This window comes from Danio rerio, chromosome 8 (genome assembly GCF_049306965.1).
Source record: "Danio rerio strain Tuebingen ecotype United States chromosome 8, GRCz12tu, whole genome shotgun sequence".
NCBI classification, from domain to species: domain Eukaryota; kingdom Metazoa; phylum Chordata; class Actinopteri; order Cypriniformes; family Danionidae; genus Danio; species Danio rerio.
In genome coordinates this window covers 61,444,142-61,516,230 of record NC_133183.1, presented here as the reverse complement: position 1 = coordinate 61,516,230, position 72,089 = coordinate 61,444,142, and the positions used below count along the sequence as shown (strand labels likewise).

The 72,089-nt window shown below is 36.8% G+C and overlaps 1 protein-coding gene across 2 annotated transcripts; it reads left to right on the top strand.

The window, feature by feature from the left end:
- The first annotated feature begins 25,776 nt into the window (after positions 1-25,776).
- npy8br (neuropeptide Y receptor Y8b) lies at positions 25,777-58,542 on the top strand. Of its 2 annotated transcripts, XM_009304308.4 has the most exons (2): positions 25,777-25,844; positions 51,648-58,542. In XM_009304308.4, the coding sequence occupies exon 2, from the start codon at positions 51,809-51,811 to the stop codon at positions 52,934-52,936; it is 1,128 nt and encodes a 375-aa protein (XP_009302583.1). In that variant the 5' UTR covers positions 25,777-25,844; positions 51,648-51,808; the 3' UTR covers positions 52,937-58,542.
- The last annotated feature ends 13,547 nt before the right edge of the window (positions 58,543-72,089 follow it).

Genomic DNA, 72,089 nt, shown 5'->3' with positions numbered 1-72,089 from the left:
GAAACTACTGCCGTACCATGGCTGCAGCAAGAGCAATGATATTCTACAGATTCTAACTGGTGGTGCAAGTGTAAGACTTGGTTCTGGGGACTATTTTCAGGCACTGCGTGAAATGATTGCTTCTACTACAGCCATGGTACAGTAACAAAGTTTGTTGATCATAACACCAGAATTTGAGTATAGTTCCTAACCATATCGTCCTAGAAACTTTTCACTTTCCATCAGTCTTAGTACATAATGTAGTATACATAATACACATAGTAGTCAAGAGTCAATTAGAAAAATTATCTAAATTCTTTGATCACTTTTGCGAAAGATGCTAATGGTCTAATCCGATTCAATGATTTATGCTAAGCTAAGCTAAAAGTGCACCAGTCTAACTCTGAGGTGGATTCAGAAATGCTATACTCAACCGTTTAACTCTGGGTGACTCACAAAATAAGCTCATTGTAAAAAAAAGTGAATGTTCCTTTAAGATACACAGATGTGAAGCCGGCCAGATGTGATGATGGCTGTTGCTAACACAAGTGTGCTCATACTCATTAACAGTGAACCACTCTCAAAGCACTCTGGCCTGGTGCAGGCTTCAACAGGGGGATTTAGAAAAGGCACTTGTCCTGATTGCATTAGACAGTAGACTTCTTACAATGATGCCAATTATATTAACTCTGTGCTATGCCAGTCAACGTTCAACAGACAATCTTATGGCTTGACAGTGTGTCAATTAAAAGTCAGAAAACTATACGCTGAGTAATTCCATGGGGATAGATTTAGAAATCATTGTATTCTCTTTTCCCTACTAGTGTAATGAGTTTTCTGCTCTGACTTTCGCCCAACATCTGCTGCCAACGCATAGCCATTATGCGGACTCTCACTTCTTTATGTCTTTCACTCGTATGGGCAAAAACGTGCAACCCCAAACACCTGTGCATGATGCAGATTCTAAAACAACAACAATAACCAGGGACGGTTCTAAGGGCCCATGTCGTTTTAGGGCCACCAGAGATGCTATTACTCCCTATTCACACGGGGCTTCAGCGTCAACGCTTGACAGAGGGCGTGTCTGAAGTTGGAGCTGAAACGATCGTCATAGAAGCGTCAGCCAATGAAATTCAGTCAGCAATAGGCCACTGTCTGAGCTGGTGTATTTGCATACAGCGATCTGATTGGCTGACGCTTCCGTCGGCGCTTGAAAAGTTGAGCTGGTCCCAACTTCTGCAGCGAGGAACGCTTCTGAAGTGCCGCCGACGGATCCACAATGCAGTTCGGCAACGCCTGACGTCACCCATTCAAAGTGAATGGGAAGCGTTGACGCTGACGCCCCGTGTGAATAGGGTGTTAGGGGCCCAAACCACACCACTCCCCACCAACCACAACAGGACGGGACAGTTTTGTCCAATAAAAATGTTTTTATTTCATTCAATTAGCTAAACTCTTTGATAAATTTAGGTGAAGATGCTAATGGTCTAATCCGATTCAATGATTTATGCTAAGCTAAGTTAAAAGTGCTCCAGTCTAACTCTGAGATGGATTCAAAAATGTTAAACCCAACTGTTTAACTCAAGGGGAGTCATACAATTTTAAGAAGTCTACTTTTTAATGCAATTAGGACAAGTGCCTTTTCATACAGTTGAAGTAAGAATTATCAGCCCCCTCTTTGAATTATTAATTTTTTGAAATAATTCCCAATATATGTTTAACAGGGCAAGGTAATTTTCACAGTATGTCTGATAATATTTTTTTCTTCTGGAGAAAGTCTTATTTCTTTTATTTCGGCTAGAATAAAAGCAGTTTTTAATTTTTTAAACACCATTTTTGTGACAATATTATGAGCCCCTTTAAGCTCATTTTTGTTTTCTCGATAGTCTACAGAACAAACCGCCGATATATAATAACTTGCCTAATTACCCTAACCTGCCTAATTAACCTAATTAACCTAGTGAAGCCTTTAAATGTCACTTTAAGCTGTATAGAAGTGTCTCGATAAATATCTAGTAAAATATTATTTACTTTCATCAGGGCAAAGAAAAAAATAACCCAGTAATTGAGTTACTAAAACTGTTATGCTTAGAAATGTGCTGAAAAAATATTTTCTCTGTTAAACAAATTGGGGGAAAAAATAAACAGGGGGGCTAATAATTCTGACTTCAACTGTATATATGTATATATGTTATTTTTTTCATTTAATAATAAATATTATGTTTAAAATTAGCATGAAACAGCAGCTGCATTCATTCTTTGCTTATTGTGTATATCTAGCAATACAGACCCTGAAACAAGGACAAATGTTGATGTGTTTTCCATAGGGATTTAATTCAACAATCCAGTTGTTTCAGCACAACAGAAAAAGTAAAAGCATATATATATGACAATATAAGAAAAATGAGGTAAAGAATGGGAGCGGAAACAATTCTAAAAGCAGTGGAATGCTTCCCAGTTGGGCTTGTTAGGAAAAAAAAACATACATTCATACAGATACATACAGATTGTTAAACTGACATTGTGAAGTCACATTAACCTGTGACTTACAGTTCCCCAGAGGACAGAGCAGATGACGGGCATCCAGCGCCTTCATACCGAGGTCTGTGCGGGTTATGAGCTGGAGATGCCTTTTGATTTACACTGCAGCTGACACAACACAAGTCTCCGTGCTGCTCAGAACAGAATGTTGTTTATGTATGAGGAGCCTCTTTTGCATATCTAACGATAGCTGTGAACCAGTGTGAGATTTTCTGCAAAAGCCAGCGTGCCTTTATTATCTCAATCTTCACATTAAAAATTTCAAACTGGACTGGTCTCAGCTCACAGGCTTTGGATTATCTATACTCATAGAGCTGTCAGCTGCTGAAGACCATATCTTCAATTATTCTGAAAGAATAGCATCTGTGGAAGTTGTTGAAAAAAAAAAAGCTGTGGGTCATGCGTGTACTTAAAAACTGCACCAGGAATTGTGACCTGTCCAGGTATTTTTCACATAACATAACTGCTTGTGTTTTCATATTTCACTTATAGTAGAGTTTTTATTTGCAATTTTGAGTCTGATTCGGTGAGTTTAGTCAGTGATTTGAAACTGATTTGTGCAATAACACTGTTTTATCACAGAACACATCTTTAGTATAGCTTGTTTTTTAGATGTCATGATCAGTCCAAGTTTATTCTTCATTTCTTCTCCCACACAGTCTTCAGGTTTCACCACTGGTCCTGCTTAGCTTTCAAGCGTTTGCTGCCTACACTGTAAACCCGAATTAGTTGACTTTACTAGATTGTTGCGCGGAAACCCGTTGCACGAAATAAGTTTAGTTTTGACATATATTCAACTAAATAGGTTAAGCTGTATTAACATCAAATCTTTAGTGGGTGTAGAAGACAAATCAAATTTGGATTAGTCAGCCCGGGCTCATTGTGGAAACGTTGCCCTGCGGATGTTTCTGCAGACCACGAGATACGTCCCGGGAGGTACGTATTCGAGCGGTTTTTGTTTTCGCGGATCCACGAGAGGCCGCTGTGCGCGCTTTTTCGCGTCTCGGGCGCCTCTCGGGAGCGCACGCCTTTCACGCCCGCGCCGTTCTCGCACGAAAAGCCGCCGGATCAGCCGACCTGGCCGCCCTCATCTTCCTCCCCCTCCTTCCCTAAACCCGAGCGACGGTTCGCAAAAGCCGTCCAGAAAAAAAAAAGCAAAAGCCCTCGTCTTCGATTTCGACCGCGTTTTCGGATCCCGCTGCGTTCTCGCCCTTATTTTTCGGATTCCGTTTTTCGTCTTACCTGATTTCTGGAACCGCTGTTCCCCGGACTCGATCCCGGTCGTCGTCCCCGCGGCCAGCTCCTCCTCCTCCTCCGGGACCTCCGCTCCGCTGACGTAACGCTGTGAGCTAAGCGGATAAACTGGTTGCATCGGGAAAGCCCTACACTCGGAGGCGAGCCGTCGCCCGGTGAGCGCGAAGAGGAGGAGCGGAGCGGCGCCACACCCCCCGCAGTGTTCGCTAGAAAAAAACTAAACGCGATTGTACGTACCTCCGGCCACGTAAATCGCGGTCTCCAGAAACGTCCGTGGGGCTACGTTTCCAGAATGAGTTTGGGTTGGGATTAGTAGTCTTTACTAAAAATGATTAGTTCACATTACTAATTTTTATAGAGGATATGTTTTGTAAAATGATTATTAAATTGAACATATCATATTATTGTAAAAAATGCTTTTATGCAATGATAATTGTTGTATTTAAGTAATCTATCATTATTAAAAATAACTCCACTGAAAATTTACAGGTGAGGCAGTGGCGCAGTAGGTAGTGCTGTCGCCTCACAGCAAGAAGGTTGCTGGGTCGCTGGTTCGAACCTCGACCCAGTTGGCATTTCTGTGTGGAGTTTGCATGTTCTCCGGGTGTCCTCCAGGTGCTACGGTTTCCCCCGAAGTCCAAAGACATGCAGTACAGGTGAATTGGGTAAGCTAAATTGTCCGTAGTGTATGAGTGTATGTGAATATGTGTGTGGATGTTTCCCAGAGATGGGTTGCGGCTGGAAGGGCATCCGCTGTACAGTGATATATTTCAGGGGGGAGGCTATAACAAGCTGTCTGTATAAACACACAGACACACAGCACCACACTGTCTCTCATTCAAACACATACACAAACATAGACAGCACCAAGCAAACAAACAAAAACACACACACACGCACACGCACTTAAGCCCTCGCAACAGGGAGAGCTCGCGGTGAGCGGAGCAGAAAAACGAAAAAAACTGAAAAAAAAAAAAAACCGAAAAAAGAAGCACTTTTCCGACGGTCCCTTACTGACAGCTCCTCTCAGCGCGAGCTCTCCCGGCAAAACACATATTGCGAGGGCTTAAACGGAGCAGTGCTCGTAATGTTGTGCGAAAAAAAAGAAAGACAGCTGTGAAACATATCCAGCTTTGTCTTTTTGTAGGAAACACACTTTAGATCTTTTTAGGGTAAGAGGTTTTTGAGTGAATGCCGTCTATAACTGAAAGTGTGTCAGGAAAATCGAAAACAAAACCAACTGAACCGCGCTCATTTCTGGCGCCCCTCTGGATATACAGCGCCCTTAGCATTTGCCTTTGGTGCCTATGCCACAGGCCGGCCCTGAGTTGCCTGAGTGTTGTAAATACTTGCGCTCACCTCCCTCACGACAGAGCGCATAGGAGATAAATGACGTCAGTACATAATAACCGGTAATGATTATTACTGAACCAATACCTTATTGTCCGCGTCTGCATCGCGGTGCACCGAAGAAACAATTAATTTTTACACCCCTATCTTTCATGCTGTCCATCGCAAGTTGTCCCTAGCCCTCCAAATCCACTGGCATTACCAAAGTCTGTTGAACAGTCCAATCCATCTTTGGTCAAAGGATTGTGTGTTTTAGATTGAGAGGTTCTGCTGTGAACTTCAGAGTTTATTGCTTCACCTCTGGCCTTTGACCTACAGGTTCTAACAAATCTTTGGGCGGTATGTTTGCTTCTGAGATTTAGTTCTGGGATCCTTCATCCATTTGGTTCTACATTTGTCTTCACTCCCAGTAGTTGCTCTTTGGCTTTCCAAGCCTCCATCTTTGCCTCAGTCCTCCAATATTCCAGCTACACTATGGTCATCTCTCCCACCATTTAAACCTCACCAATAAGAGTCTTAAGATTCCTCTTGTACTTTAAAACAAGTTCCCCATGGTTGTTCTGTCCTCAGCATCATTTTGGTTCTCTTTCCCAACATTTGCACCTTGACTTGTTTCGTCTTGGTGTAAACTAATAGGAATGCAATGGCGACCTGAAGCGTGCAGCAGACCACATTTCTTTAAAATAATCATTATAATGGTTGCTAGGCTTCTGGTTTTCATGATGTTACTTGTGCACAATGAAAACACTGTCACCCGAGTTATCCATTAAACTCCATACAAAAGCTAAACATAGAGCTTCATTTAGCTGGACTATAGTTAAGAGCCATATCTAGACTTGTAATTATCTTACCGGTTCATCTTTTTTGTTAGCAGGCAGCACTAGAATACAATGTAGTTTCAGTAGACTGTGGGCTTAATAGGGAGCTATTCATACTGCCGACCTCTCACCAATGATCCACATCTCATTATGTGAATGTACTACAGTGATTGGATGTATTTGTACCTTTCTTTGTGGACAAGAGGGAGACAAGATAACTGGACATGTAACATGAGCTAACAGGGAAGGTATGGAGCAAGATCAAAAATAATACATTTGCCAAAAAATAAATCTCATACATGCACATCACAATTCACCTTTACAAAATCAAATTCGTAAATTCGAAACACAATTCACAAATATACAAATTCACTTAAAAACATTCAGAAACCAATTTGTGAATTCACAAGTAAAAATTATAAATATTTCCCCAAATTAATTAGATTTGCGCATTTATGAATCTTGTTTTAAATTAACGAATTGTATTTGTGTACTTACAAACTGAGTTTTGAATTTATGAATTGGATTTAAGCTATTATGAATTGCGTTTTGAGTTTCTGAATTGGATTTATGCATTTTTGAATTGTGTTTTTAATTTACAAATAAAATTTTTGCATTTATAAATTGTGTTTTAAATTGATGAACTGGATTTGTGTATTTAAAAATTGTGTTTAGAATTTACAAATGGGATTTGTGCATTTATGAATTACGCTTTGAATTTATGAATTGGATTTGCACATTTATGACTTGCATTTCAAATTTATGAAATTAATTTGTAGACTTGCGAACTGCGTTTTGAATTTACGAACTCGATTTGCGCAGTTTTGAATTGTGTTTTGAGTTTACAAATTGGATTTGTGCATTTATGTATTATGTTTTTAATTTATTGGTTTGATTTGTGCATTTATGAATGCGTTTAGAATTTCTGAATTGGATTTGCACATTTATGGCTTGCATTTTAAATTTATGAAATGAATTTGTGTACTCACTAACTGCGTTTTGAATTTACAAATTCGATTTGCGTATTTATAAAATGTGTTTCGAATTTACAAATTGGATTTGTGCATTTATGTATTATGTTTTTAATTTATTGATTGGATTTGCGCATTTATGAATAATGTTATAAATGTAAAAAAATTGGGTTTTGTATTTACAAATTGTGTTTTAAATTTACGAATTGGATTTGTGCATTTATGAATTACGTTTTAAATTTACAAATTGAATTTTCACATTTATGACTTGCGTTTTGAATTTATGAATTGAATTTGTGTACTTACGTACTGCGTTTTGAATTTACAAATTGGATTTGTGTATTTACAAACTGTATTTTGAATTTACGAATTGGATTTGTGCATTTATGAATTGCGTTTTAAATTTACGAATCAGATTTGCGTAAATTTGACTTGCGTTTTGAATTATGATTTGCGTTTTGAATTAATGAATTTAATTTTTGTACTTACGAACTGCGTTTAGAATTTACCAATTCGATTTGCCATTTATGAGTTGTGTTTCGAATTTACAAATTAGATTTGTGCATTTATTTATTATGTTTTTAATTTATTGATTTGATTTGCGCATTTATGAATTGTGTTTTGAATTTATGAATGGGATTTGTGCATTTATGAATTGAGTCTGGCGGATCTGGCTCTGTAGGAAGGTTTTGGCAAGGTTCTGTCAACAGTAAAAGCTCATTTCCAGCAACGTTATTGCAATATTCTCTCAGAAAAAATTCTCATAGTACTCACAATCAATATACATTTAAGTATTTTTTTCTGAAGCTGCTTTGTAGAGTAAATTTTCATTCACATCTGCAGTTTATAAGTATAAACAGTACATTGTAGTTTGTAGTAATTTGACTATAATACATTTTATTTCATTGCAAGTAAGGTTTAGCTTAGCTTAGCAACATGCTAACATAAAAAACTTGCTATTTTTAGCTACAGTAGCATATCTCTAGCTTAAAGATTACTAATTTAGAACAGAGCTGCTGTGTTGATGGCAAGCTGATATATTATCCTTGCAAAGTCTGACTAATGTCTTCTTAATGTGTCTGAAATCCTTGTTTAAGAGCTACACTCCTTGATATTTTTACCCCAAACCAGGGCGCAGTGACAAATCTTAATAAACCCTTCAGTTCTATGTGACATCTTGAAATGTCTTGACCTGGAGGCTTTGAAACCAGCCAGCTTGATCTTGTCAAAATTAATTTGCTGTCGGGAAACAGGTTCCCAGTTCAACAGTCCGAATGCCAAGATATGAGCTGTAATGTTTTTTTGACGTTGCCACTAGTGCAATAACAATGTCATTTGTAAGTACACATAGAATTCCCCTCAGGTACCAAACAGGCAATTTTAATGTCATCTGTCTGGAATATTGAACTATAGATTATAACCTTTCCCCCCAAAAACTGCCAGATTGTTAATAAGATGGTGTGAGGGGTGATAAATAAGTCTGTCACTGCATGTATGCGCGCGCTGCAAAATGTGTAGGTAGGTGTGAAAGTGTCAAATGATTTCCTGAGATTTCCATTCGGCCTGTATTGATCCTTATTTAAAGGCTGGGTTATCAGATTAGCACTTCCGTCCCCTCTTAACCATCTTTTTCTCACATTCCTCTTCTTCTAGCTCTTGACCCAGAGTGACACTTTAATTTCCACTGCAGTGAGTTGTACTCGCAGAGATGGGGTCGATTTGATAGATTTAAGATACAGAGAGTTCAGACACACACGCTCTCTTCCGACTTATAGTTATTTTGTTTTATTGCCAATTTGCTCAAGATTTAGATTTTAACTGGCCCAGATCCTATGGAGCCAGATCAGTCTAAAAATAATACATTAATAATTCACAATTCACATTTACAAAATTTAAATTTAGCGCTCCCAGAAAGTATTAAAATCCCTTTACTTTTTCCACATTTTGTTATGTTACAGCCTTACTCCAAAACGGATTAAATTCATTTATTTTACTTATTTTATTATTGAAGCTCTAAACTGAGCTCAGGTACATTCTGTTTTCACTGATCATTACGATGTTTCAGCTTCATTGGAGTTCACCTGTGGTCAATTCAGTTGATTGGACATGATATGAAAAGGCATACACAGGTCTATATAAGTTCCCAGGGTTGACAGTGCATGTCAAAGCACAAACCAAGCATGAAGACAAAGGAATTGTCTGCATACCTCAGAGAGAGGATTGTCTGGAGGCACATGGCTGGGGAAGGTTACAGAAACATTTCTGCTCCTCTGAAAGTTCCAGTGAGCACAGCGGCCTCCATCATCCGTAAGTAGAAGATGTTTGGAACCACCAGGACTCTTCCTAGAGTTGGCCGGCCATCTAAGCTGAGTGATCGGGGAGAAGGGTCTTAGTCAGAGAGGTGATCAGTAACCCGATGGTCACTCTGTCTGAACTCCAGCGTTCTTCTGTGGAGAGAGGAGAACCTTACAGAAGGACAACCATCTGTGCAGCAATCCACCAATCAGGCCTGTGTGGTAGAGTGGCCAGACGGAAGACACTCCTCGCCTGGAATTTGCCAAAAGGCATCTGAAGGACTCTCAGACCATAAGAAACTAAACTGTCTGCTCTGAAGAGACTAAAATTGAACTCTTTGAAGTGAATGCCAGGCGTTACCTTTGGAGAAAAGCAGGCAGCGCTCATCACCAGGCTAATAGCATCCCTACAGTGAAGCATGGTGGTGGCAGCATCATGCTGTGGGGATGTTTTTCAGCAGAGGACTAGTCAGGATAGAGGGAAAGATGAATGCAGCAATGTACAGAGACATCCTGAGTGAAAACCTGCTTCAGAGTGCTTTTGACCTCAGACTGGGGCGACGGTTCATCTTCCAGCAGGACAATGACCCAAAGCACACCGCTAAAATATCAATGGAGTGGCTTCACAACAACTCGGTGAATGTCCTTGAGTGGGCCAGCCAGAACTTACACAATTACTTGTCTAATTACACTTACTTTATCCTAATTAACCCAGTTAAGCCTTTAAATGTCACTTAAAGCTTAATAAAGTCATGGTCAGAGTAACATGTAAATGGCCAGGACAGGCGGAAAAACAACAGAAACAACGAACAAAACAGGGGTCAAAATCACAGAAAAGGCTAACAATTGCTAATGTTAACATAAAACAAGACTTAGCAATGTCTGTATAAATGTAAGGTGTATATGAATTTATATAGTCCATGTAATCAGTCTACAAGAGCTACAGGTGTTTGCAAGTAATCAGGGGTGATCCAGAACTGGTGTGTGTGTGAGGTGCCTAATGGGATATGTAGTACGTTAAAGTGGCCTATATGTGTAGTTCTTCAGCCATCTGCAAACACTCAAATGCTGGTGATCGTAATAATAGTGCAGATATTCAAAACTTTTCATAATGTTTCTGTCTCGGGTTATATTAACGATCTCAGAAAGGTATTTAAAACATTACTAAAGCATTTCATGCACATTATATTGAACATTTTTCTATCATCATTATGACCATATCAATCAAAACAACTACTCATGCTAAAAATGTAGCTCTACAAATGTTTTTCTGTCCAAATTACAAGATTGCTAATGTTTACATCGCTTTTAGGAAACGTTGTGTAATTCTGGGTTGTGAGTAGATGTGTGTACAGGTTCGGTTTAATCAAATGTAATGTCCTCTTTAGTCGCATTTAGCCATTTATTAGCAGCCACCTTTTTAAAACAAGTAAGAGCTTTTAAACCCATGTTACTAATGTGTTTTGACCAAAAAACTAAATCCATTTTGGTCTAAAAATACCTCAGGCATGGAGCACTCTGTGAAGCAAATAATTAGACCTTTTTCACATTCATAATCCTTCAAAACAATGTTTATACCATATACAGTGTTTTCACAATGTGTAATCAGTTAGCTATATCAGTCAATGCAACCGAACCGACTGAAACGTGCATATTTTGCTATATATTTTGGCCTTTTCTAATCAGTCGGGCTCGAAAGGAAAACATTTAGACTGCCAAATGTTATCTAATCAAGCAGAAGAGTGCATATTAAATTGAGATTGTCAAATCCTTCTCTGAATGACTTAACAGGTTACACGGTTTGTTGTTTTCATGGTTTAGAATAAGAAACATGCATATCATACATAAACACTCAGCATTAATAAGCAGAACAATGTATTCAGTGGTAGATTTCAGAGCAATCCATGCTGTTGTTTACATCCAAGTATCAATAGATGGATAACTAATGAAACGGTGACATGAATGAAAACCCTCTATAGAGTCAACATTACTATAATGAGGTGAATATTCAAGAAAAACACTCTACAACAACAATATTTTTAAGGTATTGTGTATAGGGTTTATGCTGAAGCATGCTAATAGGACTTTTAATTTGCCAGTAACCTGGGTTAACCGCTTCCGGTGAACTGAATGCCATTGCAAAATCGATGCGTTTAAGGTCTGTTTTCTTTCAAATTCAGTGATCTCCACTGGTTGAGTGATATCTGATATAAAGTGGGTCTCAGATTGGACAAAAAGTGCTGCATTAAATTACATTTTCACTGTCATGTCTTTATTATATGAACATATATTTTACCCCAGTATATTCAAAGGAGTTTCTGTGCTAACCTGCCGATTCTGACAGGCGCGTGCGAGTAAATGGCTTTTTGTCTCGTTTTACGCTTGAGCAACTAAATGAATCCCAAAGTCTATTATAATTATTTATTACAACATATTTTATTTGATTTACAACATCGATGCTGTAAAAGTAACCGTATAAGATGGTAAAAAAAAAAATCACAAAAACCATTCACCGGAAGTTTATCAGTATGCGAACAACACTAGGTCGGCATATACCCTATTCAATAGTTTTTATAGTCTTACTGCAGGAATGTCTAATCCTTCCAGTTTCAACACAGGCTCAGGCTTCTGAAAACATACCTCTATATACATTTCTGGAGAGCACCAAATACCACCCAGGAGCTTTTTTTTTTTTTCAAGTTTTTGTTTTCACAAATCCACCAGAGGTCGCTGTGTACACTTTTTCACATCTCAAATTTCTCTTGCGAGTGCGATTCATGCCAGCTGTTTTCCCGTAAATCCACCAGAGGCCGCTGTCGACTGACTGACCGACTGACTAACTGATTGACTGACCCACCCTCCTCCTTCCCTAAACCCAACTGATAGTGTTTTCAAAAGCACTAATTGACCAGTGTATCAACACAGGCTCGTTGTTAAAACGTACCCTCGTGTACATTCCCGGAGAGCGCAAATTATGTAGCCAGAGGTACGCATGGCTGCATTTCATCTTTAAAATAAACGAAATGAGGCGATGTGATGCCGCTGATGGGTTCTGCTTCTTTTCTCATTGTCAGCTGACCGCTATATTTTGTGTGCCTGGGCTACCTTGGTGAATGGCTTAACACTAGTGTACCAGACTATATGTACATAAAGTGCGCTAAAGTTAGCAACATTGCTATTCAGATTAACTTTAGTGCACTAGAATATGTGTGCCCGTGCAACTTTGCCAACCGGCTGAACTTTAGTGCATTAAACAATGTGTGCCTGGGCTACCTTGGTATATGGCTGAACACTAATGTACTAGACTATGTATAAACATTATTGATAATAGTCTCACGTTAATAAATATAAAATATTTAAATTATTTCACAAGTGCTTAATTAAGATACATGAATAGATACCAGATAAATAATATTTTAAAATTTTATTTTCAATCAAGTTTAAAAATCTGGGTGTGTGACAAGGTGAAAACAGGGATTTTGACAGCTAAAAGGAGGTTGAATAGTATGAAAATATATAATAGAAAGGTAGTAATTTTTTTAAAAGTAGATTTTATTGTTAGTTTGTCAAAGAAAGAGGAATTTGAACAAAATTATATACAGTTGAAGTCAGAATTATTAGCCCCCCTGAATTATTATATTTATTATATTTATTAAATTTTTAATTTATTTTATTTTATATTTATATTTATTTTAAATTTATAATTTTTTTTCAACACATTTCTAAATATAATAGTCATAATAACTTTTAAAGTTTGATAATTTTGTCCTTAAAATGGTGTTTAAAAAAATAATAACTGCTTTTATTCTAGCCGAAATATAACAAATAAGACTTTCTCCAGAAGAAAAAATATTATCAGACATACTGTGAAAATTTCCTTGCTCTGTTAAACATCATTTAGGAAATAGTTTTAAAAAAAAATCAAAAGGGGGCTAATAACTCTGACATCAACTGTATATATTTTTAAATATATGATTAAAGGACATAAAAGTGGCCGTAGTTGAAGAATTACCTATAAATGCTGTTCTTATTTGTTTCATTTATTATGTTTAAAGTATGTTTATGTTTAATTATGTGTAAAGTATGCAATCAAAATGGATGGAAATTCTATATGTAATCAGAATACATAACTCTTATATGTTAGAATATGTTTCTTTTTTTAGTGTAAGTACAGTAGTGAAGTAAAAATATCACATTTTTCTCAAACAAAAGTGTCAAGTGACAATATGCTGTGTTTCTCAGTCAATTTTGAATGTTATCTTTATTATATATTAAAGCATAATAGTGTATATTTCGACTCTTGGTTGAACTAAATTGGAATGATAATGTAATTTCTAAAGTAAATGAATGCAAACATGTTGAAAAATATTGTGCTGAAACAATAGCATGTTGTTTGTATGACAGAAATAGTATTTGAGTGCATTTATTTATGAAGCATGGCTTGAACACAATATTGCTGGCATGTTAAGCTGGACATTTCTTGACACCTCTCAGGACACACACACACACACAAAGACATCTTACATGCTCCTTTCTCCCGGGTTTGGCTGTGATCTGATCCAGCCTCAGCAAAACTGTCAGTCACTGCTCTCACCTTGAGGAAACCTCGCTCTGACACACACTATCTATCATTCGCACTTCCACACACTCCGTGAAACACATTCTCACACTCTGTTTTTCTCATTTCGCTCTGTCTGAGTATGTGTCGAACGAGCAGATTGAATTGAAGCTTGTAATTATGGCTCGGCGGTGAAATAACTCATGCAACAATCCAATGCAACTCCTATTTCGAGTTTGGAATTGACAGCGACAGACGCAGATAAACTTGTATAACTACCAAAAACTCAGTGTCAGTTTATACTTGCATTTTGTTCACAAGGATATTTTTTTCTGAAGGAAATGTGAGTAGTGCCTGTTCGTACAAAAACTGTTGCCAGAGTGGTTGCTAGGTGGTTGTTCATCATTTTGTTTTACTGGCAGCGGTAATAAAAGATGACACTGTTCACCAAAGGAAGACGATGCAAAAAGGGTTTTCCTACTTAGACCTTTTGTCTTGTTTCTTGTCCAAAATATCTAAAAATACTTTCAGGACAAATAAAGGACAAATAAAAATATGTTAATTTTTTTTCAGGAACTAGTGTTAAGCCATTCACAGAGGTAGCCCAGGCACACATCGTTTAATGCAATAAAGTTAAGCCAGTTGACAAGGAAGCACAGGCACACCTAGTCTAGTGCACTAAAGTTGATCTGGTCAGCAAGCTCGCTAACTTTAATGTACTTTAGGTACACATAGTCTAGTATACTAGTGTTAAGCCATTCACCAAGGTAGCCCAGGCACACATAGTCTAGTGCACTAAAGTTGATCTGGTCAGCAAGGTAGCTAACTTTAGCACACATAATCTGGTTCTATAGTGTTAAGCCATTCACAGAGGTAGCCCAGGCACACATAGTCTAGTGCACTAAAGTTAAGTCGGTCCGCAAGGTACACATAGTCTAGTGCACTAAAGTTAAAGTGGTCTCAAAGGTTGCTAGCTTTAGTGCACTTTAGGTACACATAGTCTAGTACACTAGTGTTAAGCCACTCACTAAGGTAGCCCAGGCACAAATAGTCTAGTGCACTAAAGTTAAGCCAGTTGACAAGGAAGCCCAGGCACACATAGTCTAGTGCACTAAAGTTGATCTGGTCAGCAAGGTAGCTAACTTTAGCACACTTTATGTACACATAGTCTGGTTCTATAGTGTTAAGCCATTCACAGAGGTAGCCCAGGCACACATAGTCTAGTGCACTAAAGTTAAGTCGGTCCGCAAGGTACACATAGTCTAGTGCACTAAAGTTAAGGTGGTCTTAAAGGTGGCTAGCTTTAGTGCACTTTAGGTACACATAGTCTAGTACACTAGTGTTAAGCCATTCACCAAGGTAGCCCAGGCACACATAGTCTAGTGCACTACAGTTAAGCCAGTTGACAAGGAAGCCCAGGCACAAATAGTCTAGTGCACTAAAGTAAAGCCAGTTGACAAGGAAGCCCAGGCACACATAGTCTAGTGCACTAAAGTTGATCTGGTCAGCAAGGTAGCTAACTTTAGCACACTTTAGGTACACATAGTCTGGTACTATAGTGTTAAGCCATTCACAGAGGTAGCCCAGGCACACATAGTCTAGTGCACTAAAGTTAAGTCGGTCCGCAAGGTACACATAGTCTAGTGCACTAAAGTTAAGGTGGTCTTAAAGGTGGCTAGCTTTAGTGCACTTTAGGTACACATAGTCTAGTACACTAGTGTTAAGCCATTCACCAAGGTAGCCCAGGCACACATAGTCTAGTGCACTACAGTTAAACCAGTTGACAAGGAAGCCCAGGCACAAATAGTCTAGTGCACTAAAGTAAAGCCAGTTGACAAGGAAGCACAGGCACACATAGTCTAGTGCACTAAAGTTGATCTGGTCAGCAAGGTAGCTAACTTTAGCACACTTTAGGTACACATAATCTGGTACTATAGTGTTAAGCCATTCACAGAGGTAGCCCAGGCACACATAGTCTAGTGCACTAAAGTTAAGTCGGTCCGCAAGGTTCACATAGTCTAGTGCACTAAAGTTAAGGTGGTCACTAAGGTGGCTAACTTTAGTGCACTTTAGGTACACATAGTCTAGTACACTAGTGTTAAGCCACTCACTAAGGTAGCCCAGGCACAAATAGTCTAGTGCACTAAAGTTAAGTTGGTCCACAAGGTACACATAGTTTAGTGCACTAAAGTTAAGGTGGTCTCAAAGGTTGCTAGCTTTAGTGCACTTTAGGTACACATTGTCTGGTACACTAGTGTTAAGCCACTCACTAAGGTAGCCCAGGCACAAATAGTCTAGTGCACTAAAGTTAAGCCAGTTGACAAGGAAGCCCAGGCACACATAGTCTAGTGCACTAAAGTTGATTTGGTCAGCAAGGTAGCTAACTTTAGCACACTTTAGGTACACATAGTCTGGTTCTATAGTGTTAAGCCATTCACAGAGGTAGCCCAGGCACACATAGTCTAGTGCACTAAAGTTGATTTGGTCAGCAAGGTAGCTAACTTTAGCACACATTAGGTACACATAATCTGGTTCTATAGTGTTAAGCCATTCACAGAGGTAGCCCAGGCACACATAGTCTAGTGCACTAAAGTTAAGTCGGTCCGCAAGGTACACATAGTCTAGTGCACTAAAGTTAAGGTGGTCTTAAAGGTGGCTAGCTTTAGTGCACTTTAGGTACACATAGTCTAGTACACTAGTGTTAAGCCACTCACTAAGGTAGCCCAGGCACAAATAGTCTAGTGCACTAAAGTTAAGCCAGTTGACAAGGAAGCCCAGGCACACATAGTCTAGTGCACTAAAGTTAAGTTGGTCCACAAGGTACACATAGTCTAGTGCACTAAAGTTAAGGTGGTCTTAAAGGTGGCTAGCTTTAGTGCACTTTAGGTACACATAGTCTAGTACACTACTGTTAAGCCACTCACTAAGGTAGCCCAGACACTCATAGTCCAGTGCACTAAAGTTGAGCTGGTTGGCAGGATAGCCCAGGCACACATAGTTTAGTACACTAGTGTTAAGCCATTCACCAAGATAGCCCAGGTACACATAGTCTAGTGCACTAAAGTTAAACCAGTTGACAAGATAGCCCGGGCACACATGGTCTAGTGCACTAAAGTTAAACCAGTTGACAAGATAGCCCGGGCACACATGGTCTAGTGCACTAAAGTTAAGCCAGTTGACAAGGTAGCCCAGGCACACATAGTCTAGTGCACTAAAGTTAAGCCAGTTGACAAGGTAGCCCAGGCACACATAGTCTAGTGTACTAAAGTTAAACTGGTCACCAAGGTGGCTAACTTCAGTGCACTTTAGTACACTAGTGTTAAGTCATTTACCAAGGTAGCCTAGTCACATCTAGTGTAGTCGACTAAAGAAGTAAACCGGTTGGCACTAAAGTTAAGTTGGTCCACAAGGTAGCCCAGGTACACATAGTTTGAAGCACTAAAGTCAATCTGATTAGCAAGGTAGCTAACTTTAGTGCACTTTAGGTACACATAGCCTAGTACACTTGTGTTAACCATTCACCAAAGTAGCCCAGGCACACATAGTCTAATGCATTAAAGTTGAACCAGTTGACAAGGTAGCCCAGGCACACATAGTCTAGTGCACTAAAGTTAAGTTGGTCCACAAGGTAGCCCAGGTACACATAATTTGAAGCACTAAAGTCAATCTGATCAGCAAGGTAGCTAACTTTAGTGCACTTTAGGTACACATAGCCTTGTACACTAGTGTTAACTATTCACCAAAGTAGCCCAGGCACACATAGTCTAATGCAATAAAGTTGAACCAGTTGACAAGGTAGCCCAGGCACACATAGTCTAGTGCACTAAAGTAAAGCTTGTCTGCAAGGTAGCCCAGGCACACATAGTTTCATAGATCTGCTTGTTTTTGGGGAGTTTATTTAAATTGTGCGGTCTCAGTCATCTCATGTGTGGCTATAAGGATATTTGGTAATGCAACTGCTTGTTTATACACCGAGTCAAGTTATCTTTGGCATGCTCTGCTGCTTTGTTAGAGGGTTACATGTATGTTATGTTTGCAGTGTGTTATATTCTCAGACAGCATGTCAGTGGATATACTGCCAGTAGCAAGTCTCTGTATTTGCTCTGCACCAATAATCAAAGCAGCAGCAGAAGTGTAGCAGATCTGTGCCACCAATACATTGCCATATCCGTATTAATTACCATAGTAAATCTGAAGGTTATAATAACAGAACTTCATACTTTTGTACTCATTATATTTCTCCCAAAATTACAACACAAATCACTGCCTTTTGTGGCTGCATGTATTGTATTGTTGTTGTGTTGTATAATGAAATTCAAACAAGTAAATGAATCATGAGTTTTTTTTTACAATGTATCTAGGATTGAGGGAAATGTAGTCATTTGAGAATAATCTACACAGAATCAATCAGTACAAAACTGCCTTAGACATTGAGAGGAACAATTAAAACCAGTGAAACGCATCAGCTATTTCCAGTCTCCCTGTGGTGATTCTGGCTCTGGCAGCCGCTGACAGTCTGAGAGGTGGATTCTGGCCGCTCTCTGGTTTTTACTTCAGCCTGACTCACAGAGAGATTGGTGAGTTCGGTGTTGCACATGTTAACATGCCGTTCCCGTGGGATGAGTGTGGAGACCACGTGAACACTCCTCCACACGGGCGCTGCGGAGAAAGCCTCGTTTCCCACATACAGCCCAATTCAGGAGGCAACAAACGCAGGATGAGACTTCACACACACCCTGGAAGATGCTTTGTAGTGTTTATGATGTGGATGTGTGCTTTAAAGGACTTATCTATTTTCGACAAATGTGACAGACATCAAGGTTACGTACATACTGAGATTTCATCGATTGTTCGCCTTCTTAAATGACAAGCTGTCGAGGGAAAGAAATGCAGTGTCCTTGACTGAGCTTCTCATGTTATGGCAAAAATGATTTGTTTCTTACTGATACACGTTTATTCACTACCAGTTTCCCTAAAAATGAATATTTTAACGAGTAAATATTTAGAAAATTATCATAAATATCAAACACCTCCAAGCCTCAGAATATTTCAAAGGTAATTTCTCCTTTAAAGAACTGTTTGAATGACAGAATACACTCAGCGCTCACTTTATTTGGGGCACCTGCTCAGCTTCTTGGTTGGCAACCTATTTTTTTTTGCAACACAGTCTTCATCCTACATTTTTGTGACACTGCAAAAACATACTTAAATAGAAGTTTGACTGCAGATTTTAGGTAAAATAAACACTAGGGGGCAGCATGATGACAACAACTTTTGTTCCTTTTCACACTAATGATATTTACAGGGAAATTTTATCAATAAAAAAAGGATAAGTTACACAACACATATTATAAATCTGTATATATAGTTTTAAATATGGATGTTTTTTTTTTATTTACAAAACAAATAGATTCACTAAAGGACACCTTTAATCAACTCCCTAAGCACACGAGGCACATTTTTTATGAATGGGATTTACTTCTTTTTGTTGATATTGTACAGCTGGAAAAGCCCAAGATCATTTAAAAAATATTTTTGTATGAATTCGACTGAGAAGAAAGTCACCTAGGATGCTTTAAAGGGCCATGAAACCCCCTCATTTCAGCAGGGTGTTTTCACATCTCTACTTTGGAAAAAGTCAGAAAAGTGGGCGTGTCCAGTTCTGTTTAGGGGGGAGTGTCGGAGGAACTAAAGTGGGAGGGTGTGGGAGTGTCTATTTGGGCACGCTCGAGTTTCAGAGTCAAAACACACACACGGGAGAAAGTGATGGTGTTTACATGGACATCTGTAATCGAATTATTTGCTAAATTATTAAATGGTGGACTTTAACTGCAGTTTGGCTCTTTCATTCAGGGAATTCATTCATGCCCCTCGCGACAAACGCGATATTTGATTCGAGGAACTGCTCTAAGCGTGTATTTTTCATGCAATGTTTGATACCGCACGGCAAATGAGAGAAAAAAAACCCCCTTCGCATTTCCCGGAAACTTAGATGCACACGGCAGGTAGCGTCAGAAAGCCGCGTGTGTTATTCCGGTCACTAAATGTGGTGAAAACCCTACACGAGGTTAAAGTTTGGTTGTGGTGCTAACATGTTTACACTCGGTGCAATAGTTAACTTAGTTCAATACGAACAAACTGAATAAACAAACAGCACTGGTCGCTCACTTACCAAATCTGTAGAGACAGGACAATCACCAGCAACTAGAGCCGCGTCTTTATTAAGAGGAGACTACAAGCGAATCCGGATCTTTGCAGATGAGAACAGCTCTCAGGTAAACAATAATCCTCCTTTGACACGTAAGTTATTGTTGTCGAGCGTCGCGTACACTGTTAATCCACACGTGACTCCAGCCGCGCTCTCACAGAGAGAAAATAAAAACGAAACTTAACGGCAGCAAACTATAAAAGCAACACTTCACGCTTGTTTTGCCAATACAACATGGTGTGTCTGTCGTCTAAACACTGTGACAGTAATGAATATTAATGAAGTTGCACAATAGAGCGCACTGATTGGTTTGAACCAAGCCTTACTCATGCATTAATGCAGCAAACTGTAAGACGTAATAAGACACACTCTGGCACAGACGTCCAGTCTGCACGCTGGAATACACGCTATTATGTCATGACCGTGACCGTTCAAAAATTCGTTTCAAACAGGAAGTACGAATTTGCTTGAAATAACGCAAAAACAACCAATTTACACTTTTTAGTGAAATATAGGTGTCCTAATAGTGTTTTCAGCAGTGTGGGACACATATACCACTGTCAACAGCTCAACACATGTGTTTTGGTGTTTCGTGACCCTTTAAGGGTAAATAAATGTTATTTTTGCGGGAACTAACCCTTCAACAATGTGCATGTAAATGCACTGACTGACTACATTGGGCATTTATAAGTGAGTGGCATTGCTTGGCAACCTCTGCTGCAACATTTACATAGTAGTCAGAATTTGACTTAAAAAAACACACACACACACACACACACACACACACACACACACACACACACACACACACACACACACACACACACACACACACACAAAAGCATGGATCCATCTTATCTTGTATCAATGGATAATGTGTTGTAATAATGTTAGGGTTTCTTGGCACACTTTGAGCCTCTTAAGTACTAAGAGAGCGTTGCACGGAGAACCTGAGTATTGTTGCTGACCATGCGCATCCCTCTAAGAACACAATGTACAAATGCAGAAATCAATTCAACAGGATTCTTCATGATTGGGTACTATAGAGCTGGTAAATATGATTCTCATCAGCCTTCATGAGTAAATGAAGCGCAAGTAAAGTCTATTTCTCTTTGACCGCACAAGATGTTGATCTAGGATCATGTTGTGCTTGGCGAAATTACCCTTTGTCCTGTGACCCAGAGGAATATTTTTGTTCCCTCCATGAAATAGTTTCAAGTGACGCACTTCAATCCACACTCGCTGTCTGGTCGCACCTGTAGGTGGAAATCCAGAAATGCACAGATTTAAAAACAAGCTCAGTACTAAGTGGTGGTCTGCGAATGGGGGAAAAAAAACAACATTACATGAAAATGTCAATTGCACGAGCACCAGGAAGCCCAAGGTAGGTCCAGATAAAACAGATCAAACATTTGAACAAGGAGAGTCTCTATAAGAGTATTATGGATTGTTCCAGAAAACACAGTGTGTGTTTAATGACACTGATCTAATGGGACTGTGCCACCGGCTCTATAAGCGTTACATTTCCTTGATGTCTCAAGATTAATTGTGTCTTAATGTGGTTGTTTATAGGATCTCACCAGACTGCTAAACAGTGCGGATGAGCAGCAAACATACTGAGATGTGCTTTGGGAGAAACATATTCCTTTAATTCAATGATTGCTTTAAAAATGTGTGAAAATTGCAAACGCCTGCCAGAGAAGTCATCCATTATTCTCAATATAAATGACGAGGCGTCATAAAATCAACCATTAAAGTCGACCATTTAAGAAAAGAAATAAATAATGTTTGCACACTGTGCTTTTAAAGTGTACAGTTCACTGAGCCCATTATTGATATCAGTTACATAACTGTCAGTTTGATTATCCTCTCAAAACGACATTTATTTTTATACACACACAGACATGGGCGACACGCTGGCTCAGTGGTCAGCACTGTCGCATGTTCTCCCCTTGTTGGCGTGGGCTCCTCCGGGTGCTCCGGTTTCCGGATATTGCGCTAAAGGTGGATTGGATGAACTAAATTGGTCGTAGTGCAGTACTAGGTTGCAGCTGGAAGGGCATCCATATGCTGGAATAGTATCTAGTAGGGATGTAACGGTATCAGAATTTCACGGTACGGTAATACCTCGGTATGAATGTCACGGTACGGTATTTATTGAATCATTTACAGGAAAAAAAAAAACTTTTGAAAATACTCCAAAAAAGTGCCAAAAGTGTCAATGACATACAAATTAGCCATCTATCTGTAAGCTTTGAAACAGGAACTTCAATTTTAATAACAAAAAATTATTAAAACATGTAAAAAAAATAAAGTTTCAATTTAGTATTGTTAAAAACTCATCACATTCAACATTTAATCACTCACTTAGATAGAGATGGGTTTAAAGGAAAATTATCATATAACTATAATCTGGTAAAAGCTGGTATCTCTGGGTATTTACAATGTCCCCTGCAACAGAAAAAAACATTTGGAACTGAGGATTCTGGGACAAGAGAGATATGACTTGGCCCATGTTGACAGCAGTGGGGTAACGTTGTGCATTGTCTTTCCCCCACTTGAGAGGACAAACCATGAGTGAGATAGAGATCTCTTTGCGGTACAAGTCAATGTCTGCATCAATCTGAACAGTGTGCTGTGTTTCTGCAGTCCCCATGACTGTTATTAGTCGTATTCCCCAACTTGCAGGCACGTGCACACATAGGGCTCAACCTGTGCAGTGTACATGCCCTTTTTAGTCTTGGATAGAAAATGCCCTTCCAAAACGATCAAAAGTGCCCCCGCGACGCGACACAACCTCCGTCCAGTCCAGCCCTTCAGTAGGCGCGCGATAACACCTCTCTTGAGTATGCGCGCTCAACCCCCCCTCGGCGCTTTACAATACGCGCGCCACAACACAGCTGATCAGAACGCGCGTGACAGCACCGCTATTCAGCACGCGCGCGGCGACAACACCCGCTTTAGGTTCGATCATTTCCATCTTTTTTTCATCTCCGCTACTAGCAGCACACTCCATTTCCGCATTACTGGATCTGTAGCGACAACAGACCGCAAAGGATTATGGCCACGCCGGGGCTGATGGGAAATGAAGTTTCAGCTACCTCCCGTTCGCTTCATTCGCCTGAGCAAATTTTCTCAGAAGACCTATAGTTTTACCGAGTCATGCGACTTCGGTAATATCGAAAAAAAATTAATATTGCGGTATGACGGTATTTACAATACCGTTACATCCCTAGTATCTAGGGTAGGTAACCTGGGCGTAACATTAGATCAGAGCTTAAAATTTGATAAACATATTTCGATTGTGGTTGGAAACAGTTTCTACCAACTCCAACCTTCTTTCTAAAATAAAGTCCTCTCTTCCTTCACGTTCTCTAGAAATTGCAATACATGTGCTTATAACCTCCTGGTTAGGCTATTGTATCTCTCTCTGGGCTGCCTAAGTCTCAGATTGCTCGCCTGGTATAGTGTAAAAAGCAGCAGTTAGATTGTTAACAAAATACCCGAAATATGCACGTCACTCCTATTTTGAGGTCTCTCCATTGGCTACCGGTGACACAAAGAATCGAATTTAAAATCCTTCTCTCTGTGTAGAAAGCCCTACAAGTCTAATCCCTATAAGTCTGGGCCCCCATTATTTATCCCAACTGATACTCCATCCAGACACTTGCGTTACGCTGATCAGTATTTATTAAAAATCCCAAAGGCCCACCTAAAAAGTAGGGGCTGTTACCGACTGGGTGGAGTGACAGAGGACAACAGGAGGTAAGATCCAATATGCAGGTTTATTTAATGTCAGGCAAGCAGTGGTCATCAGGTGCAAACAGGTATGTATAGACAGTCCAGAATCGTAGTCGATATACACAGGCAAAAGGTCGAAAGGCAGGTGGCTAAACAGGATAACAAGGGTACAAGGCTAGGATCGAGACACGGAGATTCAAGACAGGGAAACACGTTGTAATGTCACTAGAAAGCAAACAAGACTCGGCAAACTGGAAGCGTGAATGAGTGGCTTATAAATGGAGTAATATCAGTCTGTGAACAAGGTCCAGCTGGTGATTGCAATCAGGATAGATGAATGAACAGGCGTGCGTGTTTGGGAGCAGTGCATGTATGAAAATGTAGTCCTGGGAAATGCGGAAATGTAGTCATGAGAGTTTGTGTGAGAACCAGCGATCCTCTGGGAAGCGATTGCTGGTTGTGTGACAGGGGCGAACTTGCATTTGCCATAGCAAGGGGGGAGGGGGGAGGGGGTTGAGGGTGTAGCCTTGTGTTAGTTGGAAACGTGCAATATAAATAAATTAAACTTGAACTTGAATAGTTGGTGGTTCATTTTGCTGTGATGACCCCTGATAAATAACCTGAACCGCCAACTTATGCAGCAAATGTTTTATGTAGCAGATGCCCTACCAGCTGCAACCCATCACTGTAAAACACCCATACACTCTCATTCACACACATACATTATAGACAATTTAGGTTACCCAACTCCCCCTAACACCCGGGGGAAACCCACGCCAACATGGGGAAAACATGCAAACTCCAAACAGAAACACCAACTGACCCAGGTGAAGCTCAAACCAGCAACCTGTGAGGTGACAGCACTACCCACTGCACCACTGTATATATATATATATATATATATATATATATATATATATATATATATATATATATATATATATATATATATATATATATATATATATATATATATATATACACACACACACACACACACACACACATATATATATATATATATATATATATATATATATATATTTATATATATATATATATATATATATATAAAATATATACACACACATACATATACATGTATATATACCTATATATACACACACACACAAACACATATACATGTGTGTGTATATATATACACACACACACACACACACACACACACACATACACACACACACACATATATATATACATACACACACACACATATATACATATATACATACACACACACACAATATATACATGTATATATATATATATATATATATATATATATATATATATATATATATATATATATATATATATATATACATTTTTTTTTCAATAATTCATTTTCTTTTTGGCTTAGTCCTTTTATTCATCCGGGGCTGCCACCGTGGAATGAACCGCCAACTTATCCAGCACATTTTTACACAGCGGATGCCTTTCCAGCCACAACCGATCTCAGGGAAACGTCCACACACACGCATTCACACTCATACACTATGGACAATTTAGCCTACCCAATCACCTGTACCGCATGTCTTTGGACTGTTATTATTGCTATATTGCATGTGTTTAGATTAATAATTGATGCACATTTAATCCCTTTAATAGCTCAAAATCATAATTAACTATAAGATATAAGAACTCTTTACAAAAAAATGTGCTATTAGTGCAAAAAAGGAGATTTGTAGTTTGGGTTTGCGTTGGTAAAAAAGATGTGAACGTTTTGACGGGGATATAATGCATTGCCCAGTGATGGGTTGCAGCTGGAAGGGCATCTGCTGCGTGAAACATATGCTGGATAAGTTGGCAGTTCATTCCGCTGTGGGGACCCCTGATTAATAAAGGGACTAAGCTGAAAAGAAAATGAATGAATAAGCCATTTTTCTATACCTATTATTAATTTTTTTATAGCATATGGATCTCTGGAAGTTCAAACATTAAGGAAGTGAGGTCAATGTCAACAGATCGCTCGCTATCTAAAGGCACCTCCTCCTCCTCCTCAGGTTTGGTTGATAAAGCTGCGTTTCTCAAACCACCGGTTACTCGTGCGCAGGAGAGTCGCGCGCGTGCATGTGGAGCTCCGGTCACCGGCGGCGGATCTGTTTCACGGTAAGACGCGTTAAGAGTTCACTAGTATGAAAAGGAACTCAGCTGAAACATTTAGCGCAAATAATCCGTGTGTGTTCTGACTTTATGGATTCAGCCTGCTTCGTTAATGGGTGCGGAGGGTCTGAAAGATGTTACACACTTTCTGAGATCTGCGTGACGCTGGAGAAACTCCGATCATATTCAGCTCAGGTCCGACCAGCTGATTTTAGCTGTCAGTAGTTTATTTTTTGGGTTTTGATCATCCTGTGTGCGTTTTAATCCTATTCTATTATATTATGTTCCATTCTGTAGGCAAGCTGGTTTGTTCTGTATAATTTTATATGGTCAAATTCTAGTCTCTTACGGTTGTAGTTCTGTTCAGGCAATAGTTCTGTACAATTATATATATGCAAAATCTAGTCTTTTAATTTTTGGTCTTTTATATTCTATTCTATTCTATTCTATTCTATTCTATTCTATTCTATTCTATTCTATTTTTATTCTGAAAGAATATTATATTATTCTATTTTTCTATACTGTCCTGTAGGCAACAATTTGTTCTGGATAAATTTATATTGTCATTTTTTGTCTCTTATTTAGTTTTTTTTTCTGTTTTGTTTTATTTTATGGGTAATAGTTTTATTCTGTATAATTATATATATGTGCAAATTCTAGTCTCTTATATAGTTTTTGTTCTATTCTATTCTGTAGAGAACTGTTGTATTTTGTATAATTTTATAGGATCAAATTCTAATCTCTTATACTGTTTCAGGTCTGTTCTATTCTACTCTGTTGGCATTAGTCTTATACTGTATAATTATATATGTGCAAATTCTAGTCTCTTATACAGTTTTTTTATCTATTCTATTCTGTAGGCAACTGTTTTGTTCTGTATAATTGTATAGATGCAAATTCGAGTCTCTTATACTGGCTTTGTTCTGTTATATATTCTATCGGTAATAGTTTTATTCTGTATGATTATATATGCAAACTCTAGTCTCTTCTATGGTTTTGTTCTATTAAATTTAATTTTAAACTGTAGGCAACAGTTTTGTTCCACATAATTGTATATATGCAAATTCTAGTCTCTTTTACAGCGTGTGTTCTATTCTATTCTATTCTATTCTATTCTATTCTATTCTATTCTATTCTATTCTATTCTATTCTATTCTATGGTTCCATTTTGCTTTGTACTATTCTATTCTCATATCTTCTGTACTCATTTATTCTGTCCTGTTCTATATCTAAACCTTCTGGTCTTTCATGCTTTTGTTCATTTATTGGTTGTCAAGTTCTATTCCATTTCGGTTCTATTCTATTCTATTCTGCTTTGCAATTTTCTAATGTGCTCATTTACTCTGTCCTGTTCTATCTAAATTTCAGGTCTTTCATGCTTTTGCTCATTTATTGGTTGTCAAGATCTATTTCATTTCATTTTAGTTGTATTCTATTATCCTGTACTGCTTCATTCTGATTATCTCTTCTGATCTTCATTCTAATTGTTTACTATATTGATGTTGGTCTTTTCTGTTGTATTTTATTATTCTATTTTAGTCTCGTCTAGCCTTGTCTAGACTAGTCTAGTCTAATGTTTTCATTTAGTATATTGTATATTGACAAAATCCAGTTTATTAGGCTCCTACTCCATTCATTTGTTGTCACATTCTTTTCTGTTCTTTTCTAGTGTAGTCTTTTATTATATGCTGTAGTGTACTGACAAATACTACTCTGCTAAGCTTTTACTCTGTTCTTTTGCTGTCATATTCTATTCTATTCTATTCTATTCTATTCTATTCTATTCTATTCTATTCTATTCTATTCTATTCTATTCTATTCTAGTCTAGATAAGTCTAGTGAAGTCTATTCCAGTATAGTTTTATGCACTCTTTTATCATATTATTGCTTGACATATTTTGGTATGTTAAGATTTACTTTATTATTTTCTTTTCTATTCTATACTATTCTATTCTATTCTATTCTATTCTATTCTATTCTATTCTAGTCTAGTCTAGTTATGTTCTTATGTTCTCTTTTAGTTTATTGTACATTGATAAATTGTGGTCTAATAGGCTCTTATTTCATTCTTTAGTTTTGTTTTAGGGTTTTACTCTGTTCTTTTGCTGTCATATTCTATTCTATTCCCTCTGTATTCTATTCTATTCTGTTCTATTCTATCCTATTCTAGTATAGTTTAGCCTAGTGAAGTCTATTCCAGTATAGTCTTATGTACTCTTTTTTTTGTTAAACTGTATCTTGACATATTCTTGTATGTTAGGCTTTTATTCTGTGCTTTTGCTGTCATATTCTATTCTATTCTATTCTATTCTATTCTATTCTATTCTATTCTAGTCTATTCTATTCTATTCTATTCTATTCTATTCTATTCTAGTCTAGTCTAGTAGGATCTATTCTAGTTTTATTTAGTCTTTTAATGCAAGTTATTTTGACAAATTCTGGTATTTTAGACTTTTACTTCGTTCTTTTGTTGTCATATTCTATTCTATTCTATTCTATTCTATTCTATTCTATTCTATTCTATTCTGTTTTGTTCCAGTCTTATGTAACATTTTACTAAATTGTTTATTGCCAAATTCTGGCATGTTAGGTTTTTATTCTGTTCTTTTGTTGTTCTATTCTATTCTGTTCTGTTCTGTTCTGTTCCAGTCATATGTAACATTTTATTTTATTGTATATTGCCAAATTCTGGTATGTTAGGTTTTTATTCTTTTCTTTTGTTGTCATATTCTATTTTATTCTATTCTATTCTATTCTATTCTATTCTGGTTCTGTTTAGTGAAGTCTATTCTAGTCTTAGATACTCTTTTATTATATTTTATCTTTACAAATTCTGGTATGTTAGGTTTTTATTCTTTTCTTTTGTTGTCATATTCTATTTTATTTTATTTTATTTTATTTTATTTTATTTTATTTTATTTTATTTTATTTTATTTTATTTTATTTTATTTTATTCTCCTGCACTGCTCTTCTCTCACCTTTTACACGTCTTCTCTGTTTCTTCTACCAGTAATCTCCATGAGGGAAATTAAAAGTTACAAATACTACATGATGTGTATCTGAAAACGTAAAAGTTGTAAATGCAGTTAGTATGAACACAATAGACTTCTACGGCAAGTCATAGCAGCGTAAGTGTGTGTGTGTGTTGAAGAAAGCAGTTTAATGCTGACTTGATTCATCGTCATTATTCATGCTTCTGCATCTATTACTAGAGAAATATGTAAATATCTTTTCATCTCAAGTTAATGGCTCTTTCAGCAAGAGCTAGCCTCTTAACACAAGTGCTTGGCTCGAAAAAAAACACACAATGAGTGAAAATTCAAAGTCATTTCCACCATGTGAATGCTACGAGCGAGAGCTAGATATTCATAACTAGCGTGCTCCTTTTAATTGGCCTGTGTTTCTCTTCAGAAAACCATTAATCTCTAACAACCCAAGGTATCAAAGAAAGATGCAAACACTGAGGAATCCGAAGAACAAACGGGGCAAACTATAAATTCATTATAAATGTCATCTGACACGCAACCCTTCTCATTATCACCCGCCAAACACCTTCAAAAGAAACACATTTGCTGTGAAAAAGGTATAAATGAGTGCAGAAAGAATGACATGTCTTCTGTTTCCTCTTGTTTTGTCTCAGAGTGTCTTAAAAATGAGCCCATGTAGTCAGATTCACAAGACATCTCAGAGTTGCTAAAAATAGCATATGTGTATGTGCGTGAGCTCATGCTTCTTGATTTTTTTTCTCCCCTATTTGTTGAATTCTGCCTGCATTTGAAGCCAGCTTTTGTCAAACTAGTTGTTCACACTTGATATCTGTATATTCAAATATTCTTTGGCTTTTGTTGTGGAACAGGGTTTGAATCGATCATTCCATGTAGTTTAAGGATTTTTATTTGACCTGCTTAATCAAAGCAGAAATTAATTGTTCAATTTGCTTTTGAATTTGATTTCCCGGGGCATTTTTCACATCCATAAAGCAATCTATCGTTAATAATTAAGTAATTCATGTGTATGTGTTGTCTGTTTTGTTGAATTGAACTAATTGCATAATTAAACATCCTGTAAACTCTAATAAATAAAAGCAAACGTTTTAACAGTGTATGCAAATTACACTTTTGTTTAGTAACATTTTATCTTAAGCCGTCTTTGTTATGTTCATTGCACTTATACTACAGTAATATCTATTAATTATGCACAATTAACCCTAAACTTAATGCAAATTTGAACACTAATTAATTAATACAACCCCAAATCAGATAAAGTTGAGACAGTATGAAAGACACAAATAAAAAAGAAAGTAGTGATTTCTAAATTTACCTACTTGTATTTCTGTCACGATAACCAGCGATCGTACTCCTTAGATCGCTGGTTCTCACTCACCAAACCATGGACTACACTTCCGCGTTTGATGGACTACATTTTCATACATGCACACACATGCTTCCTCATCTAAACTGATTACATTCACACCACATGAGGATTGTCAGAGACTGATTGCACACACTATTTAAGCCACACACTCACCCATCCAGTTTGCCGAGTCTTGTTTGCTATTAGTGACATTACAACGCGTTTTCCTTGTCTTGTTTTCCTGTGTTTTGACCTAGCCTTGTTTATCCTGTTCTTCCTGCCTGCCGCCTGCCTTTTTGACCTCTTGCTTGTGTTTGACTACGATTCTGGACTGCCTACATATACCCGTTTACACCTGTGTTGACCATCGCTTGCCTGACAACGAATAAACCTGCATATTGGATCTTACCCCAGTTGTATGTGTCATTCCCCGTCGTTACAATTTCATTGCAGACAATACAAACACAAATTGCTTCATGTTTTGTCTGGTCAACTCCATTTCATTAGTAAAAATGTGTCTTTTCCAGTCATTCAGACCTGCAACACACTCCAAAACAACTTGGGACAGGAGCAGTTTAGGGTGGTAATCAGGTAAACTGATTAAATAATGCTGTGAGTTGAAACAGGTGATATCAACAGGTGATTGTACTTATGATTTGGTACAAAGGCAGCATCTAAGAAAGGTCTAATCCTTTAGGTGCAAAGATGGGCCGAGGATCGCCAGTTTGCCAACAAATGCGTTAGAAAATGATTGAAAAGTTAAAAACAATGTTCCTCTAAAAGATAGGAAGACATTTGGGTATTTCACCTTCAACAGAACATCATTAAAAGATTCAAGTAATCTGGAGGCATTTCAGCGCATAAAAGACAAGGGTGCAAGCCTAAGCTAAACAACAGTGATCTCCAATCCTTTGGGTGGCGCTGCATCAAGAATCCTCATTTATCTATAAGCCATATCACCACATGGGCTCAGGTCTACTGCCGAAAAAACTTTGTCAAGTACCACAATACGTAGTTACATCCACAAATGCCAGTTAAAACTGTATTGGGCCAAAAGGAAGCCCTATGTTAACAGTGTCCAGTAGCACCGTTGACTACTCTGGGCTCGAAGGCATCTGGGATGGACCGTCACACAGTGTTGCAAGAACCAAAATTAGAATGCTTGTTCATTAAAAAAAATTGAAAGGATGAGGAACACATTAAATAGTTTTTGTTGTGTTGTCTGCAATGAAGCACAAGTCAAAGTACATTCAGAAATCACTACTTTCTTTTTTTATTTGCGTTTTCCATACTGTCCTAACTTTTTCTGATTTGTATTACTCAGTTGTTAAATTAATAGTAGTTAATTTTTTTTCTTTTTAGGGTAGGGTGAAATATTACAGCACAAACTATGGTAACACGTTTAAATAACAATTCACACCATTTACTACTGACTTGCCTATTATTAATATGTTACCCGTTTAGTATGATCTACATCCCTAAACCCAAACTTGTACCAAACTATGCATCAGTAAGCAGCCAATTAGTAGTTTATTAAGATAAAAGACTTAGTTAAAGGTTTGTTATTAGCATGACTTGTACACTAAAATTAAGAGCCCTATAATACAAGGCGCAAGATGTATTTGGTGCGATTTGTTGCTATTTTCAGTCCAGCGAAACAGTAATTTTCGCATTTTGCACCACGTTGTTTAAATGGCAAATCCATTTGCACCACTTTGTGGACTCACGGGTGTGCTGGTCTATAAAGGAGGTGTGTTAAGGCACATTGTTGGCGCGTTGCTATTTTGACGGACTAAAATAGACTGCACCATTGACCAAACTGCTCTAAAGTCCAGCGTAGAGTGTGTTAGTTATGCGCCTATGTGGGTCCAAACGCTTATACATTGCCTAATACACACAGCAATGGATGTCTTCAGTGGAGTGTGTTCTACACCGTTTCCTTACTCCACGAAAGTAAAGGAGTAAAGTAAAGAGTAAAAGTAAAGAGAAAGTAAAGAGGCTGAATGGAGGAGGCTCGTTCTTTATCCTCGCGCTGCAGATACTCTGTTTAACTGTTTTTTTTGCTAGTGAAAGGTTCGGTTTGCACACTTATAAAGTCAGCTAAGTAAATAGCAAATGCACCATGACGCAATTAACTGTTAAAGGGGATGAGAGATGAGAATCTGATTGGTTTAATGCAGGATATGCTCTAAAACACGCCCATAACTCATTAAGAGAATAAGCACAGCCCTGTTAGACCGTGCGCACAGTGTATTTTTCTGTCCTTAAAATAGCAAAAGTGGATGCAGATTTTTTTTAGTTTATTCGATTCACCTATAGCGCATGTGTTTGGACTGTGGGGGAAACCGGAGCACCCAAAGGAAACCCACACCAACACGGGGAGAACATGCAAACTCCATACAGAAATTCTAACTGGAAATACCAACGAGACTTGAACCAGTGACCTTCTTGCTCTGAGGCAATTAATATTCTTTATTTTTAATCTGTCAAAATGACTCCAGGTTCTAAAGGACAAAAAAAAAAAATAAAGAATTTCCAGATGTTCATGGCAGTGTCCGATTTTTGACCCCCACTGTTTAGTAAACCTCACGCTGTTTCTGTTCTTGGCATACCCAGAGACGTGCTGTTTTTAAATGCAAACCATGATTGTCCTCTTTACATTTTACATTATAAGAGCGCTAATGAATTTCTGTCCACGCTTCATGTCATGCCATCGTTCATTAACTTTAATAAAAACATGCGTGTTTATGGGATGTTTCTGGTTCGACTCTAGCGCTGTGGGACTAAGCGCTATCAAAGCAAAGAAAAGCTCATCTTGAAGCCCCCTGCTATCTCAGGGTGTGTGTTTGCCCATGGCGAGCTCTGTTATAAATACACACACTCTTTTTGCGTTTCGCATGCTAATGCAACGCTTTTTGATGCTCCAAAGTCTCTGAGTGATCTGAGAGTGTCTGAAATAAAAGGCAATGGCACTTCCACTTCAAACACACACCAGGTATGATCATATTTCAGACAGAGAGGCGTTTATTCTGGTAAAGTATTGCAAGCAGTGTTGGGTAATCTATGGTTCGAAAAAGAATTGATTAGTAAATATGATAACATAATCGTCAGTATTAGGCTTATTACCTGCCTATTAACCCTTATTTACTGTTGGGGATGTTTTCATCCACTCTGGGGTGATTTTAAGTATTAATTTGGCCAAAACTTTTTGTTTCAGCTAGCAGAATGATTTTTGCTGACAAACCTTATTTTAACACTTGTTTTTTTTTAAAGGAAAATGCTTTGAATAAAAAAAAAACACTCAACGATTCCCCCTGTGGAAATTTACAATTTACTACCCTTTTGTTATATTCGGGATGAAAACATTCACTAAAATCGCTGTTAAAATGCATCAGATATTTTTTTTCAGATTTTTATTTTTGCATAAATCTGTTAATCAACCTCAGTCCTGATCAAAACCACTAAATTGCTTAGAAAATCTAAAAATTTTTTTACTCTAATCACCAAATTCACAAATCATATCCCTGATTACTAAATGACATATTTTCAGTATAAAAAGTAATTGTGGACTGGATTTTTTTTTAGCCTTTCATCAAAGTCTTGGACATGTGAAACAACTTTGCTTTTGATTCATTGCTTTTGCAAAATTATGTTGTTAGAAATAGACATCCCATGAAATGTATTTTATATTATACCATAGTAAAGGGTAGGTCAATTATTTATATGCTTCTGATGAAGTAGCATTCAACGTCAGAGCCCTTTAGAATATGCGCCGGACCATTTCTTTGTGTTTCGCTGGTGATGTCTTGAAATAAATAATTATTTAGGCCTGTTTAATTATTCATTTATTATTTATGTACAATAATCAAGAAATAAAATGAAAAAGTAAAATATAATCAACAAAGAAAATGTAAAGGAAAACTGTAAATGAAAACATAAATGAAAAAGCATATTTATTGACTGTCTAGTCCTATCATTTTAAAGTAACAAACGCTGTACATCTCTCTATATTTCGGCTAAACACTGTTTTATTCATTTATTTATTTGTTTATTTATTTATTTATTTATTTATTTATTTATTTGTCTGTGTATGTATGTATGTATGTATGTATGTATGTATGTATGTATGTATGTATGTATGTATGTATGTATGTATGTATGTATGTATGTTTGTGCTTTCACTTAAGTTTTCCTTTCTTTAGTTTTATTTTCCAAAATGAATGCACTTAACAAGCTTACAATGATTATAAAGCTTGTTATCAAGTTTTTAATGATTAATAAAGGAATTATAATGCTTTGCTTAATTCTTTCATGTTCATTTACAAGTAGCAGGGTATTTACAGCTACTGTATATTTCTTTCTGAGCCTTTGTGCCCCCTGGTGGCATAGTCGCAAACTGCTGTTACACCTAAAAACATGTTCTTAATCCCTTAGTGCTGCGGCGGCGCCACACACGGCGGTAATGGTCATTGTAAAGTGTCACCCACTTTATTTACAGTATTGTATATCTTTACTGCAACATATACAGTAATTTTCACAATGCCACTAGAAAATAAACACTGCTGCATAACAGTCCTACAGTAAAATGCAGTTTAAAATACCGTTAAATACTGTGTAACTTACGTTAACAGTGTGAGCTTGGATTTACATTTACATTCCAATAATCACCTCTGAAAACTTTTTGCGCCATTAAAATACTTACAGGCAACTTGTCATTGCATCTATCAAATTTTGTAGTGCTTCTGCAGAAGCCTTTTTAAAACCCTAGTATCTATACTTCTAGCCAAGTAATGAATGTGAATACTTTTGACACCAGTGACTGCTCACAAGCACATCGGCTTACTTCATTTTGCTTTCTCAGTCATGAAGCCACGCTCTTAAAAATTCATACCTGCGCTTCTGGAGGAACAGAAGTCCATAGACACCCTGGAGCTGCAGTTTTAGCTCCTGCGCCAGCAAATCCACAAATGAGTTCAGAAAACTGCTGGAAAATTCATGTTTTTTTTGTTTGTTTGTTTGTTTGTTTGCAGCGTGGCAGCTCGTTTCTAAAAACTAGATAAGACCTGGAGAGATCTGTTAGCATTCTCATTCATTTCAATGGCTGTCGTTCGCTATATACAGTTGCACGAGTTGAGAAATCTGACAGCTTTTCACAACTTCTCAAGCCAATCGCCTGAGCTCTAAATGCAGTGATTTTATATGCACAGATAGGTTTTTGTGAAAGTAAAATGCTGGGTTATTTAAACCCAAAATGGGTCACACGGACTAACTAATCATTGGTCCTTTTACTTAATCTTAACAAATTAAGCTGTTGGTTCAGACCATATTACACCCAGAACTGGATTGAAATAACCCAGGATTCAGCTTATATAAATATAATTCAGCATATTAAATATTCATTTTTTACCTTTCCTTCAGCTTAGTCCCTTTAGGAATCAGGGGTCGCCACAGCGGAATGAAACGCCAACTATTCCATCAAATGTTTTGCACAGCGGATGCCCGCGACCCTACTGGGAAAACATCAAATATAAGTATAAGCAAAAATTTTACGTTTTATTCTTATTTAATGATTCAAAACTTAATAGATAGAAACCAAGAATATTAATTTAAAGTGACTAATTTTGTATTTTGCAGCCAAACTGTGATTTCTAAAAAGTCTTTTAATATGTCATATAAGTCAGTAAGTAAATAAGAAATTAAGTCAATAAGTAATTAAGTCAGTAAGTAAAAAATCAGTAAGTCAGTAATTAAGTCATTAGGTAAATAAGTCAGTAAGTAAATATAGTAAGTCAGTAAGTAAATAAGAAATTAAGTCAATAAGTAATTAAGTCAGTAAGTAAATAATCAGCAAGTCAGTAATTAAGTCAGTAGGTAAATAAGTCAGTAAGTAAATATAGTAAGTCAGTAAGTAAATAAGTCAGTATTCAGTAATAATTAAGTCAGCAAGTCAATCATTAAGTCAGTAAGTCACTCAAGTCAATAAGTAATAAAGTCAATAAGCTATATATAAGTCAGTAGTTAAGTCAGTAAATCACTTGGTAGATAAGTAAGTCACTCAACAAGTCAGTAAGGAATTAAGTCATTAATTAAGACAGTAAGTAATTAAGTCAGTAAGTCATTCAGTAATTAAGTAAATAAATAAGTTGGTAATTAAGTCAGTGAGTAAGGGATTATGTCAGTAGGTAATTAGGTCAGTAAGTATTTAAATCATTAAGTCAGTAACTTAGTAGGTCAGTAAGTCAGCAAGTCTGTAAGTCAGTAAGTAATTAAGTCAGAAAGTCAGTAGTTAAATAAGTCAGTAAGAAATTAAATCAGTCATTAGGCAATTAGGTCAGTAAGTAAGCAATTAAGTCAGTAAGTTCTAAGTAGGTCAGTAATTAAGTCAGCAAGTCTGTAAGTCAGTAAATAATTAAGTCAGTAAATCAGTTAGCAATTAGGTCAGTAAGTAAGCAATAAAGTCTGTAAGTCGGTACTAAGTAGGTCAGTAAATAAGTCAGCAAGTCTGTCAGTAAGTAATTAAGTCAGTCTATAAGTTAGCAAATAATTAAGTCAGTAAGTCAGTTAACAATTAGATCAGTAAGTAAGCAATTAAGTCTGTAAGTCGGTACTAAGTAGGTCAGTAACTAAGTCAGCAAGTCTGTCAGTAAATAATTAAGTCAGTAAGTCAGTTAACAATTAGATCAGTAAGTAAGCAATTAAGTCTGTAAGTCGGTACTAAGTAGGTCAGTAACTAAGTCAGCAAGTCTGTCAGTAAGTAATTAAGTCAGTAAATCAATCTATAAGTCAGTAAATTATTAAGTCAGTATGTCAGTTAGCAATTAGGTCAGTAAGTAAGCAATTAAGTCTGTAAGTCAGTCCTAAGTAGGTCAGTAACTAAGTCAGCAAGTCTGTAAGTCAGTAAGTAATTAAGTCAGTAAATCAGTCAGTAATTGTGTTTTGTAGGTCAGTAAGTAATTAAGTCAGTCAGTAAGTCAGTAAGAAAATAAGTCAGACAGTAAGTTAGTATTTAAGTCCAAAGGTAATTAGGTCAGTAACTCAGTAAGTAATTAAAGCAGTAAGTAAATAAATAAATTATTTTTATATACACTATTTAAGATGTTTTTGATTAAGATAAGATGCTGTAATATATATATATATAATAAGGGTTAGGGTTAGGGTTAGGGTTATATATATATATAAAGTATCTTACATGTCTGCATTTATATCTGCAAAAAATACACTAAAACCATAATTTTTATGATAAAAGCCATAAAAAGTGTTTTAATAAAGAAAATTTTGGTAAAAAAGAATGGAAACTTTTTTTCAAGATTCTGTTGATGAATGAAAAGTTTAAAATAGCACTTTTTTTTTATAACAATCCTACTATTCATTATTTTAATGTATTTTTCCTAAATTAAAAACAATATTTAAAACTTATTAATTCATCATTTAATAACAGCAAAAACATTTCCTCTTTTTTGTCATGTTACTTATAATTGCCTTCAATGAAGAAAATGTATCAAAGCTGATTATACTACAGTTACATTGAACCACTGAAGAAGAAAAAAGCATTTGTTATTGTACCGATGCAAAGGGACAAAGCTGAGAGCGAGTCCAACAGCACACACACAACTTAAATTAAAAAAAGACGAAACCACAGGTGATCCAGACCAGGAAAAACAAGACCTCCGAGGAACCCTGACAAAACAGCAAAAAGAAAAATACAAACAATGACTAACAAAGCATGACTGAACCACAGGAGGTTACGAAGATGAAAATAATCAGTTGTGTGACTGATGATCATATAAAAACCATAGAAAGTAAAAAAGTACACAGTAAAAAGCGATTGGTTACTTTCCAGCAGACACACAACATCATCAGACGTTAATATTAGGCTAGATTTAGATTGTGAGGTCAGGTGACCAAAATTCAGTGTCTAGCCAGCGTCTAAGGACAACGTTATTTTGATGTCCAATACTGACATCAAATGACGTTGATATTTGGTTGATTTTAGGTTGTTTTGGAAAGTGACCAAAATCCAACATCGGTCCAATATCAACGTCATATTGGCGTTGAATACTGACATTTGTTTTGTCAGGTATGGCAACCAAAATCCAATGTCTAATAGACGTCATAGTGGTAACGTCCACACAATGTCAAGCTGTGACAATTAGGTTAGATTTAGGTTTTGATAAGGTTTGTGACCAAAATTCAATGTCTAGCCAGCGTCTAAGGATGTTATTTTGATGTCCGATAATGATGTCAAATAACGTTGATATTTGGTTGATTTAGGTTGTGTTAGAAAGTGACCAAAATCCAACAACGAGCCAACATCTTAAACTAATGTCATATTGACGTCAAATACTGATGTTTACTAGTCAGGTATCGCAACAAATATCCAACTTCTGATAGACATCATAGTGGTAACGTCCACACAACGTCAAGCTGGAACATCATTAGAAGCTGATATGTGGTTGATTGTAGGTTAGACATTGGAGATTAACCTGTTTTTGGGTTCTGACGTCAAACCGATCCACATTTCCAAGCATAAAGCAATGTCCTCATGACGTTGGGCTATATCGTCAGTCTGTCATTATGTTGATGTCCTGTGCCTGCTGGGTTGTAAACCCTTTGATTTAACTTTTATAATTATGCACATCATTTTTTTACTTTATAAGACAATAATGTTGCTCTTTTTTCAACTAATCAGAGTAACAGCAATCAAAAAAAGAAAAAGAAAAAAAAAAGACTTTATTAAAGGGACAGTTCACCCCAACATAAAATTCTGTCATTTACTCAACCTACTTGAGTTTCTTTCTTCTGATGAATATAAAGGAGGATTTACTGAAGAATGCTGGGTAAAAAATGGCCATTGACTTCAAGTATTTTTTTCACTATACTAAATTCAATTGGCGGCCCGCGGGCTGAACCTGGCCCCCGAGGCAATTTGTTTCTAGGTGGGTCTATCAATATTTTAGGGCGGGGCTATCAGTCCTTTAAAGCAGGGCTATCAGTCTTTTAGGGCGGGGCGATCAGTCCTTTAAGGTGGATCTATCAGGCTTTTAGGGCGGGGTTATCAGTCCTTTAAGTTGGATTTATCAGTCTTTTAGGGCGGGGCAATCAGTCCTTTAAGGTGGATCTATCAGGCTTTTAGGGCGGGGCTATCAGTCCTTTAAGGCGGATCCATCAGTCTTTAAAGACGTGTATATCAGGCTTTTAAGACAGGGCTATCAGTCCTTTAAGGCGGATCCATCAGTCTTTAAAGACGTGTATATCAGGCTTTTAAGACAGGGCTATCAGTCCTTTAAGCCGGGTCTATCAGGCTTTTAGGGCAGGGCTATCAGTTTTTTAAGGGCAGGGCTACAGTCCTTTAGGTGGGACTATCAGTCATTTAGATCTTGGCTATCAGTCTTTTAAGGCGGGTCTATCAGCTTTAAGGGCGGGGCTATCAGTCTTTTTAGGTGGAGCTATTAGTCCTTTGAGGCGGGACTATCAGTACTTTAGGGCGTGGTAATCAGTCCTTTAAGGTGGGACTATCAGTCATTTCAAGCAACAATATTAGTCCTTTAAGACAGGGATATCAGTCATTCAGTGTGGGCCGATAAGTCCATGGTGGATGTGCTCCATTTTCGCTCCACCTTCATTGATCCCTGTGGACAGTAATATCCTCCACAACTGTCTGCAAGGAGCATTTTGCCTAGGGCACCAAACAAGTCATAAAAGTCAAAAAATACAGAACTGGGATTGTGACACACACACACACACACACACACACACACACACACACACACACACACACACACACACACACACACACACACACAAAGTGTTTTAGAGCATTACATTCCTGAGTCCAATTCCCATTACAGACTATTCATTCATATTAATGAAATTTATAATTGTTTTTTAATCAGATCGAAGCTTCAGAAGTCACAACATTTTCCTTCAGGCGTCAAAACCAAAACAAACACAGCAAATAACCAAATAGAACAATTAAAACCTCATCAATGTGTCGCAGGTGCCTGACATAAACCCTCAGCATGTCTGTCTCTGTGAACGCAGAGTCATGGAGACTGAACTGAGGGGAAGATGCTGTGCTGATTATAACCTTTGTGCGCAGCCAATGGCGCATCGTCTGCTCTTTGTCTCGGATATAGAACAGGTTATCTGCTTCATTTCAACACACTCTCGCCCAGGAGGAGATTCACAAAGTCTCGCCTCCTAATTGAAAACAATCAGCGTTCTTTAGAGCGGGCCGGTTAGAGACAGGGGATCGAGTGGGCAATAATGAGCTTTATTATCAGCCGTGTGTGAGCCGCATCTGGCCTGAGACTCCCTCATTGATTTACTGTCACTTCTGTGTTAACTCCAGTAACCATTTGGGATCTTTATTAATTATACTGAAGCTAGGTATTTCTATTTAGACAAACGTGTCCATTACTGAGACACTCAGGATGATATATTTATTCAATTTTCTTAGTGTTGTTTATTCTTTTTCGCTGTATAATATTGTTTTACAAACATAAAGTGTAATATATTGTACAGTGCATAAAAAGCAGAAACAAGTACACTCCTCACAGCTATAAGTTTTAAGTTAACTCCTGAGGATTGTTTACAATATTTTGTTTGTCCATATACACTTAGCGGCCACTTTATTAGGTACACCTGTCCAACTGCCTGTTAACAAAAACTTCTAATCAGCCAATCACATTGCAGCAACTCAATGCATTTAAGGATGTAGACATAGGCAAGACGATCTGCTGCAGTTCAAACCGAGCATCAGAATGGAAAAGAAAGCTGATTTAAGTGACTTTGAACATGGCATGGCTAAGTATTTCAGAAACTGTTTTTCTACTGGGATTTTCACGCACAACCATCTGAGAATGGTCCGAAAAAGAGAAAATATCCAGAGAGCAGCAGTTCTGTGGGCGCAAATGCCTTGTTGATGCTAGAGGTCAGAGGAGAATGGCCAGACTGGTTCCAGATGATCGAAAAGCAACAGCAAATAAAACACTCGTTACAACTGAGGTCTGCAGAAGAGCATCTCGGAGCAGAAGACCACACCGGGTGCCACTCCTGTCAGCTAACAACAGGAAACTGAGGCTACAATTCACACAGGCTCACCAAAACTGGACAATAGAAGATTGGAGAAACGTTGCTGCTCTGATGAGTCTCCATTTCTGCTGCCACATTCGAATGTTAGCATTAGAATTTTTTATCAACAACATGATTTATAAACTTATAATCTTACATTCAGCTCCTCTGTCTCTTAGGTCAGGGGTTCCCAAACTTTTCAGCCTGCGAACCCCAAAATAACAATGCCAGTGATTCGCGACACACAACACTTCTGAGGTGGTTATTAAAACAGAAAGCTTTCCTGCAATGGCACACACACACCAATAGACCCAAATCTATTCTTCGTTGAATTTTTTTTAATGTATGTCAGTGCTGTAAATGTGCCAGAAAGTTTTGAGACACTATTGCTGTGTCTTTAATATAATGTAATTACCCCAGGGGTCGCAATCCAATATAACTAGTAACCATAAGCTACTATAGTACAGTAGTATATAGTAACTAAAAACGACTATTTTTTCTTTTCAGTTGGTTATGGATAAAATATGGTAATTCTTATGGTTTAATAAAAATAAATAGATTTTTGAAAATCATTAAGTGAACATCCCCCCCCCCCCCCCACCCACCCCTTTATTGTCCTGCGACCCCCACTTTGAGAACCACTGCCTTAGGTCGTCTAATACAATTTTACTTCCAATTCCTCGGTCACAACTTAAACTGAAAGAACATCGAGCCTTTGGAGTCGCTGCTCCATGTTTGTGGAACCAGCTGCCACTGGATTTCTCTCTATTTTTAAGTCCAGGCTTATTTTTATTTCTAATTATTAATTATTTTTTATTATATTGCCTTCCCTGGCTTTTAATCATTATTGTGCATTGTTGCTGTCATACTATTATTCTTCTTATTATTTTTATTGTTATTTTACGGTTTTAGAATGTGTTATGGTTTTGTTCATAACTTTAGTCAGTGGCAAACTGAAGTTAAGTGTGCTTTATAAATATACTTTAATTACCACTTACTTACTTGTAACAACAGTTCAAGCTGATGGTGGTGGTGTAATGGTGTGGGGGAGATTTTCTTGGCACACTTTGGGTTCATTAGTGCCAATTGAGCATCGTGTCAACACCACAGCCTACCTGAGTATTGACCCTGTCCATCCCTTTATGACTGCAGTGTACCAATCTTCTGATGGCTACTTCCAGCAGAATAACACACCATGTCATAAAGCACCAATCATCTCAGTCTGGTTTCTTTAACATGACAATGACTTCACTGTACTCAAATAGCCTCCACAGTAACCAGAGCTCAATCCAATAGAGCACCTTTGGGATGTGGTGAAACGGGAGATTCACATCATGGATGTGCAGCCGACAAATCTGCAGTAACTGCGTGATGCTATCATGTCAACATGGAGCAAAATCTCTGAGGAATCTCTGCCATGAAGGATTAAGGCAGTTCTAAAGGCAAAAGGGGGTCCAACCCGGTACTAGTAAGGTGTACCTAATAAAGTGGCCGGTGAGCGTACATTAATCTAACCAAAAAACTGAATATCACAGTATTATCCCAATTACTGAGTACATGAAATTGAATATGTTAGGGGAAACATTCTTTAATAAACAGGAAAAATCAATAGAAACATAGTAAATGTAGAATGTAAATGTATTTTATTTATATTCCTAAATATGTTAGGTGACTAAACTCATATTTTGATGGATGTAATTGTTTAGAACTTGTTCAAATACACCAAATATAATTGCATATTCACTGAAAATAGATAAAAACATTTATTTTTAAAAGGTGGTGTACTCATTTATGCTCTCATTATTCATTTTTATAAGTATTAATTAGTATAAATATATAAGTAATAACTATTAGATAAGATGTGATAAATATTCTCTATAAAAAGTCTCAGATCCGACTCTTTCAAAACACTGACTTTACTCTGTGTGTGTGTGTGTGTGTGGATTTAATAAAAAACGACCGAATAAAAAAGCCTTTCTCGAAATGCCCTCAAAATTACAGAGCCTGCAATCATAAATAAATGTAAATGCACGCAATCGAGTGAATTATTCATTAATGGCAATCGCAGCTATTATTGTTATGGTGATTATGTAATCTCTCAGGCTTTATGCAATAATTGCAGCTGGTGTCTGCTGTTTAAATGTCATTCGGCTGTTTGAACGCAGAGCTGCGATCTAAAATCGTATTCCTCTCCTGTCGAACCAAAGCCTCGGGGGCTCATTTGGTGAAATCACAAGCGCTTCTCTGATTTAACACACCTTCTCCTGAAGGGTGTCGTGTTTAAAATGGTAAGTTTTGTAGTCATTTGTGACACAGCCGTTGTTTTTCGCAGTTCCATCTGATGCAGAAATTGCACAATTAACCTTTAGGTTATGTGTTGTTTTGAATATTCATGCTGAATTACGACCTGCAGTTTATCTACTATCACGGACTGCATGCTGCAGCTCTGATCAAAGATGATTTGTGTGTCACAAAGTCCTATTATACCCCTGCTGAAAAATCCAGCTTAAACCAGGCTAGGCTGGTTGGCTGGTTTTAGCTGGTCAACCAGGCTGGTTTTAGAGGGGTTTTGGCCACTTCCAGGCTGGTTTCCAGCCATTTCCAGCCTGGTCTTAGCTGGTTAGGCTGGGAGATGACCAGCTAAAATCAGCTTGACCAGCCTAGCCAGGCTGGGAGCCCAGCCAAAACCAGCTATGTCCAACTTAAACCAGGCTGGATTTAGTTGGTCATTTTCCAGCCTGACCAGCTAAGACCTTATATATAAACTTCACTTAATGGATTGCGCTTAGAATATAAAATATAGCCCACAGTGTCAGGTTTTCTGTATTGTTTATTCTTGTTTTGTTGAAACGATCCTGATGTTCTGCATGAGCATGTGGCTTTCTTTCATTTAGACTCTTCTGTCTATTGTCTTGACCCACACCTTTTGCCACCTGTTATTCAGCTTTTGTGCACTCTTGTTTATTCTCCTTTTGTTTTCAATCCTGCACCATTTTGTCATTGTATCTCCCACATGTTTGGCGTTTCCATTCCAGTTTCTCACCCTTGTGTAATTACTGTTTTTAATCCCCGCAGGGTCGTTTTTCATTCATCCATTTTCCTTCAGCTTAGTTCCTTATTAATCAGGGGTCACCACAGCGGAATGAACCACAAACTATTCCAGCAGATGTTTTACGCAGATGATGGCTTTCCAGCCGCAACCCAGTACTGGGAATCAACCATAAACTCTGGCATTCACACACACACACACACACACACACACACACACACACACACACACACACACACACACACACTCATACACTATGCAGGGCTCGAAATTGCGACCATTTTGGTCGCATATGCGCCCGAAAATTAATCTATGCGACCTCATAATATATCTGGGCGCATTAGTGCGACTGCTGATAATGGTTGTAGTGCGACCTGTTTTGATTTTTTGTAAAAACGAGCTGAATCGCTCTTCCCTGCCGCTATATTGGTTCATATTAGCTGTCATTCCAACAAGGTATTCAGCTGTCAGATGACAGGGAAGGAGCTTTTATGACCACGGTAAATGCAAACGGCTGAAGAGTGAAAACTTAAAGCACACAGGTTTGCAAACCCCACCTAAAGTTGAGGTGCAGATGAGAGCGATCATGACACGTCACATGGTGAATAATGATCCGCCAGCTGAGATCAATCGAGTACGCGCTTCTTGGAGAAGGTGCCCGAATCTCCATGCGTTGCATTCACTGCGTGTTCAGCGCAAATGTCCGCTAAAAGTCAAATCTAATACTGTACATATCATCGCCAAAGAAGCTCGCCTTTACTAAGTTTACACTGAAACTGCGGCTCATAACAAAGACCAGTATTGCGCCGATGGTTAGCGCAAGAATCCTGCTCTGCCTGCTCATAAATTGGGTCGGCTGACTCGCCACCTTTCCACTATCACAGAAAAATGAAGATCATCTCAGACTGAACCTTTAAAATGACACAAACTGAAACCAAAACTTTTAAAGAGTGATAGAAGTGAGACTTTACTTACTTTCTTTTGTCTATTCTTTTTTGAGGTGTTTATTATTTTTAAAATGTATGTACTGATGACTGCTTTGCAGCTTTCATCATTGAATTGAATGATTTATTATAATCTTTTTTTTGTTTTGTAGCAGAAATATTATTTATTAAATTGACATGCATATATAAACAGCAGTACAAATAAATATTTCTTACTGCAATGCTTCATTTTTGTTTGATGCAAACTATACAATTATTTTTCATAAAGTAACAGACTTTTTATAGCAGATAACCTACATTCATGCACATTCAAGGCAGTATCATAATGAGAAATGGAATTCATTGTTACTATTATTGTCATTTTCATCATCATTAATATTCTATAGCCTAATTATTAGACATTCGTTTGGGAATTATTGCACACAAATATCAATGTCTTCGCAGCATTAGTTAGATAGTTGTTTCTGGTTTTTGTCAGTCCTATTAATGTTGTTTTAAAATACAATAAATCCCTTAAAAAACAATTTGCAGCGGTGCTCATTCATTTTTGGTGGGTGCTCTTAAATTTTTTTTGATGCTCCTAAAATTTTTTTGGTGCTCCTAAATATTTTAAGTTGGGAGCACCAGTGCTACCAAGTAAAAAAGTTAATTTCGAGCCCTGCTATGGCCAATTTAGTTAATCGAATTCCCCTCTAGCACATGTCTTTGGACTGTAGGAGAAGTGGTAACACTTTACAATAGGGTTCATTAGTTAATGCATTTACTAACATGAACTAATCATGAACAACACATGAACAACATTTATTAATCATAATTGAACATTTACTAATGCATTATTAAGTCCAAGTCCATGCTTAGTTAATGCACCATCAGTTAACATGAACTAACAATGAACAACTGTATTTTCATTAACTAACATTTATTAACTTTAACAAATACAGTAGTAAATGCATTGTTCATTGTTTGTTCATGTTGGTAAATGCATTATTTAACATTAACTAATAAACCTTATTGTAAAGTGTGACCGGAGAAGCTAGAGCACTCAGAGGAAACCCACACCAACATGTGGAGAGCATGCAAACTCCACTCAGAAATGCCAACTGGCCTAGCCAGGACTCAAACCAGCGACTTTCTAGCTGCGAGGTGACATTGCTAACCACTGAGCCACCGAGTGACTATGGTAACAGACAGAACTAATGTGTAGTCTGATCATAGCATTAGCCAGATGAGGGACTGTCGGGGGCTGAACTGAACAGATTTATTCTCAGTAGCTGTTTGTATTTGGGCTGTGTTGAAGTCTCACTCGGGCTTGAGGAAATCAGATGGGTTTAACGCAGCAGGATTCTGCTCTTAATTACATTCTCACCCATTGATAAACCGTCCTGGGTTATTCATCATCTGCCAGTGCGCGTTCATGCTCAGTAGCTCTTACTGCAAAAACAGAGCACTTTAAGGAATCATCAAGAAGCGTCAGTGGATGCTGGAAATCTGCGAGACAGATGGAGAGAAGGAGGACGAGCGAGGGCTGCTTTAATTATCAGCTTTCTGCTCAAATTGTCAGACAGTTTACCGGGATTTTATAGCGGGGGAAATACGTATTGAACAGGTCATGTTGTTTTTCCTGTGAATAATATTTCTAAAGGAGCTGTTGACATGGAAATGAAGCATGTAAAAGTAAAAACCCAAACAATACAAACATAAAAATATGAACGATGAGTTATGTGTACTAACAATGGAATGGCACAAGGAGAAAGTGCTGAACTACTCAAATTTATTAAATTTTTTCTATAAAAGGATCTTTTTTGGTGATGGCGGCTTAAAGACACCTCTGATACGGAGACTGAAGTCACATGCATTGCTCAGGTGTGAGTTTTCTCAACGGAGGCTCATTCTGAAAACGTAGCCCTACGGACATTTCTGGAGACCGTGATTTACATGGCCGGACATACGTACGGTGCATTTCGTTTTTTCAAGCGAACGTTATGGGGCTGTGTGACGCCACTCCTCTTTGCACTTGCCGGCTGACGGCTCACCTCTTCCATGTGGAGGGCTGCAACCGGGTTGTCCGGTTAGCTTGTCGTGTTACGTCGGCGGAGCGGAGGCCTGGAGGAGGAGCTGGCCGCGGTGATGACTGGGTTCGAGTCCAGGGAAGAGCGGTTTCAGAAATTAAGACTAAAAACAGAATCCAAAGAACAAAGCGAACGAGTTTGTAACGGGGCGAGAATGAAGTGAAATCTGGGGTCAAAATCGGACGAGGGATTTTCTTTTTCTAGACGGCTTTTGTAAATTGTCGCTTGGATTTAGGGAAGAAGGAGGAGGAGGAGGAGGGTGGCTTGGGCGGTCAATAGTTCAGTCAAGCGTTCAGTCATTCCGTCGGACAGACGGTCGCTCGACAGCGGCCTCTGGCGGCTTTAACGCGCGACTGGTGCGCGCTTGCAAGAACCATTTGAGATGCAAAAAAAGTGCACACAGCGGCATCTCGTGGATTAGCAAAAACAAAAACTGCACAAATACGGACCTCCCATGACGTATTTTACAGTCTCCAGAAACGTCCGTGGGGCTACGTTTCCAGAATGAGCTTGGATTGAGTTTTTCACAGACTTCAGCAGAGTGTCAAAATCTTGATATTTCTGTGGGTCTTTTCCAGGACTGGGTTGCGGCTGGGAGGGCGTCCGCTGCATAAAACATATGCTGAAATAGTTGGTGGTTCATGACTCCTGATAAATAACCCTGCAGTCACAGGACGTCAACATGACGTTATATTGACGTTGTACCCCAACGTACCCCAATGTCGTGGGGCTGTTGGATTTTGTTTGGAAATGAAAAGTGGCTTGACGTCAGAGCCCATTGTCGAGCCAACGTCAATGTCCAACGTCCAATCAACTTAAAATCAACCAAATATCAACGTCTAATCACGTTACACCTTGACGTTGTGTGGACGTTACCACTATGATGTCTATCAGACGTTGGATTTTGGTCACTATCCATTTATTCATTATGTTTTCGGCTTAGTCCCTTTATTAATCAGAGGTCGCCACAGCAGAAAGAACCGCCAACTTATCCAGCATATGTTTTACACAGCGGATGCCTTTCCAGCCACAACCCGACACTGGGAAACACCCACACACTCTTGCGTTCACACATACACTACAGCCATTTTAGTTTATTCAATTTACCTATACCGCATGTTAATTCACCTATACCGCATGAAACCGGAGCACCCGGAGAAAACCCATGCGAACATGGGGAGAACATGCAAACTCCCCACAGAAATGCCAAGCCAGGCCTTGAACCAGCAACCTTCTTGCTGTGAGGCGATCGTGCTAACCAGTGCACCACCGTGCTGCCTGGTCACTATTCAACACAACCTAAAAATCAACCAAATAGCAACGTAATCGGACATCGTAATTGGACGTCAAATTAACGTTGTCCTTTGACGCTGGCTAGACATTGAATTTTGGTCGCCTGACGTAATGACCTAAATCTAACCTAATGATAACGATAACGTCTTCTCATGTTGAATGCCTGCTGGGAAGGGACTAGGCTGAAGGAAAATTAACGAATGAATGAATGAATGAACGAATGAACAAACGAACGAACGAACAAACAAACGAACGTACGAACGAGCAAACTAACTAACTAACTAACTAACTAACGAACAAATCACCCTTTTTCCACCCTTTAGATTGTTTTGCTTGGCTATAAAAAATAAAAAAACACTGTTGTCCAATAACTTGCCTAATTAACTTAACTTGCCTAGTTAACCTAATAACCTAGATTAGCCTTTAGGTTGGACCTTGAGCCGAATACTAGCGAAAAACAACTAGTAAAACATTATGTGCTGTCATCATGACAAGGACAAAATATATCAGTAATTAGAAATTAAAACTATTAAGCATTAAAAAAAAACTTCTCTCCTAGTAGTAACACTTTGCAAATCATTTTAAAAAGGTTTGATAATTCTGACTTCAACTCTATATATACTCATCAGACGTTCACTGTTGCTGCATTAAAAATGCATGATGCAGGCTGCGATCAGGATTAAAATGTATGAGGCATTTGTTGCCGGGGTGACGTCTTCTTCTTTTTTGGCGGGTGTTAGGTAGTTTGTCCAAAAAAAGAGATTTAGCATGTTTCATACTTCACTGTTAGTGTGGTGTTGTATGTGCTGAATGCAAAGAGGGAGATGAAGAGAATGCACTCGAGTTATGAAACCAAAAGCAGAACAAAAGGAAACCCGAAAGAAGAGAGCAAGAGCCTCAGTCTGTCAGCGCTCCTCCATTTCTCTAAAAGGGTATTTTTGTGAACACTGAGATAAGCAGTCTGCTTTGCTTTTAATGGAGATCACTTGAAAAGCTCTGTGTTTTGTTGTAGTTTATAACAGTGTACTGCTTGTTTCTCTCTTGTTTTCTTGCGCCTATTTTAACACAGCTGTGGACTCCCAAAAATAAATTTTTTTTGTACATTTAAAAAATTATGTTTGCTGTTTCTTCAAACTGTTTATAATAAATGAGCTGAAACAACACAATTCTTTAGTTTTTTTGCCGGGCAACTTAATTTTCCGAAGCCAGATCAGTCTCAAAAATAATACATTTACAATTCACAATTCACGTTTACAAAATTTCATTTGTAAATTCAAAATGCAATTTGTAAATGTGCAAATCCAATTCATAAATCCAAAACGCAATTCTTAAACATGCAAATCAATTTCATAAATTCTAAACATAATTCATAAATATGCTAATTAATGTCATTAATTCAACACACAATTCATAAATATGCAGATATAATTCGTAAATTCAAAACACCATTCATAAATATGCAAATCCAATTCGAAAATTTAACACACAATTAATAAATATGCAAATCCAATTAATAAATTCTAGACAAAATTCATAATTGCTCAAATCCAATTCATAAATATGCAAATCCACTTCATAAATTTAAAACACAACTCATAAATATTATAATCTAATTCATAAATTCAAAACACAATTCAATAATTTAAAACACACTTCATAAATATGCAAATCCAATTAACAAATTCAAAACACAACTCATAAATAAGCTAATAAAATTCATAAATTCAAAACACAACTCATAAATATGCTAATCCAATTCATATATTCAAAACACAACTCATAAATATGCTAATCCAATTCATAAATTAAAAACACAACTCATAAATATGCAAATCCAATTAATAAATTCAAAACACAACTCATAAATATGCTAGTCCAATTCATAAATTCAAAACACAACTCATAAATATGCTAATCCAATTCATAAATTAAAAACGCAACTCATAAATATGCTAATCCAATTCATAAATTAAAAACACAACTCATAAATATGCAAATCCAATTTGGAAATTCAAAACACAACTCATAAATATGCTAATCCAATTCATAAATTCAAAACACAACTCATAAATATGCAAATCCAATTAATAAATTCAAAACACAACTCATAAATATGCTAGTCCAATTCATAAATTCAAAACACAACTCATAAATATGCTAATCCAATTCTTAAATTAAAAACACAACTCATAAATATGCAAATCCAATTTGGAAATTCAAAACACAACTCATAAATATGCAAATTCAATTAATAAATTCAAAACACAACTCATAAATATGCTAATCCAATTCATAAATTCAAAACACAACTCATAAATATGCAAATCCAATTTGGAAATTCAAAACACAACTCATAAATATGCTAATCCAATTCATAAATTCAAAACACAACTCATAAATATGCAAATCCAATTCATAAATAAAAAAAGTTCATAAATATGCAAATCCAATTAATAAGTTCAAAACACAACCCAGAAATATGCAAATCCAATTCATAAATTCAAAACACAATTTATAAATATGCAAATCCAACTAATTTGGGAAAATATTTATGATTTTTACTTGTGAATTCAGAAACAGTTTTGAATTTATAAATTTTGTGCACAAAACGTGCTGTATCATAAAGGGATTGTGAAATTACTTTTCAACATCTTATCCAGCATATTTTTCACGCAGCGGATGCCCTTCCAGCTGCAACCCATCACTGGGAAACACCCATACATTTTCATTTACACACATCCACAAATTACACACATTACAAAGTCTATAACAAGGAGAACCACAATATCACTATTAAATTTGCCGTTTTAAAAGGTCACAAAAAATAAGTCTATTTTAAAGAGAGTTAGTTATGACATCTAAAACATTTGAAAGCACATACCAGGCCTAGATACACATGATGCAACCGAGTAGCGACAATTTCACATTGTTATATATATATATATATGTGTGTGTGTGTGTCTTAAAACTTTTAGAGGTATCGAAAGACATTTATTTATTGATCTGTTTTCTGTTCTTTTATCCACAGGTTTCACAGATCTCCACTTCTGTGTGATGCAAGAAAGCAAGATGAGACGACCTGGGAACTAAAAAGAAAATTGTTGTTGGGAAGAAGCACAATCTTACGGCCGGACAGTTCCAATTTCCTTTCCTCCCGGGAGATTATAAGCCTACAAGAGATACTACAACATGGAGCGCTCTCATCTAAACAACAGCTCCTGGTTATTAGAGGATCCGACCTGTCCAGCGTCTCTCAGCAGCACCACGTTTCTCATCGTAGCATACAGCACAATGCTGGCAGTGGGTCTGGTAGGCAACACATGCCTAGTGGTCGTCATAACCAGACAGAAAGAGATGCGTAACGTAACCAACATCTTCATCGTCAACCTCTCATGCTCCGACATCCTCGTTTGCTTAGTGTGCTTGCCAGTCACTATAATCTACACTCTAATGGATCGCTGGATTTTGGGCGAAGCGTTATGCAAAGTGACACCGTTCGTTCAGTGCATGTCGGTCACCGTCTCCATTTTCTCAATGGTTCTCATTGCATTGGAAAGACACCAGCTTATTATTCATCCCACCGGATGGAAACCTGTCGTGAGACACTCATACCTGGCCGTAGCAGTAATCTGGATCATCGCCTGCTTCATCTCGCTGCCATTCCTATCATTCAACATCCTCACAAACTCGCCTTTTCACAACCTAAGTCTCCCTTTTAATCCCTTCAGCGATCATTTTATTTGCATCGAGCAATGGCCGTCTGAGGGGAATCGGTTGACTTATACTACGACTCTACTGCTGTGTCAATATTGCCTACCATTGGCGCTTATATTGGTGTGTTATTTCCGCATTTTCCTACGCCTCAGTCGACGTAAAGATATGGTTGAAAGGGCTCGCGGAGGACGACAGAAGAAAGCCAAAGGCTCAAAGCGAGTGAACGCCATGCTGGCCTCCATTGTAGCCGCGTTCGCTTTGTGTTGGCTCCCGCTCAATGTTTTCAACACCATTTTCGACTGGAACCACGAAGCGATTCCCGTTTGCCAGCACGACGCTATTTTCTCAGCTTGCCACCTCACTGCTATGGCCTCGACATGCGTCAATCCGGTCATCTACGGATTCCTGAACAACAACTTCCAGAAGGAGCTGAAGTCGCTGCTTTCTAGATGCCGCTGCTGGGGGCCGGCAGAGAGTTACGAGAGTTTCCCTTTGTCTACAGTCAGTACGGGCATCACTAAAGGCTCCATCTTGAGCAACGGCTCGGCTAGCACCTACCAGCCACACAAGAAAAACAGTTTGGAACAGAAAGAGAGCATTTAAAGTACTTTTTTGACTTAATATGGGACGTTTCAAGCTCTACTAGATGTCCACTTGTCTTCTTTAACTCAGAATGCTACAAAACAATATGGTTCCTACTTGAGTTTTTGTCTCGTTTCTTGTCCAAATATCTAAAAATTCCCTTAAAAACAGTAGTTGTAACAAGTATTATTTATGCTATCTATTAAATTACCCAAGAAATAGTATTTTTTAATGCCCACCCCAACCCTAAACCCGACCGTCACAGTATCGTAAAATATTATTTATTGTTATACAGTGTGATAAAAAACACTGCTATATTGACTTCCGGCCGGCCGCGCATCCAATCTAGACTTTACCAAGAGTTAATACAACCTAGCAGACTCCTCCTTAGAGGAGGCGTGGTTATGTTAGCCCCACCCATTATCTAAGACAGCTGCAATCTAAAAATTTAAAGTCTGCAAGAACCAGAAGCTGCGATCGTTTTTTTTGTGCGTATTGGGACGCAGTTACTAGAAAAACAAAATATTAACTGGGAAAACAGTGGGCGTGGCTTGTTTTTTCTACTGCGAGCTGATTGGATGTAGTAAAGTAGGCGTTTCATTTTGAAAAATTGGGAAAAGGATTTTGGGTAGAGTTATGGTTGTTGCTAGATCAGATACGGTTGTGACTGGAAGTTAACGAGAATTATTTATATAATTTCCCATTTATTGTATTTTATTAATGTCGATCGCCACCCCAACCATCACAGTAACATAAAAACAGTAGTTGTACCAAGTATTATTTATGCTATCTATTAAATTACCCGATAAATAGTATTTTTTAATGGCCACCCCAACCGTTGCAGTATCGTAAAATATTATTTATTGTTATACAGTCATAAGAAACACTGCTATATTGACTTCTGGCCGGCCGCGCATCCAATCTAGACTTTACCAAGAGTTAATACAACCTAGCAGACTCCTCCTTAGAGGAGGCGTGGTTATGTTAGCCACGGCCAAAACCTCATACAGACGTAATCTGAGAATTTAAAATTCGCATGAACCATAAGCTGCAACCTTTTTTTTGTTGTTGTTTGAATTGTGACGAAGTTCCTAGAGCAACAGAATATTAAATGAGAAACCAGTGGGCGTGGCTAGTTTTTTTTCTACTGCGAGCTGATTGGACGTAGGTATTTCATTTGGAAAGATTGGGAAAAGGGATTGGGGAGAGTTATGGCTGTTGCTAGACCAGATACGATTGTGGCCAGAAGTTAACAAGAACTTTCCCCTTGTATTTTATTAATATCTACCCCCACCCCAACCGTCACAGTAACGTAAAAACAGTAGTTGTACTGAGTATTAGTTATGCCATCTATTAAATTACCCAATAAATTGTATTTTTTAATGCCCACCCCAACCCTAAACCCAACCGTCATGGTATCGTAAAATATTATTTATTGTTATAGTGTCATAAAAAACACTGCTATATTGACTTCCGGCCGGCCGCGCATCCAATCTAGACGTTACCATGAGTTAATACAACCTAGCAGACTCCTCCTCTTCACTACTTACTGTCAAAACTGACAGTTAGAGGAGGCGTGGTTAAGTATGTTAGCCACGCCCAAAACCTCATACAGCCAGAATCTAAGGATTTAAAATTTGCATGAACCCGAAGCTGTGACTTTTTTTTTTCATATTGTGACTCAATTCCTAGAGAAACAGTATATTAAATGAGAAAACAGTGGGCGTGGCTTGTTTTTTTCTACTGCAAGCTGATTGGATGTAGTAAAGTAGGCGTTTCATTTGGAACGATTGGGAAAAGAATTTGGGGAAAGTTATTGCAGCCTAACAGACTCCTCCACCTCACTACTTCTGTTATTGTCAAAACTGACTGCTGGAGGGGTGTGGTTAAGTATGTTAGCCCCGCCCAATACCTCAGACAGACGCAGTCTAAGAAATCAAAGTCCGCATAAACCAGAAGCTGCGACCATTTTTTATTGCATATTGTAACGCAGTTACTAGAAAAACTGAATATTAAATGAGAAAACAGTGGGTGTGGCTTGCTTTTTTCCACTGTGAGCTTGGATGTAGAAAACTAGGCATTTCATTTGGAAAGATCTGGAAAAGGGTTTTTAGAAAGGTTTTATTACAACCTAACTGACTCCATCTCCTCCCTTCTTCTGTTTGTTATTGTCAAAACTGACTAATGGAGGGGCGTGGTTAAGTAAGTTAGCCACGCCCAATACCTCGGACAGATGTAATCTGAAAATTTTACTGAAAACAATCAGGATGTGCCTTTTCGGATTTTAGTTTTAGATGACAAGGGAAAAGAATTGTTTTTTGTCTTAATAACATGCACACATAATTTGTTTATGATGAAACTAGCAATGTGATTGAACAAAAATCACTATGGTTAGTTTTGATTTTATGCGTGCTAAATCAAGACCCAATATTGTTTTGATGTCAGAAATAATGAGTTAAAATTAAGTGAGTTCTTCCTTAAAAGAAGATGAATTGTGTGCTAGTGAGGTTGGTAAATTTAAAAACTGAAAAGAAGATTATTTTACTTAGCCCAGGCAGGTTATTCACCCTGTTTTAAGGAAAAGCTTACATAATTTTGACCAAAAATTAAATAGAAATTTCTTGTCTACAAAATGCTTCTTGATTTTGAATATTTGGACTTGAAAGAAGACAAAAACTCCAAGGAGGAAATGCATTTTGCAGCCAAAATGGACTGAAACTGATTAAGGAAAGATTTATTCTGTCTGGGCTCTCCAGAGGACGACTCTGTAAATTGCGTTGATGTTTTATCCACCGCTGGAATGACTACGGCCAATTAAATGATGCCGGACTTGTGGTCATTATATGGTGAGTCCTTAATGGCACAGAAAGCCTTTTTGCCAATTTAGAGCAAGGTTTTTTCTTTGAGAGACGGCATAATGAAATGCTGAAGGACTTTTTGTTCATTGTCTTTGTCCAGTGTGTGTCTTACTAACTGCAAAGAAATGGACTATTTTGGGAAAACTGATAAAATAAATGTATTCCGTCATAATTTACTCACCTTCATGCTGTTCCAGTACTGTTTAACTCTTTGTTTTCTGTATAAACAGATTCGGTTATTGACACAGAATGTTTTTTTTTCTATTCCAATTCCCTTCTTTTCTGTAGTTTTTCAATGTAAATGCGTTTGACAGAGCCTGTTAGCTTGCAAAAAATATATTCTTACATAAATATTGTCTTGTTTATAGTACAAATATCTAAAAATTCTTAAAACAAGAAGCATTTTCTAAAGTACAAAATATTGTCTTGTTTTCAGAAATAATGAGTCAAAATGAAGTGAGTTCTTCCTTAAAACAGGCAAACTTGTCTGACAATATGGTAAGACGACATTGTCAGATAAGAAAACTAGATAGTTTTGGTTGCCTCATTTGCAGATAATTTTGCTTGTTTTAAGGAAAATCTCACTTTATTTTGACTCATTATTTTTTTTAAACACAACAAAATATTTAACTTATATATAAAATGCTTTATAATTTAAGATTTTTTTAGATATTTGGATTATAAACAAAACAAAAAAGATGAAGAAAAAAGCAGTGTATGGCTTTGAAACACATTAAATATAGCACATGACTCTACTTTTATAGTACTTTGTCTATTTTGAACTATCCATCAACTCGTTCTAAATACGTACCCCTGTATACATTTCGGGAGAGCGCCAAATACATGCCCGATTTTTGTTTTTGCCACTGTGTACACTTTTTCAAATCTTAAATTTCTCTCACGAGTGCCATTCGCACCTGCTGTTTTCGCACAAATCTACCAGAGGCCGCTATTGTCTAACTTACTGACCGACTGACCAATCCCCCCACCCACCTCCTTCACAAAACCCAACCGATAGTGTTTTCAAAAGTAATCCAGCCTGATTTACCACATTTTCAGATTTTTCCACATTCTTACACTGTTATTCGCTTGTTTGTATTATTTTTTTAAATTTTGCTTGCATTCTGGAACTGTTCTTAACCAGACTCGAACCCCATCATCATGATTAACTCAGATTTGCATCTCAAATCCGCCAACGTTGGCGGCAAGCCACTGGACAACTGGCAGCAGACAACCGGTAAGCGATCAGCTGGTAGCCCGAAAAGGAACGCCATCATACCGACCTGTAGCATTCGTTTAAAAGAAGAAATGCAGCCATAAGTAGCTCTGGCTACATAATTCGCGCTCTCCAGAAATGTATACGTGGGCACATTTTCAGAATGAGCCTATGTAGATTTTTAAGTCAAAGTGGATATCCTAAGAAAATCCCTAAAAAAGACCAACAATGCAATTCTCTTGTGTTTCACAGCGGAAATACAGTCATAATAATCTGGAACGGCATAAAGATGAGTAAATGATTGGGAAAACATTCTAGAACTAGCAATACGTGTATAGCATGTACATTTAAAACATGTATTATAGCTATTTCTTATACAGTAGTTACAATGCAGCATCAGCACATTCATTTATATATAAATATATATAAAGCACATTCTGTCTTTGATTAGAGATAGAAGATCTGCCGTTTCTGTCTGATTGATGCTCCAATTTGCATATTTTGTTGCTTTGTAATGTCATTAATTTCATTATTAATACAATGTTTTCATTTCTAAGTGTATAACACAGTATAAAAATGCTTTTCTTATGAGTTTGTCTCGTTTCTATAATCCAAATATTTAAAAAAAAAATCATAAATCAAAAAGCATTTTCTAGCTAAAGCTAAAAATATTGCTTTGTTTTTAATAATAAGTCAAAATTAAGTTAGTATTTCGTTAAAACAAGTTATTTCTTAAACAACAAGTTATTCAATTTATTAATACTCTTTGGCTTAGTCCCTTTATTTATCAGGGGAATGATCTGCCAACTTTATTGTACTGGGAAACACCCTTACACACTCATAAACTACGACCAATTTAGTCAGTAGTATCTGGATGCAGCCTTTGTGATGCAAGCTGAGATTGCATCACTCAACGATGCAACGTCAGACACAATGCACTCAAATGGAGCGAGTGATGTCACTGAGGGGGAGGGTTAGGGGTGGGGTTAGGTAAGCCCATTAAAAAGCATTGGATGCAGCTCAGATTGCACTGCACCAGGTCTGCATCCAGACTCCTCTCAATAGTTCATCCAATTCACCTGTAGCGCATGTGTTTGGACTGTGGGGGAAACCAGAGCACCCGGAGGAAACCCACACCGAGATGCATGCAAACTCAGAAATGCCAACTGGCCCGGCCGGGACTCGAACCATTGATCTTCTTACTGTGAGGTGACATTGCTAACCACTGAGCTACTGAGTCAAATAATTTAAAATCTTATTTCAAATAGAAAAACTAAATAGTTTTACTTGATTTAAGGGGAAAATCTCTCGTAATTGTGATTAATAACTTCTGAAAACAAGCTTTACATTTTTTACTTGTGTGGAAAATGCTTCTTGATTTAATTAATCTTAGATTTTGGAATAGAAACAAGCACAAAAACTAAATAAGAAAAGCATTTTGTTTTTGCAGTGTAGACTCAGTGCCTCATTTGCTTATTCACCAAACAAAAAGCATGCTGTGAGTAGTATCTGTAAATAAATAAACAGTGTATCCATATTATGTGGCCAAAACATTATGATGTCACTAGTTATTAGAACAATAACACTTTGAAACAGTCTGCAAAAGTCTTGTCACATGTATAAAACCATCAAGTTGTCTTGATAGCTCTTGCAAAACAATGAAAATTGTCATTGTTTACTGTTGTTGAACACATCCTGAAGTTATTTTGAAACATTTGGTTTGCCGTTGACTTTTATTCATTTATTCAGTCATTCATTTTCTTTCGGTGCAGTTTCTTCATTTATCAGGGTACACCACAGTGGGATGAACCGCCAACTACTCCAGCATATGCTTTAAGCAGCGAAAGTCCTTCCAGCCGCAACCCAGTACTGGGAAACACCCATACACACTCATTCACACACATACACTGGCTAATTTAGTTTACTAAATTCACCTATATATGCCGCATGTGTTTGGAAACCGGAGCACTCGGAGGAAACCCACGCCAACACGGGGAGAACATGCAAACTCCACTCAGAAATGCCAGCTGAGCCAGCTGGGACTCGAACCAGCGACGTTCTTGCTGTGAGGCCACAGTGCGAACCACCGTGCCGCCCCATTGACTTTTATTGTATTTGTTTTTGTTACTGTGGACATCAGGGGTTTAACATTCTTCAAAATATCTTCTTTTGTGTTCATTGGGGGAAAAAAGACAATTATAAAGGTTTAAAACCTCTTGACAGTGAATAAATACACTGTAAAAAATGCTGAGTTGCACAAAAGTCCTTCATGTTGTCCCGACATAAATCAATTAAGTTAACTTAATCATTTTAACAAATTGAAGTCGATTAAACATAAAACAATTAAATTGTCTAAAAAAACCCAATAATTGTGTTATTTCGGCTCATTTTAAATGAGTAGTTTGAACAAGCAGCTACATTTTTTTTTCGAGTGCTTGACAAATAATAAATGCACTCAATCAATATGAGTTTGTTCATTCAAATGTGAAAAGTGGAATTAAGTGTAAGAACATTAAAGAGTTGCAATGAAGTTAAAAGTTCTCACAAGAGATGCATTTGATTGCATGCTAATAACAGGCAGAACTAATGCAAGTGAAAGCCACAAGATTGCAGGTCCATATCAAGAGCAACGTTTAGACCTCATTGATAGTAATAATCAGTTGTTTATTTCCTCTCTGTTCAGTTCCGTCACAGTTCAGTCCCCAGAGAAAGTTACTTTTAAAAGTAAAGTATTACAATCTCCCATTACTTCTTTAAACATATATATTGTCTCGTTTTTAAAAATTCACTCATTCATTTTCCTTCGCCTTAGTTTCTTTATTCATCAGGGGTTGCCACAGCAGAATGAACTATTCCAGCATATGTTTTACACAGCAAATGCCCCTTCAGGTGCAACCCAATGCTGGGAAACACCCATACAAACTGTAGGCCTCGAACCAGTGACCTTCTTGCTGTGAGAAGACAGTGCTTACCACTGAGCCACCGTGTTTTTTCAGAAATAAAAAGTGAAAATTAAGTGAGGTTTTGATTAACAAGCTAAGTAATCTGCAAATGGGATTAGCAAAATATTCTTATACCTCAAAGCACAAACAAGACTATTTTACTTAGTCCACTGGCTGATTATTGTGCTTGTTTTAAGGGAAAAACTCACCCAATTTTGACTTTATTAATTTTCATTATTTCTGAAAACAAGACAATATTATCTGATTGTCAAAAATGCTTTTTGTTTAAAATATGTAAGATATTCGGAAAAGAAACAAGACAGAAATGCTGGTTCCACACAATTGAGTTGTGTTTGGACAATATTAAAGAATTAAGTTAACTTATGAGTTTTGGCAAATTTAAGTGGATTGAACATAACACGGAGTTTCTGCAAAAATAACTCAAGAATTGTGATTTTCAGCTCATTTTAAATAAATCGTTTGAACACAGAGCAATTGTCTTTTTTTGTTTTTATAAATATTAAGTAATGAATACTGTAAATTAGGCATGGGCCGGTATAAGATTCTGACGGTATGATAACCTTGAACAAAAACATCACGGTTTCGCGGTGTTGTGATTGCTGCTCTCTCTCTCTATCTCTATATATATTTATATATTCTTTTTAAATGTCTGGGTAAAAAAAAAAAAAAAAAAAAAAAACTTGTTTCCCTTTTGAACACAAAATATGATATTTTGAGAAACATTTAAACTATTTTAGGACAGTAAACGTGTCAGGCCAAATGGATTATTCACGTCTGCTGTCTTCATTTGTTTTTTAAAAAGGCATCTTTTCTGCTGGAAATATTGTTGCCCTAAAAAACTAAACAAAAAAATAAATAAATAAAAATAAATAAATAAATAAATAAAATCATACTTAGTCATTAGGTTTTCTTAGTTTGGCATTTAACAAATTGCAAAACAAAACACCCGACTGTTAAGTCCACATAATTATAAATGAAACAAATGAGTCAAAATAAGTTAAAACAAGCAAAATAATCCAAACCCAATCCAATTTGTCAATGAGGTAAACAAAATTATCTTGTTTCAAAGCCAAAACAAGACTATTTTACTTAGTCTACTAGCTTATTATTGTGCTTGTTTTAAATAACTCACTTAATTTTAACTCATTTCTGAAAACAAGACAATAAGTGGTCACACTTTACAATAAGGTTCACTAGTTAATGTTAACTAATGCATTTACTAACATGAACAAACAATGAACAATATATCTACTACTGTATTTGTTCATATTAGTTAACATTAGTTAATGAAAATACAGTTGTTCATTGTTGATTCATGTTAACTCACGTTGCATTAACTACTGCTATCAAGCATGGACTTGGATGTTGATAATGCATTAGTAAATGTTCAATTATGATTAATAAATGTTGTACATCTGTTGTTCATGATTAGTTCATGTTAGTAAATGCATTAACTAATGAACCTTATTGTAAAGTGTTACCATATAAGTTTTGATTTTCTAGAAAATGCTTCTTGATTTTAAAATGTAAGATATTTGGACAAGAAACAAGACAGGAAAAGAAAAATGCTGGTTCCTTTTAAAAGTAATGCATCTCTTATTACTTCTTTAAAAGTATATTGTCTTGATTTCAGAAATAAAAAGTCAAAATAAAATGTTTTTTCCTTAAAACGCAATAATCTGATAATGGGGTGAGCAAAGTAAAAAAACTAGATTTTACTTATTTTTGAAAACAAAACTACATTTAATGTTTGTTTAGAAAATGCATCTTGATTTGAAAAATCTGAGATCAGTGGTGCCGCTGGCTGATACGGGCGCTATGACAGGCGTCACGGATGAAAGTAAAGTCCTGGGGTGGTGGGAAGGGCAGACATGGGTGTTTGTGGGTCATAGACGAAAGTGAAAAGCGGAGTGTTGCGGACAAAGTTGAAGGAGGAAAATTCGGTTAGGCCCCTTAATAATAACTCTAGGTGCCCCAAAATTGCGTGGGCCCTTAAAAATCCACACGTTTGATTTGTGTTAGGGCAACATTAAGGAATTAACTTAACATATTAGTTTTGGCAAATTTAAATGGGTTGAACCCTCTCTAAATTTGAGAATTGTGTTGTTTCAGCTCGTTGAAAGTAGTTTGAACAAACAACAAATGTCATTTAAATATCGACTTTTGTGAATTTTATTGTTTCCATTACATTAAATTAGTCATTTTGTGAAGAAGTTTTTAGATCCCACACTGGGAAAAAAAATTATTAAAAATGATTCCTTGGTTTTACTAAATTTTTTAAGTTAACTGGTAGTAAACCATTCATTTTTATTGAATTTAAACAAACAAATTAAGTGGAAAATTACTACATTTAATTTGTTTGTTTAAATTGAATACATTTAAATTGTTTGCAACACTTTAACAGGCATGACTGTTTTCAGTGCACCGCCCACCTCTTATTACCCCATACCGAGAGTGAGACACACACACTGCTCTTATCATTTGATTGATCATCAAATCTGATAGCACATTGACCACTTTTGACACATATAGCTGTCTCAAATGTTTTCAGAACCTGACTGTGGGAAGATATTAGCTTGTAGCTTCCAAAAACATGGTTGTATTATACTTTCTGAAGAGTCGAAAGCATTATTACCACCCAAAAACACTTTTTTCAAAAACAAAAAGTTATTAAAAAGTGATTTATAATGTAATACGGTGTATTTCTTGCTCTGTACCATCTCCTTCTCACTGTATAATTACATAGAGGGTTATTGACAGGGTAGCCGGCAAGCTACACTTTTGGAAAATTGCTTTGAGCTATTTATGTGAATCAATATTTGTATTTTCTTTCTCATTTTCAGTGTTATTTTGTTGGCCACGACGAGTGCTGTGTGCCTGAGGTCGGCTGCTTAACATGAAGCTGATATCTGGACTGCTTGCAATAAAGCATTTACAATAGACCATAAATACACAGTCACACGCCAAATTTCCATTCATGAGGCTGAATTATAGAGTATAATAATAATAGTGCTGTTTACAAATCCACTGAAGTGTTCAAAAATCACATTGAAGCTCCTTAATTATAAATATATGCGTTTTAGCACACTGAATGTGCTGTTGCTTTTATGTATTTTCTAATAATATTTGTTGTTTCGGGACAATTGAATGTGCCATACATAAATTACAGAAATGCGGAATCGCAATTCATGGTGAAATTGATCAATTTAATGGAATTTAGTGTCTTAAAGAGTTAGTTCATCCCAAAAAAAAAAAAATCTTTCACTCATCTTTTATTTTATGCTCAATAGATCAGTGTTCCTCTATTGAAAATCAAACCATAGCACTGACCCTAACCCAAAACTCATTCGTAAAGGCATTTGAATTAAAAATAAATAAACAAACAAATAAAATCTACATAAATTAAATAGAATAATAGAAAACTCCACCTTTCAGTAGATTTCTTGTTCTGGCGGGGTTAGCTTAGCTTAGCTCAATGAATTGAATTAGACCATTAGCATTTTGTAAAAAACAGATTAAAAAAAATAACGTTTTGATAATTTTCCTATATAAAGATTGAGCCTTCGATTTTTTACATTTTTTTATTTTATGAACAAAATGCTAATGGTCTATTCCGATTCAATGCATTATGCTAAGCTAATATTGACTCCGCCAGAACAAGAAATCAGCTTAACAATTGACTTACATCCCCCTAATTTGTTTTGTTTTGGGATAATTTCGTATTTAAAGCTTGAGTCTTCTATTTATTAATTTGTTTTTAATGAAATGCTATTATTCAGCCGTTTTCTTGTTCTGGCAGCATCGCTATTAGCTTAGCTTAACATAATGAGTTTAATTGGATTAGACCATTAAGATTTTGTAAAAAATAAAAATAAAAAATTAGTTTTGATAATTTACCTATATAAAGCTCGAGTCTTCTTACTAAAATGTTTTCGTATAAAATGATAATGGTCCAATCCGATTCAATCCATTATGCTCAGCTAAGCTAATAATGACCCCACTAGAACAAGAAATCAGCTGAAAATAGCGTTTAATAAAAAATAAAAAAGTTTTGATAATTGCCTATTTAAAGCTTGAGTCTTTTATTTATTCATTTATTTATTTATTAAAAAAAGATGTTTAGATTTTTTGTTCTGGTAGAGTCACTATTAGCCTAGCTTTAATCGAATGAATTGAATTAGACCATTAGCATTTTTTTTTTTGCTTAAAAATGTTAATGGTCTAATTTGATTCAATTAATTATGCTAAGCTAAGCTAATAGTCAAAATTGGTTCAGATCAATTTCATTATTATTTTTTTGTTGTTGTTGATTCTGGCTTGTTGTTTTCCTCATGTTGTCATATAAGAAAGCAGTGTAGCAATACTATCAGAAATCAGTCAGAAACTTCCAAAACCTTGACATCATCATCTGAGCTTTTTCAGAGACAGAATAATCTTATTGTGTGTAAACTTGACTTTTAAGAAAAGTCATAACAATTTCTCAAAAAATATTTCTCTCATTATTCTGCTATTAAGCATGACAGAAACACATTTGATATTCCTAACTTACCTAAAAGAGAAAGTTTACTCACATTAACATCTGACAATTTTCTGTTGGTTATGTGCCTTTTTATACAGTGTATGTACACTTCAGGTTTTAACTATCTCCTTAAGAAGCCAGAAACTAAGCATTTTTTGCATTGTATTTTATGATCAACAGTGAAAATGAAAAATTGTTCCAACATTTTTGCAAACCACAAACAGTCAAGAATGCACGATTATATATGTCATGGCTTTGCAATCAAAAAATGTGATTATAATGGATGTCAATGGGGCAAAAACAGCCCCCAACATAACGAAAGGGGAGTCGATTTGCAAGCAGCGTATTGTTGAGTTAAATGTTTAAAGCATTTTCCCAAAATATGTGTCAAAGTAAGATTTGTCAGCAAAAATCATTCCATTTAATGAAACGCGCAATTTGTGGCTAAATTAAGCCTCAAAACCACCCCAGAGGAGTTGAAAACAGTCCCAACAGCACACAAGTGTTAACAGATCTTAAGCCAAATGCATTTTTTTATTATCTGACACATAATAAACTGCATGAAGAAACCCAGGCCGGAGTCCAGAGATTACAGTTCAGAGGTAATGCAGATGAATACACAGTAGTGCCTGTTTGGTCAATACAAATGTTCTTGCAGGTATAACATTAGCTGCGTTTATTCGATATGATTTAATGTAAATGAATGAAACTACTTGGGTTACACCAATTAAATTCACAATAATGATGGAGTTGGGCATTACGGTGGCAAGGCAGTAGGTAGCAAAATTGCCTCACAACTAGAAGGTTGACGTTTAAAAAAGGAAGTGAACCTGTTGCTTTAAAAGTGATTAGTTTACTTTCTAAACGTCAGCAAATTAGTTGTTTTTAAAGTCATTAGTTGACTATTTTTTAAAATTGTGCATAAACTCATTGCTTATAAAGTGGTTAGTTGACTTTTCTTTAAAAAAGCGAGTAAACCTATTGCTTTTAAAGTGATTAGTTGACTTAACTCAAAAAAATGTGAATAAAGTCATTGCTTATAAAGTGATTAGTTGGCTTTAAAAAAAGCAAGTAAACCCAATTTGTTAAAGTAAGTAAACCTGCTGCTTTAAAAGCAATTAGTTGACTTTACTTAATGTGAGTAAACCTGTTGCTTTTAAAGCGATCAGTTGACTTTACTTTTAAAAGTGAGTAATTCCGATTAAAGTGAGTAAACCTGTTGCTTTTAAAGCGATTAGTTGACTTTACTTTAAAATGTGAGTAAATTAGTTATTTATTAAATAATTAGTTACTTATGAATTATTTAGTTGACTTTTAAAAGGGAGTAGACCTGTTGCTTTTAAAAGATTAGTTAACTTATAAGTTGGCTTATAAAGTGATAAGTTGGCTTTAAAAAGGGAGTAAGCACATTGCTTATAAAGCTATTAGTTCAAAACATGAGTAAACTTAATTAGTTAAAGTGAGTAAACCTGTTGCTTTTAAAGCGATCAGTTGACTTTACTTTTAAAAAAGTGAGTAAACTTGCTGCTTTAAAATCGATTAGTTGACTTTAATAAAGTGAGTAAACCTGTTGCTTTTAAAAACGATTAGTTGACTTGACTTTAATAAAGTGAGTAATCTTTTGCTTTTAAAGCGATTAGTTGACTTTAATAAAGTGAGTAAACCTGTTGTTTTAAAAGCGATTAGTTGACTTTAATAAAGTGAGTAAACCTATTGTTTTAAAAGCGATTAGTTGACTTTAATAAAGTGAGCAAACCTGTTGTTTTAAAAGCGATTAGTTGACTTGACTTTAATAAAGTGAGTAAATCTTTTGCTTTTAAAGCGATTAGTTGACTTTAATAAAGTGAGTAAACCTGTTGTTTTAAAAGCGATTAGTTGACTTTAATAAAGTGAGTAAACCTGTTGTTTTAAAAGCGATTAGTTGACTTTAATAAAGTGAGTAAACCTGTTGTTTTAAAAGCGATTAGTTGACTTTAATAAAGTGAGTAAACCTATTGTTTTAAAAGCGATTAGTTGACTTTACTTTAAAATGTGAGTAAATTAGTTATTTAATAAATAATATTAATTACTTATGAATTATTTAGTTGACTTTTAAAAGGGAGTAGACCTGTTGCTTTTAAAAGATTAGTTAACTTATAAGTTGGCTTATAAAGTGATAAGTTGGCTTTAAAAAGGGAGTAAGCACATTGCTTATAAAGCTATTAGTTCAAAACATGAGTAAACTTAATTAGTTAAAGTAAGTAAACCTGATGCTTTTAAAGCAATCAGTTGACTTTACTTTAATAAAGTGAGCAAACCTATTGTTTTAAAAGCGATTAGTTGACTTGACTTTAATAAAGTGAGCAAACCTATTGTTTTAAAAGCGATTAGTTGACTTGACTTGACTTTAATAAAGTGAGTAAATCTGTTGCTTTTAAAGCGATTAGTTGACTTTAATAAAGTGAGTAAACCTATTGCTTTTAAAGCGATTAGTTGACTTGACTTTAAAATGTAAGAAAATTAGTTATTTAATAAATAATATTGGTTACTTATGAATTATTTAGTTGACTTTTAAAAGGGAGTAGACCTGTTACTTTTAAAAGATTAGTTAACTTATAAGTTGGGTTATAAAGTGATAAGTTGGCTTTAAAATGTGAGTAAGCACATTGCTTATAAAGTTATTAGTTCAATACGCGAGTAAACTTAATTAGTTAAAGTGAATAAACCTGTTGCTTTAAAATCGATTAGTTGACTTTAATAAAGTGAGTAAACCTGTTGCTTTTAAAGCGATCAGTTGACTTTACTTTTAAAAAGTGAGTAAACTTGCTGTTTTAAAAGCGATTAGTTGACTTTAATTGAGTAAACCTGTTGTTTTAAAAGCGATTAGTTGACTTTAATTGAGTAAACCTGTTGTTTTAAAAGTGATTAGTTGACTTTAAGGGAGTAAACCTGTTGTTTTAAAAGCGATTAGTTGACTTTACTTTAAAAAAAGTGAGTAAACTTGCTGCTTTAAAAGCGATTAGTTGACTTTAATTAAGTGAGTAAACCTGTTGTTTTAAAAGCGATTAGTTGACTTGAAGTAAATAAAGTGAGTAAATCTTTTGCTTTTAAAGCGATTAGTTGACTTTACTTTAAAAAAGTGAGTAAACTTGCAGCTTTAAAAGCGATTAGTTGACTTAAATTAGGTGAGTAAACCTGTTGTTTAAAAAGCGATTAGTTGCCTACTTTAAAAAGCGAGTAAATCCGATTAGTTATATTGAGTAAACCTGTTGCTTATAAAGCGATTAGTTGACTTTACTTTAATAAAGTGAGTTAACCCATTGCTTTTAAAGCGATTAGCAGACTTTTCTTTAAAATGTGAGTAAATTAGACAGTTTAATAAAGAGCACACAGATGTTACTCGTGTGTGAACTCACATCAAACACAGTAGTATTCAGTCGATGGGCTGGCGGCAGGCAAACACAGTGAATAAGCAGGCATGGGTCAGAGGCAGGCGGCTAGGATCAGAGTCGGAATTCAGGCTGGGTTCGAGACAGGCAAGACAAGGTCGGTATACAGTCCGGGTTAGCAACGAGGAAAGCAGGCAAAGAGTAAACTGAGGTGAGTGTTTGTGCTGCTTTTAAAGGTGTGTGTGGTGATTAATGAGATGAGCTGCAGGTGTGTGTGGCAATCAGTCTTTGGGATGACGTAATGTTAGAAGTCCGTTGATGATGACCTCTGCTGGCCAGCGAGGGGAATGACTGGGACCGAGTCGGTGAAAACTTTACTTTAAAAAAACAAGTAAACTTGTTACTTGTAAAACGATTAGTTAACTTTACTTTTTAAAAAATCGCCTTTAATATGCTTGACTGTATCAATGGTTAATATATAAATGTACTTTAAAATGTAAATTTCCACAAAGCATGTTATACTACTGTAACAAACACTGAGTCATCCCGGCTGATGGGTGAACGTGCTTTATCTGCAGCACATCAGGTCATACACGCGTGTCCTGCAGGGCAGACAGAAACGAGCAGAAAAGACTCGCTCCACATGCTTGTCTCCTCCACGTGTACTTTGAATAAAATGCTCATTACCTCTCATAGAAGCATAATAGTCTTATCAGGATGTAGCATGTCGTGTCACGGCAGCTTGACGTCACTTCTAATAAGTGTGAATAGAATCTTTGCTAGTTCCTGCTAAGATTTAAACAAATAATCTGACAGCTTCACGCAAAAATAGAGGAAAAAGTGGCTTGACAGGACACAGACAGCAGAGCGAGCTGTATTAATGAGCCTCTGTCACTTTAGTTCTCAGCCCAAACCTATAATAAGATCTGTTTTTCCCACCTTATGCTGATTTCTCTCCTTCCCTCCTTTTTATGTTCTAGTTTCCCGTTTTGCCCGAGGATTCAGCTCTCACCTGTCTTAAATGAGCAAAACTTACGCTGAGAAATTCATGCCTTATTCATAGCATGTCAAACCAGTTTTGTAGCCGTATATGGAGTGTTATGATACACGTGTTCTGTGTTAATGCTTGATAAAAGAGCACGGACGAGCACATTGTTTATACATTTTTATCACCGACATTAAATATTTTTTGGAGAGCAAGATATCAACTTGTGGACTGGATAACCTCATGTAAATACTGGATTGTCTTTCTGTTTTGTGCATTTCTTACCTACAGTTTTCGACCTGTTGCTAGTCTAAATATCTAAAAACTCCTAAATCAAGAAGCATTTTCTTATGGAGCCAGATCAGTCTCAAAAATTATACATTTGCAAAAATGAAAAAGAAAAAAAATCCATTAGTAACTTGTGTTTTGAATATACCAATTAGATTTTTCAAAAACTTACGAATTTACGAATTGTGTTTTAAAATTACTAATTGGATTTGTGTATTTACAAATTGTGTTTTTAAAATTACGAATTGGGTTTGTGTATTTATAAATTGTGTTTTAAATTTATGAAATCTATTTGCGTATTTACGAATTGTTTTGAATTTTTAAATTGTGTTTTGAATTTATGAATTGGATTTTAACATTTATGAATTGTATTTTTAATTTATGAATTGGATTTGCATATTTATAAATTGTGTTTTGAATTTACGAATTTGATTTGCATATTTACGTATTGTGCTTTGAATTTATGAATTGGATTTGAATATTTGCATATTTATGAATTGGGTTTTGAATTTACGAATTTGAATTGTGTATTTACGAATTGCGTTTTGAATTAGCGGATCAAATTTTGTAATTGTAAATTGTGAATTGTAAATTAGAAATGTTTTTTTTGAGACTGATCTGGCTCCATATTTTCTAGGCATGTTCAAAATATATAACAAAGTATTGTTTTGATTTCAGAAATAATGAGTCAAAAGTAGGAGTTTTTCTTTAAAACAAGCTAAATTATCTGCCAGGGTTGTATGAAAAAGATCTTGTTCGAAAAGGAAAACAAGATTATAAAGCTTGCATCATTGGCAAACTATTGAGCTTGTTTTTAGGAAAAACTCTCTTACTTTGGAGCAATTACTTGACATTTCTTAAATAGGTCCACGGACGCCCAAGCATATTTCAACAAGACAATGCAAAACCACATTCTGCACACATTACAAAGTCCTGGCTGCGGAGAGAGAGGATATGAGTACTTGACTGGCCTGCCTGCAGTCCCGACCTGTCTCCAATAGAGAATCTGTGGCACATTTTGAGTCGCAAAATGCGACAACGAAAGCCCAATACTGTTGCACATCTCAAGATTTGTTTTCTGGAAGAATGGGAAAAAATTACACCTGAAATCACTTGCTGTCTTCAGTCTCTAAACATCTTTTAAGTGTTGTGAAAAGAAATGGCAATATTACTAAGTGCTAAATGCTTTAAGGTCCAAACTTTTTTTTAAATGTGTTGCAAGAACCAAAATTGGAATACATGTTTATGAAAAAAAATGATGAGGAACACATTAAATAATGTTTGTTGTATTGTCTGCAATTAAACACAAGTCAAAGTCAATTTAAAAAGCATTTCTTTCTTTCTTTTTTTCATCGTTTTCCATACTGTTCCAACTTTTTCTGATTTTGCGGTGGTATAAACAAGACAAAAGCTCACAAAAAAGTACAAAAAAAACATTTATTTATTTAGTCTTTTTTGCAGTGGATGACAAAAAAAGGAAACTTTAACAAGCTTTTTTTACAGTTAAATAAAAACATGTGACACTTCTTTCATAAGCCATCTACTGTATGTAATTCAATCTCCTCCATTGTTTCCTCCTGTTATACAAATATTAAATGGGCCTAAATGGATTCACTGAAATTGACTATTTCATTAGCGATCCAGCACCTCCTCCGCCCCTGAAGCGTTTACACGCAAATCACCAAGCATAAACCCAAATAAAGGCATCACGCCATTATAGAAGCCGATAGCTGGTGTGTTCAGATGCAGAGAGGAAAAATACCCTTTAGATGTTGTGAAATGTTCTGCTGAAGCGCTAAATGTTTAATGGGAGATTGCACCATGTAGTCTGTTTTAAAACACACTCACACACACAAAAGAAAACATGGATATTTTCACCTACTAATTCAACATACAAATATCAGACTACTAACCTACACTACCTGACAAAAGTCTTGTCATTGATCCCTGATGTAAGAGCAACAAATTTCAACCCAAGCTCATTCTGAAAACGTAGTCCCGCGGACGTTTCTGGAGACAGCGGAATACGTCCCGGCAGGTACGTACGGCAGCGTTAATTTTTTCAAGCGAACGCTAAGGGGCGGTGTGACGCTGTTCCCTATCGCGCTTGCCGGCCGGCCGACCGCTTACCTTCTTGTGGAGGGCTTCCCCGCTGCAACCTGTTTGTCCACTCAGCTCACCGTGTACGTTGGCAGGCTTGAGATGCAGAGTGGAGTTGACCACGGCGATCGGTTTCGAGTCCGGGGAAGAGCAGTTCCAGAAATCAGGTAAGACAATTCAATTCAATTCAGCTTTATTTGTATAGCGCTTTTACAATGTAGATTGTGTCAAAGCAGCTTCACATAAATGGTCATAGTAACTGGAACAGTGTAGTTCAGTAACTGGAACAGTGTGGTTCAGGTTTTAGTGTTTAAGTTCAGTTCAGTTCAGTTTAGCTCAGTTCAGTGTGATTTAATCATTACTGAGAGTTCAAACACTGAAGAGCAAATTCATCGATGCGTAGCTCTACCAATCCTGAACCATGCGAGGCAGTGGCGACAGCGGAGAGGGGAAAAAAAACTTCACCTGATGGGAGTGAAGAAAAAAAACCTTGAGGGAACCAGACTCAGTTGGGCACGACCATTTTAATTTCTCCGCTGGCCAAAAGTCTTGTGCAGAGCTTCATTCGCCGTGGTTTAGGCTGGAAGATGGCCTCAGCGAAGACTCGTCTGTCCCTGGAGCGTCGCTGGAATCAGACTAATGTTCTCCACTCCCCACGACCATCAGCGCAGCAGCAGCTCAGGATATGGCCTTGTCCCGGATATGGAATCCTTGGGATCATCACGTTGCTGGTCTTGGATCCAATCAGTGAGAATAATTAGCGTAGCTGCTGTTCATAGTGTATATAAGCAAGATGCAGAAGCCAGTGTGGAACCCGCTAGGTGATGCATTGAGTGTATGCTTTACTAAACAGACAGGTCTTTAATCTAGTTTTGAA

What these genes read in the sequence shown, in the direction of transcription:
- npy8br (XM_009304308.4), top strand. Translation starts at nt 51,809, where the DNA reads ATGGAGCGCTCTCATCTAAACAACAGCTCCTGGTTATTAGAGGATCCG.